General features: G+C 38.3%; 1 protein-coding gene across 1 annotated transcript; it reads right to left on the minus strand.

Annotated features, from left to right (window-relative positions):
• Positions 1-36913: 36913 nt before the first annotated feature.
• On the minus strand, positions 36914-59377 carry HIATL1 (hippocampus abundant transcript-like 1). The gene is made up of 11 exons (XM_010076072.1): positions 59288-59377; positions 56956-57018; positions 54822-54949; positions 53820-53934; positions 51770-51988; positions 50054-50167; positions 49452-49523; positions 47312-47424; positions 46284-46381; positions 44282-44439; positions 36914-37117 (listed from the first exon to the last, which is right to left on the minus strand). Exons 1-11 carry the CDS (start codon positions 59294-59296, stop codon positions 36914-36916), a joined length of 1293 nt encoding a protein of 430 aa, XP_010074374.1. The 5' UTR covers positions 59297-59377.
• Positions 59378-69989: the final 10612 nt, after the last annotated feature.

A 69989-nucleotide genomic window follows, 5' to 3' on the forward strand; every position in this document is an offset into this window, starting at 1 on the left:
AGAAATACCTCAGAGGTACAAAGCTGCTCATCACTGCTGACCTGCCATGGCTGGACCTCAGGCTTCAGCAGTGAGAAAGGCCCCAGGTTGTGGCCTGATAAGCCCTAGCAGGCCCTGATGGCCAGACGGGCCTACTTAGGACACCACAGCCAAGGCCAAGCCTGCCCAGCCTGATCCACGGCACAGGGGACCTGTCACTGGCCCAGCCTGTCTCCCCAGTTCTCTCTTGCGGCCTGGACCCTGCTTGCCCGCAGTGGGTTGTGCCCTGCAGGCTCCTCGGCTGGGCACCCGCCTGGGCCTGCCACCCCATGGCCCCAGGCACAAGGAGCCGAGCTTAAAGAAAACTGCTAATAAAGCCTAGATTTATTAGCCCTCCCTAGTTTCGAATGCACCCACGTGTTTAGAAGGTTTTGCCTGGTACTCATAAAATCATAATCATAATTATGGCACACATCAAGCAGCTTTTCCAAAGGGTTAAGAAACCACCTGCCAGTACAATAACATATAGACAGTAAATTAGGACATTTCTTTATATGTTTCTTCAGGTTGTACTCTTAGAGTGTGCATGTGCCAACATGACAACTTTCTCTATACAACATTTTTGGCCAACTCATCCCCCAAGTACAGAACCATCTGAAACATCCACTGTACAGCTGGAAATCAAATGCAGGCAGGAAAATGCAGACTGGATGACAAACTTTCTTTTTTGTTTACAACTGGTAGTATACCATTGTTTTCAAATATACATTTCAGCACCGAGTACTTTAACATTTACATAAGCAGCAGAGTCAACAATGAAAGTCACTAGTACCCTCTGCTGGTTGACTTCATAGTAGTAGACAATATATATGTCCCTCCTTGGCCTAATGACTTCTGTGCAATCCACCTTCTTAATAGGATCTATGGCTAATTTAAGAGAGCTAATTATTTTTCTACAATTTAAAAAAACCAAAAGGTGGAATTAAAAAAAAGACATTAAAAGTTGGGCTCAGTTTTGTTATCTAATATGTGGATTACTCGGAATGAAGCCCAGTTTGGAGTCTGTTTCAAAATCACACCAATCCATCTGGCTGTGCCAGTCTCTCTGCTACGTTACAGGAAGCATGAGACAAATCTTTTCATACTGCCTGCCTCCAAGCCTTTAAAAAAGTACATAAGCACTATGATCTTTGCACTTTGCCCATCAACTTCTCTTGCTTTCTATAGAAACCAATCTTGAACACATACAGATAAGAACACAATGCAATAGATAGATATCTACAGACAGCAGAGTCCCTGAAGTCACTACTTTCATTGTAAAAACTACCTGCTTCCCACAGCCAACCAGCCAACCCACATCAAGCTGTCTGGGTGCACACATTGTCCAGATCAATCCCAGCGTCAAGTTGCTAAATGAAAGAGTGGTGCCCTTTACTCTGTGGGCCACAGTATCTCATTACGCTACATCAAGGCCCAGAGATCTGATTCTCTGAATCAGAACTTCACAGTGGGAAATAACAGACTGAGCACAGAAGTGCTAAAAGCTAGTGGAGAAGGTACGGACAGCAGGCATTTTGTATTACATCTTCAGAGACTGGGACACAAACAGACTCTGCTCTCCTCATACTTCAGCTATAGAGGAAATGAAGAGTTTTCCAACTATCTAAATTACTTCTGGATGGCTTGACATATCTGTGATGATAATCAAAAGGAAAGACTATGTAGCAGCCATCATTCTGTAACAAGAAATCACAGCCTGTTATGATCTGCTCAGCGCCTTTGAAAGCATTTGCCTGAGCATTTTGCTCAGATGCCATTCAATCCCAGGAAGCAACAGACCAGATCAACAGAAGATGAAATGACTGAGAAGGAATCCAGAAAAACTTTGTAGCTCCAAACATCCTTCAGCCTTCACAGGTAGGTAGAGTAATTCCTGTCTACAAGTACTTAGAAAGACGTGTGCTGAGAGGAGTAATGAGAATAAAGCAGCTTATTTTATCTTAGCAAGAACCTAATGTGCAGTACCTGCTGACATAGTTTATGGTAACAGCATAGGTAATACTAATATGAAACAATGATTTTTACTTGTTAGGATCATTCAATTTCCAGAACAATGCAGCAAGATTTTTAGAGAGATGTTATTAAAGCACTAGGCTCAGGGCAAGAGAAGATGAGAAACCCAAGTATTATGGCCCAAACGAGAGAAGGCACTTTCTGTCTGTCTTTCCAGTATGTACATTTTATTTTAAAAACGAGCCGTAAGCTTGAGTAGACTGTAAATTTTTTTCTTCTTTATTGATACAATCTTGTATTATTTATGTTAATGACAGAAGTACCTAAAGATTCCAAACCAGGTCAGGACACATGATTCTAGATACTGGGCAAGCACATTTAATTTAAGGCAAGCTGACAATCCAGTGAGTTCACAATGTGATGCAAGCAGTATCAGTAACCACAGTTTCAGGAATGTCAGAGGATGCTTGCAGCAAAACTCAGAACACCCTAATCTTGTGCTAAACTGGTGCCTTAGCCAAGATCTACTGTTCTTCCTTGATACTTTGAATGGAATTGTATCATCCAGGTACTACCAGGCAAGACAGACAAAAAGATGGAAATCTATCTGGCATGTGTGTTTACCTATTCAGATGTTACCCCTCAATCTGCTGATACTCAAATCTGCACCAAAAAGCTTTATGTAAGGCTAAGCAGAGAAAAAAGGAGAATTGCAGGCAACTTGAAACAAGGCAAAAGTTATTTTCTTTATAATATAGAACACATTTTTCTTTAACCGTTCTATCACGACTTATGACTTTTTATGTAAATAGTTTACATTAATGCAAGGTCTGTGTGAGGTAAAAAAATAAAGCAAAATTGAGTCTAGTAAAATGGAAATGCCTAGTGGCACATATTTTGCTACTATATCGATGGGTTGAAAATCATGTATTTTAAAGATAGCCTGATACCTAGAGATATAGATAGGCATAATGGGAATTAGAAAGAAAAATTAATTAATCATATGAAATCCCTAAAATCAAAGGGAATCACCTGCTGGCCATTTTTAATAATTACTGTGCATTTATTTTTATCTAAAAGTTGTGAAATTTTTTTTTAAACTCTATACCTAAGACAATGTTTCTTCATATCTACTTTACTTCTGCAAGCCTGCAGCAGCATTTCACATTGTTCTGAATTCCCTTTAAAATATCAATAAAATAAATTACTTTACAGATGTCATGAGCTGTAGTCATGGCTTCATCAGCTGAACAGATGTGGCCACTATTTAAGAAAGTAAGGTTCTGTCTGCTCTTCGTAAGTATTAAAGCACCTATTTTCCTTGGGATTTTTGCACTAGTGTCCATAGTTCCCTTTATCATCAGCCATGCATGTGACTAAGCACCTTGCTCTGTGGTAAGTTAAAAAGGCAAATCAATGAAAGAAAGCAGAGATATAAGCAAGACTGGAGGAAGATGAAGCCAAAGATTTTGAACTTGTATAATGAGTTACAGAAAGTCATTTTAAGGGGAGGAATGCCATTCTTATTTTAAAGAATACCATTTTAAAGAAGTTCCAGTTTTAATGAATCTTCCAACCTTCAGGTTAATCTTTCATCTTCAGGAAAAACTCACAACTTCTAATCATTACAACTGGAAAAATGCAATTAGTGGCATAAAAAGCCAAATACTCTTTGGTGATGTAGAGGCAACATCTACAAAGGACTCCATCATTTATGAGCCTTACTATTCCTGCTTAACCACATCCATGTCTCATAAAATTTCAGCATGCCAAAATAAGTGGTTATGTATGATACCACATACAACTTGATGCTGTTGATCTACCAGGAGTCTTAGCTCACGCCTATCATCAGTTACATTAGTAGGCATTCCTCCACTGTGTTTATCTTGATATAAAGATGTTTTTAGGGCATTAAACTGTGTTAAACATTGTGCAAAAGGCAGTGATTGGCAAGACTTTTTGAAAGGAAGTGCTCTATGGCATATCCAGTAAATCAGAGCATGAATCTGATCCTTCACTTGGCCTGATTCAGATCAGGATCTTACATAAATTTTCCACACTCCTGGACTGTGCCTGAATTGCACAGTATCATGGAATTACTGTTTATCTATTTCTTCAAAAGAAGCCACACTGCTTCATATAGCTAATGAGATATTCCCATGACAGGTGGTAGGAAGAAATATCAGAGATAATCCAGTTGTTAGAGCACTCCCCTAGCTAGTCTAAACCCCAGCTCCATAAAGTATTAATAGGAAATGAAATAACTTTGCAGGAGGAAAAGCAGAAGCCTGAAGTACCTAATAATAATGCATTAGATTAGACCTCTTCTCCAAATCAGATGACGAAGACACTTCAGAATGTACCCAGCTGAATGTCTGAACCACTAGTTTAATGGAAATGATCCTTGTAATTTGCTTTTCTCATTCCATAGGATTGACCCCACCTTTAGGAGAGGGTTTACAGATGAGCAGAGTTAGATGTTTCCTTCTATTTTAGGCTGAACTATCTACTTATCCGTGGAAAACAGGAATCATGGTTTTATTCCCCTCCTTGGCATTCTCTACTGCTTAGCTACGACAGCCTTTTGCTCAGATTACTGAATCCAGTGAATGCTCTGCTTTGGCATCAAACTCTCCAGGCTTTGCTGGAGAAGCCAGTTACCATTCAAACAAAGTCTGACCAACGCAAAGACATACCCAAACTGCTGGAATAGCCTGCAGTACTGAAGAAGAATTGCCCGGGGATTGGCAATTCTGTCTAAATAAGATATGACGACTGAATGATCTTCACATCAGGGTCATAACCCTTCAAATAATTCATTTAATTCCTGAGAATTTTTCCTCGGAAAATATTTGTTTATCAAATATTTTTTCAGTACAATATTTAAGATCTCGATCTAAAATCCAAGCAAGGAAGAGTAAATATCACAGCAGACAGTATTTTTGTGTAGTTATGCCCAAATCAAGCAGCTGCAGTCGGCATTTCTAAAATAGCTGTAATTAACCTCTAATCTAAATTTAATAAAGGTGATAATTTAATTCATATATCTATTCATACACAAAATATTTCAAAACACTGGTGATGGCAAATCCTCTATGATGAGGTACACATTTAGAATCAGGCTTTTAAGCAACATCCTGCAGGGAAGTACATTTCAGTTTAAATCATAATGAGTTCAAGGTAGAAATGAGCAAATTCCATGTGAGGCTACTGTCCAAATTGCTTAGTTAAAACTGCAAATTGTGGATTCAGGCATACGCCTGCTGGTACATCAGAATAGGAATTTCACAACAATAAACACTCAAAGGCTTTCCCATTTTTGTCCTGATAACAGTTTAGACTCAGCTTTCCTAGGAAAACAGAGAGTGAGGAAGTATATGCAATCCCTCCAACGACAAACTGAGAAACAAATTAAAATTTATATAGCTGTGACCCCCATTTCATATACCATTTTCACAAAAAAAAAAAAAAAAAAAAAAAACTATAGTTTCAAGAAAAAGGATCCACATTGAATTACAAAAATTTGAGATATGTGAATTTGCTGACCCGAGCCATTTTTCCTGGGCTCAAAAGCAAATTTTTTGTGGGAGAAGGAATGGGGACTGTATCATTGCAAAGTAATTTGTCAGCTGGCTATGGGGATGACAAACCAGGTCTGAGAAGCTGCACTCCAGGGTTTGGATGCAATTACTGAGAAGCACATTCGGCAAGAGGAAGTATTTGAGGCAGAAAATGAGAATGCAAAGAAACATGCAAACGGTTTAAATGCCTCTGTTCAATCTCTTCCTGCAGTGAGCACAAGGCTCTCAAACAGGAAACAGTGCAGAAGTTCAGCTGTTAAACACATCTCCTTTGTGTAACATGAGGAGCTCAGACAGCAGCTGACTAACAGGCTTGCCAGCACCAGCTGGGCATAAAAAGCAGGAAATAAATAGCTGATTGCATCCACCAGGCCTCTACAGCTACCTGGCAGCAAAGTTGCGCAAAGACAGACAAACTGAAAAACTGATCATTTAGGGTGTGAGACTTCAGGAGCTGGCTAGGAAAGTTAAACTAAAATTTAAAAAAAAAAAAAAAAAAAATTTTTACAGATCTTCATCACAGTTTTAACAAAAAAAAAAGTTAAAATTGCTAAAATATAAATTTGGGGAGGCCTGACAGATTGGTTATATCACGGTCCCACAAACTCAGCACAGCAAACACTATGTGCTCACAATGGTGGAAACAACCAGTGGATGGTTGGAAACATATGCTGTGCCCCATGCCACTGCCCGGAATACTATTCCGGGCCTTGAAAAGCAACTCTTGCAGTGGTATGGCACCCCAGAAAGACCCAAGTAAGACCATGGGCTGGACAATCTCATAGACACTTGAGTCAAAGAACATGGCGTCGAGTGGGTGTACCACATGCCCTATCATGCACCAGCTTCCAGGAAAATAGAATGTTACAACGTATTTCCAAAAACCAAACAGAGAGAAAAGGTGGTGGAACGTTCAAACATCAACATTCACCTGGTTAGTCAACACTAGGGGATCTGCCAATAGAGCTAGCCCTGCCCAATCAAGCCTTTTACGTACTGTAGAGGGGGGTAAAGTGCCTGTAGTGTACATTAAAAATATGCTGGGGAAGACAGGCTGGGTTATTCCTGCCTCAGCTAAATGTAAATCCATTGGTGGGATTGCTTTTGCTCAAGGACATGAGTGCACTTGGTGGGAAATGCAACTTGATGGGGAAATCCAATATGTACTTCAAGGGGATTTGATCTGGGTGAAAACAGCCAATGAATTGAATCATATGATGTTAATTATTAATAACCCTGTCACTGCATATCATCGGTGCTATGGTTACTATATATTATACTAACAGTATTATATTAAGAATCACAGAGGTTAGTGAAGAATGAACTTTGATGGAGCCAAGACTCCAAGCAACAACTGACACCCAGCAACTTCCTCCAGATCAACATCAACCCACAGACTGTGGACATGGACCACGTCAGATACACCAGCTACAAGTTCCAGATGCATCATGCAACAAAGACTACGTACCATACTCCTGCTGTACCCAATGACACCTTCTCCACCAGCTGGGAAAATTCTGCATCATCCCTCCTGCCTTGAAAGACTGTCATGGTGGATGGAGCCCAAAATTATTGACTAAATGAACTCAATAGACATTTTGGGGGTAATGGCCCATAGACTACAGGAATGATGTCTGCGTGCATATGTCAAGGGACAGGAAGAGTCATGGTGAAAAGTTGCAAAGTGTAGGACCTGAGCATGATGTGGATGGTATGCAATAGGAGCACATTTAATCCACATTTCAGGTATTGGTGAATAGGTTGGAAAAAAAACAACAAACTGCTGTGTAAAATATGTGTTTCAACATTATGTGTTTCTGCAACTGGCTGCATATACGGACTTTGGCAACAAGCATTTCATTCCACCAGGCCCCACAGAGCCAGCCTAGCTATATGCATTAGCACTCATTCCTCTCTGAGCATTGCTGAATCCAGTGAATTATACTTGCATGTTCAGTAAAGAGCTGAATATGTGTCATGAAGAGCATATTGAATACCCCAGTTACAATGCAATAACCAAGGTCTAATGCAGTTGCTTTTACCTATATTACTTGCAGGGTATAAATGGCAGTGATGGGTAGGGTACAAAGAATCTAACTTGGTATTCAGGATAAACGTGTACTGCCATCCTGGAGGAAAATAAATCCACATCTTTTTGCTCGTAAATTGAAAGCATTAGATATGGAAATTAGGGAGAAACAAGAAATAATCTTTATTGTCAATTTTCAGAGTAGAATAATTCTTTGCCTTTATTTATTTCAATATCTTCCTGGCCATAGATCTGGCCTGTCTTAAAATGCAACAAAAAAAATTCTACCTAAGAAGGATCTCAGATAGCAGATCTCACTTTGCACCTGATTAATTTTTCTCGTGTCTGCAGTGTTCAAATCACCCTTAGAAGAGAGGCATTTCGGCAAGCAAAAATGAGAACAGTTAAAACTTTCTACATTCTATTTAGCATCTAATATAGAAAGGTTTGAAGTCTTTCTCAGCCTGGTTTTCATCTTTGTCTTCTGTTCCACCTAACAGATATTCTGCCTAGATTTTATTCACAGATGCATTAATTCAGAATTTATTCTTCCCCCATAGCAAATTTTCCAACCCCTGTCCAGACTTTTTCTTAAGGTCAACAAGCAGGCCTGACAGACTTGAAAGGTCAATGTCATCCCTGGCACATATAGATACTGCATCAGCACAGCTGTCAGTGTTGACACCAGTCATTTGGATGGGCCAAGCTTGACTCCAACACCTGTTTTGACAATTCATCCCAGGAAAAGAACCACCATCTTGTCAAGACAGCTTGTTGCAATAGCTAATAAACCAAGACTTGGCTTCCATAATATGGAGAAGAGTTAGGCAGTTAATGCTCCTTCATGGAGATATTCTATGTCACCTTTCACTAGTGTGAGAAACCCAGCCCAGGACATTTTCCTTTTGTAGGGTTATTTAAGCATAACAGTCACCAAACATTTTACTTTACTTACTCATAACATTCAGTTAGGGGCATCAGGAATAAGACAAACCAAGAACAGAGTCAATCTGACCTTTTATCATGTTTTAAACACCAAGTCTTCTAAATTTAAAATAAAAATGACTGCCAGGAGAAGCATGGTCAGGAGAAACAAGCCTGTGCCAGGCATCCAGCACCTGCCCAGTCCTTAGATGGTGATGGCAGGCCACTAACTGGGCAGCTCTACACTCCTCTGCCCACCCTCTGGCAGCCAGGTCACCCATGACAGTACTAAACACAGTTGCTATCAGAATGACAAACTGGCCACTACTCCCTTAACGTGCCAGCTAACAAATTACAAAATTGAACTTTAACAGCTGAAGTTTCCAAACCCAAAGAGTAATTACAGTATTTTTCACACAATGAGCACAAACTGTGTGCTAAAGAAAAGCAACCCAATGTTCAGCAGTGGTTTTGATTTTAGCTTGTGTTGTGACAATATGAGGAAAGTTGACCTCTCCTGAGGACCTCCCTGGCACTGCTCACTTCTTCTTTCTTCCATGTGCTTGCCTGGCAGGGTTCCTGACAGAGCACCACCAACCCAGGTGCTCCTAGCTTCTAAATTATTTAGTATATAAACTCACTATAGTGTTTGTAAAGTATATGCAATACATTCTACAGTTCTTGTACTATATATGACAGTAAAACATTCCTCATGGGCTGTAAAACTCCAGGCCTGTTCAGGTTTTAATTTTGCACACATGTTAAGTTCTTTGCCAAAGAAGCATCATAATCAAACAGGGAGCTGGTTTGAAATTTTTTAGCTGCTTTTTCATGTGGAAATACAAATGGAGGTTGCAGACCAGAACTGACTGGGAAATACCTCCCAGATTCAAGATGGTTTGGATAATCAAAGCAGGAGTACGTGAGTCCAGAACAGTCAGAGCATCTACCTGGGTTTGGAAATACAGGGTATGAATTCCTGGCTTCAAACAGGAAGAGTGGAATAACACCTGAATTTCTCATATGCTACATGAGTGCTCTCTTGCAGGCATCTTTCCTTCTGATTTTCTGCAGAAAAAAAAAACAATCTTAGAAGACCAAGGTTTTATTTCAGCATAAAATGGCTAAGATCCAAGATTTCAAGATTTTATGGAGTAGGAAAGAAAAAATATTTACTGTCTAGGTTTTGTAAAAGATGACAAACATTCTATGGGTCAGTGTGAAAGTGTTTCAGTCTTAGATCAAAAAAATTGGTTTGACATGGTTTCTAGGATCAGTTTACAGCATTCATCTTTATTGTCTTATATTGGCTAGAGAAGCCCCAGTATTTATTGGTCTGAATTGCTTTCACAGTGACGAGTTAGCCCTTTGATGTTTCATCCCAAAAGTGGAGTTTATTGAGTATTTTGTACTTCCTTTGAGGCTGGCAAGTTTCCCAAGGAATGATAGTTGTGAATTCACTGGAAATAAAATAATCTGAATTATTCAAGGCTATCCTGCTCAAATTCACCCACTCCAGATTTTGAAACTTGTGCGTACACATGATTTTATATGCAGAAAGTAAATACATTCTTTGTATGTGCATAACTTTGGCTGACAGTACAAACCCCACAGACAATATGCTACTCCAAATACTCAGGTTAAAAAAAAAATAATTTAATTTGTAAGCTTTTAAAGCTGTATTAGCTCTGTATTAGTTTTCTATGCACTACCACAGCACCAGATGTAGAATAGAAGCAGTTCCAGAAGCAGTTCTGATTCCACCTGTCAGTAGTAGGCACTGTGAGCTGCAGCCACAAACTGTGTCCACAGGTGAAAGGCTGATAAGCTGTGACCTTACTTCATGGCTACTGGGTACGAGAAAAAAATGTTTTTGGACTGGACTGTGTCAACATACTCAGCAGTATACATTTCTGCTAAGCTTCAGCAAAGCACAAGAAATAAAAACAGAGCTAGATAAAACCCAGGGTGACAGCTGAACACAGTGAGAAGAGATGGAACAGATGCAACTGTCAGCTGCTTAATGGCATTGTTCCACGCAATAATATGAAGAGGGATAAAACAATATCTGAGCAAAATAGCTGAATGTGGTGCACATCAAAAACTTGTCTGGGTAATCAGATATCTTGTTAGTCTAATGTCCAGAAGAAGTCCTGTCCCAAAAGGAGACATGAGCAGAAGATCACTAACAGATCACTAACATTCATGCATCAAATGATGGAAGAAGAGAACTGGTTTGAAACTCACTGTGCCTGAAGACTGAAGACTGAAGACTGAAGACTGAAGACCACATCTTCATTTACAAATCACTGAGGAAAGGCAGGCTATACCTGCAGTAAAGGTCTCTCTCAGTGAAGTGTTCAAATGTTTCAGTTCCTCCAAGTACACTACTATTTGTGCTGTACAATGTAACAAAGCGTTGTTTGTTTCTTACATTGGGAACAGACCCTGCTTTCCAAATTCCAAAATTATCAAGCAGATTTCTGGGAAATTATTTCCCTGACAACCATCCATCTGCCCACCCCAAACTGTGAGATTTCAAAAGCTTTTCTGCTCTGTCCAGCAGTGAAATAAACAGACTTTTCAAATCTCTTCTTAAAAAGCGAACAAGAACAGCCCACATCCCAGCAGTCAGAGCAACTAGGTGGCCTTTAAGACACTCCTGTTTAAGTTCAGCCTTCTCATCTCTCTTATATTCTCTATCCTGGAGTGAATTTCTTTAAATATCTTCTTGTTAGAAGCGATTCACTTTCTACATGTAGATATTTATTTGAGATGAGATTTGAATTAGAACCCTGTATATGAAATAAGTACTTTTGCCTCCTTTTTTTTTGTGGTTTTTGTATGAAACTACATTTGGCAGACTGAACTTTCTTTCTGAAAGTTTAGTCACATCTGATACAGTCCCATGAAAATGCATTTTGTCAAAAATACTCCCAACCAACTAGCACTCCAATTAAGCTGTGCATCACAAAGGTGTCTAAGATGCATGATGAGAGCAAGACTTGACCTGAAGTGAAAATACTGAAGGAAAAAGAGAATCTGACAGAAAAATCCAGCATGGTGTTCTCTGATACCTTTAAAGAAATTCCATCTTCTCTATTTTCCACTTAAAAGACAGGGTCAAAAATGTGGAGGTTTTTCTCCCTTCGGTGCCTTTCAGATATGCTTAGGTATTGCTGATTGCTTCTTCTTAGAGAGATAAAGAAATAAAGAAGAGACTCCTGGGAATGAGTCTCTCTATTCCCTTAGCAAAGACAACTGTGTGAAGCTTTTCATTTAGAGAGAAAGTTATATAAAGTATTTCATGTTGATCTTGGAAAGTCATGCTAAGAAATAACATCCATGTGATATTAGAACCCCACAGACCAGGAGCAGAAGCAAAAGGGGATTCCTGCAATTCTTTTCTTGGTTAGGGGCAAAACCTTAGAAACAAGTTAATTATCTAAGCCTCTTATACTGCTGAAGTGCAGATGATTTCCTTACAAATGGCCCATGCTCATTCCCTCAAGTGTTCTTCTCTAAATTTAGCATCTTTTGCAAGTATAAGGACAACTTTGAATAAAACTGGAATCTTTAAAAAGAAAATCTGAAAGCCAAAAGAGGGATCTTTAGCAGATGCCAAACTCAAAACAGACATGAGGAGGAAATGGGATTATACTGGACTTTACACCATGAATACAAGTAAAAACCAAGACTATGAACACCAAAATGCTCCCAAAATGAAGCAAATGGTTTCAACTGACTCTGAAATATTGTCATAAAAGGACAGGAAAAATGGTTCTTCATTCATTAGGGATCCTTATGATTTGGTACTTTCCAGTAAGACTGTGAAGTTCAGCTGACCAATATTTTTGCCAGAAAGCATACAGAAAAAAATAGTGTATGGAAAATGTTCCCTGATTTCTTCCTCCTCAGGATCAGTTTCAAATTCCTGCATTTAAGTTTTCAGGTTCCAGTATCTTTTAAGAAGGCTGTTTCAAGACAATTTGTAGAAGGGCTATTTCAGCTGAGAGACATCAGTTTTCACATCCTGTGGATGATTCTGGCCACAAAAAGAAGAGAGACTGAGGCAAGAAAAAAAGCTGTCATTCTTGAATGCATGATTGTTGTGGTCTCATCAAAACCCAGTTCCAGGATATTGGGTTGAAAGTCTTCCACAGAAGCGATGTGAGACCCATAACAACTGATGGTATTTCCAAATGAAGGGAAGTATGCCACAGTAATGTGCCTAAGGAAATTCCCAAGGAAAAAAATAATTAAACTGTGTATTTCCTTATGCTTGAAGTTAAAACACTAATTAGAAATCACTCAGATTTTCTAATTAGTAACTAATAGTGGTGTTAAGAACTAAGGCTGATCTCCCATTTTTCTTTCTGATGATGGAAATGCTGACTGCTTTCCTTAAGCTCTTCCTTACCTGCCAGAATTGGAATTCATGGAAAGGATTCATCCACACTTAACAGAGAACAGAGCAGGTTCTGCCCACAGACAACGTCAATAGCTGCTTGGAGCACATCTCTCCAGAGAGCTAAATGGTCATGGCCTCCCTGTTTTAGAAAGGCAATCTGGCTGCTGCTGTGGCCCTGGAGGGCAGTGTTGGAATGCAGCTGGGGAAGCTGGCCAGTTACAGTCAGGAAAGAAAACATTTGGCCCCCTAGTCTCCAATTGCTCCAGAGGTAGTAGCTACAATAAGCCTGAAATACAAGGTTTTTATTAATCACTTCCCAAACCAGCTCCAACACCTTTCCAAAGTCATGGCCCTCCAGAAAGAGCACACTAATCAAAATTCATTTTTGGCTTAAATTGCTATGAAGCTGGGATTTTCGTCCTCTGAACAAATAAGAAAATCTCCCTCTAGATTTGTATGTGTTCTCAGGAAAAGAAAGATACCATCAAATTCACCAAATTCATCAAAGCAGAATAGGGAAAACACACCACTTTTGATGTTTCTCACGGTTACAGTAAAAGCTTCTTCCTGTAGAAATCAGACAGAAAATAATCAATACAAGAAAACATTCTGCAGTCTGGGAAAGACGGTGCAGGTTGGTGGTTTGGAGTGATATTTATTCACAGGTGTATTCTCTCTTGTTCCAGAATAAAACAGGTGGTAAAGTTGATACTCTTGCAAATGACCATGTATGGTGCATTGCTCACTTTGGAAGACAGCCTATTTGGATCTGGAAAAATCTCCAAAATCCCTATGTCATTCCTACCATCAATCAAATTACCATTTTCTCCAGTACATGCAGGAAACAAGAATTATTTTCTCTGCTTTGTATCATTGTGCAGTCAAGTTAATATTATACAAAGAACAGTTTATAGAAAAATTCTAGTTGGGAAACAAGATGGAGAAAGTATTTTATATGCATTCAGTGGCTAATTATCTTATAAGTTTATGAAAACATACTCCTCCAAAATAGTAACTATGATAAATTTAGGCTTTGTTATCAGAAACACAATTTCCTTCAATTTTATTGGCTTTCAGACAACTTGCCTCACGTTCTTTCAAAGATCCCAGGCTGAGCAGAAAAGTTCAAGGAATAATTTTGTTTCCTAATCTTTAATGTTGCTCAGGTTGAACAAAGCAGACCTTAATGCAGGCAAAAAGGGCTATTTTGCGGTTTCAGTGATCCTAAAGTTGACAATAATCTCACAAGTGTCATGACAATGCTACTAGAAAATCTACCCTGTAGATTATTGATCAAAATTTCTAGAAGTGCACTTCCAAATTCAACAGAAAATCTTTCTTTACTGAAAGGAAAAAAAATGGTATTTTTCCCTATCTAAAAGAGAAAATTACTAGGGACAAAGGGACACTCTATTTCTCTTAAAAATTTACATCACAATGATCAAATTCATCCCTGATTTCACTGAAATCTCATGAAGGATGAATGTAGTGACTGTGGCAGTTTTTAAAACTATCTTCCTACAGAAATGTCAAAAAATATTGCATTATAAAGACTTGATTTTCCCTCTAACTACCAAAAATCCCTAAGACAAGATCAAAAGCAAAACAGTTACTACTTTCACAACACAAAATCAGAGAATTAATATTCATAGTTATAATAAACACCAAAATGCATCAATATGTACAAAGCTTTTTACTATTTCATTTCAAGATCGATTCCACCTTGCTCTCATTTTAGTACATCTCTTGAGCTGGAAGGAACAATAAAAAACGTTCATCTGGAACAGCTGAAGATGTACATTGACAGACAAGAGTCCTAAAATATTCATACTTTCACTCAAGTTAATGACTGTAAGAGCTTAAGACTTCAATAAAACATTGTTTGCACAAAGTTCACACTTAAGTAAGCAATTAGGCAAATAGATGTGACCTCTTTCATTCTATTCCAACTGCAAATGCATGCCTGCATTTTTCCAGGCACAGTAAAGAACCAGCTTTCAAAAACAGGCCATGAAAAGTACCAGGCATTTTGTAAGCACCAATTTCATATGTCCCAGGGTTTCCCATTTACAAACTTAATTTGGATTATTAAAAGTACGGAATATCTCCTCAATTGCTCCCAAATAAAACAATGCTCTCTGCACCATTGAATTCCACAGAAAGAGTATTAATTTAAAATGAATGCTTCTGAAAATTAGATTTCCACAAGTAATAACCCTTAAATAATTACAGGAAATCCTTGTCCAACTAATAGCACAAGGAAAATATAAAACAAAAAAAGAAATACCTATCTTACAAGTAAAATCAGTGGACTGTTTTCAGTCACAAATTAAATGACTTTGCATCACTTCAATAAATTCAGCAAATAAAATTTAAGCAGTAATACAGATGATAGCAATGAATAAATCCAAAACAAGCAAAGCCCTTCCAGACCTTCAGAAAACTTTGCCACCAAAGTCAACATTTCAAGAAGGAGACAAGGGCTTTTTGCCCTCCTTACCATTACAATGTAGAATTGCATCTTTACCCTACCTATGTGAAAAACTTTTGAGACCTCTGCCCAACACTTGTTCTTTCAGAATTTTTCCTCAGGGCTGTCAGGAAGCCCAGATCTTCAAATTTTGCTTGTGACAACAGAAAAGTTATGAATAAACTGATGGTTTGTTAACCATGGCTTTGTGTCATGCAAGGACATCAGCCCTTAAAATAGGATGGCTTTGCCACAGAATCCAACCCAGGGACCAGACTTCAGTCAGTGTGAAGGATCTTATGGATTCATCAATTTTCTACCCTTGTGCGGGGTCACAGAAAGAAAACTCCTCCACTTAGAAGCTGCCACAATCTCTCACACAGAACCCATCATTCAAGCCAAAAAGTTATCTAAGAGAACATATGTTGCCCAGTGCTTCCACTGCTCCCCACACGCTGGGTGGACACAATTTCCAGAAAACCTGTTCCTGCACACTGCAGTTCTATGCTCATTCCTTCATTATAACGATGGTGACTATAGCAAAGGTGCTGAAAAACCTAACCCTTACATTCAATGATTAAATAAGTTCTCCTGGGTTTATATGGTTTGCACTCTATGCTCTCAACCTGCTGACACAGATTTTCTAATTAAGCTGCAAAAAAAAAAGGTTACACAGCTCTGTAAAATAAATCCTGTCCCCACACAGCCCAGATGGTAGGCTCTTTTCTTTATTCTGTATATCACACTATGTGGAAAGGTATTTTTGAAAGTACAGCCAATATAATATCTTTAAAATTTATCACTAAATTGGTACTATTATAGCAAAAAAATCAGAAGATAATGGCATATTAAATCTTATCTCTGCAGAGTTGAATAGTGGTTTCATTCATGAAAAATTTTAGAGTAGAAGGGCAGAAGGAACCAGTGAAAAGGTATTGGTATGCTCCAACGTTCTACATCACAGCATAGGCCATGAACCTAAATTCTTGCTTGAACTGAAGATTATCAAAAATAAAACTCAAACTGAATAGAAAATCTACCATACCACCTACTTCTTTGTTCCAGTATTTTATTGCCATTCATGGCAGTCAAATCCAAATTCATCTAGTTTCAACTTCCAAACTTAGGGTCTTCTTTCACAACTTTAATCTCTGCTTCTCACATATTTGTTAGCAGATGTCCATTCCTTCTCAGATGCCTATAAATCATCTTTCTCTTTGATAAGCCAAATCTTTCCTGGAGTCTCTTGACTTACAGCAAACTCCTCACTCTCTTGACTCTCTTCTGAATCTTCTCAGACTTATCAATTTCTATCTTGAATTTTGTAGAGTTCAAAATTATCCAAGATTCTGAGAAAAGCTGCTCTAGAGCAAAATACAAGAGTAATCTACCTTCTGCTTTTCTACTCTAGTTCAAAAAACTAGGGGAATACCATCAAAGGTGTCAGCACTAATCTGATGCTGAATCAGGATGAAATGTACTTCATGGGTAGTATTAAAATTATATTTTACACTCTAATTATCTAAGAACTTGTTCATTTTCAAGTCTCAAAGATAATAGTGCAAAGATAAGGGGCAAAAAAAATGTTAAAAATAGGCCGGGTACTTTGGAGACTTGCTTTTTGTGGAAATAATTTTACTAAGAAAAGAATGCATCAGCTATTCTCAAAACATCTCTATCATTAACGTGATATGACTCTTAACCTTTATAACACAGTCTGATGCATTGTATAAAGTAATAAAAAACTCTCACACTGCACGGAGTGCTTAACTGCAAGTGAGAAACAAAACATTCTTTAGAAATGCACAAGCATGAAGTAAATATTATGTAATTTGAGAAGGTGAACAGATCAAAAATTAAGAAAATGGAAACTAGGTAGTCATATCTGAAGACATAATTTTAAAAATCCAGTAATTTATTAGCTGGTAAGTTTTCTGCCTAAAGCTAAGAAATTACACCTTCCAGTTCTCACACTTTCACATTCAAAACAGAAGGAAGAAGAAAAATCTTATCTCTTTACCAAGCAGAGAAAACAGTTCAACTGCTGAGGAGATGCAAAGCAAAAATTTTAAATAAGATTTTAGCTTACTAAAATCTACTCAGAAAGTGATCAGGTGCAGTCAAGCAGAGTATGGAAATTACAAGACCATCTGAACAAATTATATTTCACAGAAATGAAAACCACAACATCATTTTGTACATTTCAACCAGTTTATTTACATAACTTCTGCCTACGGTTGAGGTCTGTGTCTCGATAAAGCAAATGTGCAAATGGAATAGTTCCTGCTAGAAAAGAGTCTTCCATCAAATTATATAGCTGCACAGCACATTAAAATCCAGCAAGATAGTGTCTAACATAATTTTTGCATCTGTTTAAATTCTTGTTACAGTAAGTAAGACAAAAAAGTTTAGAGATATACACAGAAATGAAATGTCCTTTTTGTTTTTTTTCTGCCATTCGCTGGCCATTCCAAGACAATCCTTACAATGAACTGAATAATAACAATAATAAAACCAGTTAATAAATAAACTGAAAATGACTAATAATAATAAATAACTGACTGAAGACAAAAGTACTGTGGAAGTAGAACCAGACTGGTAGCGTGAGCTCCTTTGAGAATGGCAGCTACAGAGGACATAATCTCTCTGCAATTTTGAAATTTTTAGATAAACAATTCTCTACAGATTCTTGGACAAATTAAAAAGATATCCATTGACACAGTTCCTTTTTTTTTTTAGGAACTCCTGATGGGCATCCACAGAAGGGTCGAGCAGTACAGGTGCTGTCGAAACAATAAAAGGTATTTATTATGAATAAAGGTAATTGTAATCAACATTTTAGCACCATAATTCTGCCTATTTATCTGTGCTTCTTGGCCCAGATCTTTGCCAAAACTGGGCATGTTATCTCCGCTAAGCAACCTCTTGCAACCACTTTGTTCTTTCAGTAACTTATTAGAACAAAGTTTTTTCATAACCTCTGTCTTGATCAGCTCCAGGGTCACCAGTTTGAGAAGGTGCTGCCTTAGGAAGATGGTAAAGGAGTCAAAATAGAAATGGAACAAACTAATGTACAGTTAGTTATTTTCTTTGCAGCTGCAGTCACCCGAAGAGAAACCAATTAGAAGGCATGTGTTAGAATATAGGTATCAAAGGATTAATAGATTTGCCATTTTCTGATTATATAAAACTCCTCTAGCCTGTAATACTGAATTTTGCCTAGTGCATCACTTTAAGAGAGTAATTTAACAATATGTTGTTTGGACTTGATCTGTATGGGGCCTGTTCCATGAGAACAGACTTTTTCTTTTTTACTTAAAAAAAAACCCTACATCTCAATTTTAAGTGTTGCTACAGCTTGAGATGATTACTATAGATCTTCCTAGACACACTCAGAAAAAAAATACAAAAAATATAAGACAAATCCCAGTATCTGAGAAATCGAGAGGACTTTTCCCTCAAGTATCCTAGTGTCACAATAATATTTGTAAGTACTATAAATTAAGCCCATTTTTAATATTGTAAGTAGAATTATATTTCATTAGTAAGCAAGCTTTTCTATCACTGCACTAAAAAGCATCCCTCCTTAATGTGGATGAAGGAAAACAAGGGTAGTTTTCATATTACTTGAGCTCCAGCTTGCTCCCTTTGTTTACCAGTGAGTACCGTCTGAAAATTTGTCCAGCACAGAAAGACACCTACTGACTAAACAGTTTCCTGAAGTAAACATTTCATTAACCTTTCTGAAGTGAACAGTTTCTCCCAAGAGAGAAAGCATATTTCAGATAAAAGAACAGCAAAGCCGGGTACATGATCAAAAGAGGTTTCATATTAAAGACTAGCTGGTAGATATCAATAGTGTGAAAACCTAAGAGACACAGAAGTAGGTAATTACATACCAAAAATTCCACCTTTTGGCTAGAATCCCAATCATAGCCAAACTCCACTAGGCCAGCTGCTGACTGGAAACCACTTTTTATTTCTAGATAAAAGCATGCTACATCAAAGCTGTGGTTGTGCTGTTCACATATCCATCCACTCCAAAGACAGCAATTTTCTCAAAGCAGGGGATTCTTCATGTGTAGAGGATCCCTTTAGTAGCTGACTTCAGCCACTGTGGCCCAGATTTCCCACCACTTTTACAGGGTGCTCAGCCACAGCAAAGAGCATGATCAGCTGACTTCAAGATATCCCCCCTCACTATGTCTCCCCCACCTTGCTGCATCCCCCACACCCCCATCTGCCTCCTAAATGCCTCTGTTTACAAAGGTCACACTTTCTTCTTTTCTTTTCAATGGTTTTCTCTCCACCAGGGTCTCATTCTTCTGCTTATTTCTGAAGGGATCAAATGAGAGCATTGACTAGGGCAAGAAAAGTGAACACTGTGAACTGAGTGTCCAGAAGTCTGTTCAGTAAGTGAACAAATGGGAATCAATCTGTTTCAAAAAATCTTGCAGATACAAGAATCTCAAAACACTTCACCTAATAAGTGATGATAAAACATTTTCAGTCATGAGCATGATATCTTTTCCAGAATCCCTTTGGGATTAAAAGCAGGCTTTTATCCCATCTTTTTGTTCCCCACTCCTGTCTTTTCCAGGATAAAGCATATAACTTTACAGGACAAAATACCGCAAGCAACTCATTTGTCTCAGTGTTTCATTCTCTTACATTTTTCTTCATATTGAGAAAAATAGACTGTGACCACTGAGTTCTATACAAGCATGAGTCGCCACCTACTTGCAAGGAAGAGACCTGATAGCAACAAAAGACTCCAGTGAATAAGGACAGTTGGCGTATCTGGTGGATGAGGATAGAAACATAGTCAGCCTCTGTTGCCATTGGTACCCTCATCCTCCTATTAACTTTGGAGTAGCTCCCATTGTTCATCTCCCTTCATTAGATGTTGAAGAAGACATAAAATGATGCCATAGGAGACAAGCAGTAGTGGATAAGTGGGAAGAGATACAGTTTTAATGCATTTGAAGGTGAGCAAAAGACACTTGAAATAAGTGCAATGAAGGACACCTACACTGGAGTTTCAAGGAGCTGCTAGTACAGTCCGGGCTATGGGCAGACAAAATTATTAAATAAGCTTCATTTTCAACACACTGAATGGTTTGAAGTAAGTAAAAAGCGTTTAAAATCAAAGTTAAAACTAAACACACAGAACTGGAGAAACAAAAGAAATCCTATAAGCAAAGGTTATTACTTCAGAAACTATTTCTGTCCACTGTCCTTCCTATTTTCTTGCTAATCTACACTGGAGCCTTAGTGGTGAAATATTCAGAAGTGCCTAGCCCCACTGAAATCCAATTTCTTTTTCTATTTTTAAAATTAAAGGTCTCGAGTCAAACCATGATATATTATGCAATGAATCTGCAGTAGGAAGAGCTGTATAACATTGCCAGCTAGTGGTCACTTGACTTCAGAGCACAATAACTCAATTCTAGCACAGTTTTAATATTTTTGAAATGTAATAAAACCTTTTATAGTTGTAGTTTAAGAAGATGACAAATAAATTGCAAACATATTTCAGTAGCTTAGCTATTAGAACCTAAAAATCTGCATGAAGGTAACGTTTAGTTCATGAATATGTTATTCCTTCATTTATGTTTAGTTTTCCAATTTAAAAGCACAGGGATATTTTAAGATCATAAAAGCACCAATCCCCATGGTGCAGGAAACTGTAGTATCGGTTAATTAATGTTTAATTTTACTTTCTGTACCATCTCTGACCTGTGTATTCTGACACCTGGATAATAATATGATTCTCTTATTATGATTGTTGCTGATAAATACTATTTATCAATCAAAAGTGAACGCTCACAAAAGCACAAACATCAGCAAAGAAAATATGAAATGGACAGGAAAGGGGTAAGGAAAGTACACGAGTGTGCATTTATAATAAGGTATGCATTTATAATAATTACACTTACAATATTAATGATGCATCTTTCTGAATTCTCTCTGTAATCTAGGGCCTAGCTTCAAATAGGCTGTTTTGTGAATTGCAGTATAAAGGAACATGAACACCCAGTAATGCAAAATACATGGTAAGAGAGAGTAACTGAATGGAAAACTAATGTAAATGTCATAGTCTGCAAAAACATATACACTTAACTCTGTTTCTGTAGATAGTTTCACTGGATGCACTACCTTTGTCAAAATTAAGTCAGTCAGCATTTCCATGGCAGAAGGTAAAGGTCATAGAGCAAAATATAAATTTGGGAAGCAGACATTTCCTACACATTAGCATAAGAAAAATGGAACTTGTAGGAAATTATATAAGAAATTACAACTAACACAAAATTTTAAAGGCAAGCCTATGATGCTATACATAGTTATTACCAAACAGTTCCTATTAAGGCATTGTTGGGATTAATACTGTTTTAGTATGCTAAAGTGTACATCTAACCACCATTTGCAAGCAGTTTTAAACTTTCTCTGTTCACACTTGGACCAACCAAGACTGGGACCTAACATCACCTTGCAAAAAATCTGTTAATTAATCTTGCCTTGTAGCCAGATTTATTGTGTGGGCTTAATTTCTGAGCGAGATGTGGTTATGGGGCACGGCCAGCTCAGAGTGCGAACACACCAAGCTCATATTGGCAGGGAGCACCAGCAGGATCAATCTGCTTTTGCCTGTAAAGGACGAGGCAAATATCCTAAAAACCAATCTGTTTAAGGTCCTTCCAGCCTCAGGACATCATTCTGTAAAGATTTACACAACCATTTAATTTTATTCTGACTACTAGTCAGCATGGATATATTAAAGTGTAGCAGGCATCTTTGCAAATGATTCTCATAGCTGGGATAAGTACAAGGTGTGAATTGAGATACTGAGTCTGAGGGCCAAGTCCACAGTTGTCTGAAAAATTGTATTCCCATTAAAACTCAAATGAGGAGTATCCCCTAGAGGAACAGATCTGTCAATAAAGGCACAGAGCTAGTACTGAGGACAGAATATCTGTCCTAAACTCAGAATCCTTTAAAATTATCCACTACCTGTGACAGAAGCCTTAATTTAGGACATGCCTTTAAAAAGGGGAGAGAAGGTAGATTTCGTCTTCAACCCTGTGAGAGCTATTAAAGCAGGCAAAGGAAAATTTGTTCCCTTCAGGCTGCATCTGCACCAGTGACTTGGTTCAGAACAGTTTTGAAGCACTTCCCCTAATTGCCTCTACTTAGCAGTCTCTTTTCTCAGAATGATTTTCCTGTACACTGAACAGATTCCTTGGGCATTGTACTAGACCTCTTTGTCACAAGAACATCTGGTCAGTCCTTAAACCTTTATGCCTTTAGCTATCTCCAAACCACATGTGTGATGGGGACCAAGCTAGATGTAGTTCCAAGAAAATCCCCTGAACCACCCCTGTAAACAGAAACAGAACTCCAGGACCAGCCTCCAGCTACTGATCCTCTTCTGTTGTGCCGAATGATCTCTTAATGATAATATAACAAAAGGTATTGATCAAACAACACAAAGCCAAACTCCTGTTACACTGTTAGTCACCACTAAAAGAATGTAGATCTTCAAACACAGACAAACATTGCTCATTAGCAGATTTCTTAATTAGCCTCAGCAACATCAGGAACATCAGGTACTGTGAAATGCATATGTAAGCCTCCCAAGGCACAAGCAGACTTGCTATCAAGTTAAGAATTCTATATGGGCCATTCCCATCCCCGCAAGTGCCTAGGGATGACTTAGATTTTGCTAACCATCACAGTGCACTGTAGAGTTCATCTCATTCAAGTTCTCCTTAAATATTTACAAAAGTATCCAGCTGCTGGGAAATATCTACTTTCAAGTTCTATTTTCAGGCACTTGCATGAGTACCCACATGCATTCTCCACCAGCCCAAAGATGCTCTGTAGCTCCAGCATCCCTCTTCGGTCAGACTTGGTGATCTTAAGTCTTGCTGTGATACAGTTGTACGCTTCGTGGGTTTTTTTGCCCATTTTCAATTACAGGAAGTTTATATTTTTGTTTCCTTGCTAAAGAAGTTGGCAATGCTTTTCTAATTCATTTGGTAGTTACTAACTTGTGCAGCTACTTGTGGAGGAGTGCTTTCAGACTGATAGTCACACCATTCCAGTGCTGTCCATGACTTTACAAAGACTAGCGCGTTTGTCACCTCTTGGATCACACTGAGTTGTGCCAGCACTAGCCAATTTTTACAATGTTTTACATAATCTACTTCATTGTCTTCACTCTTTACAGCATAAAAACTTTTGAGTGCCAAAGGCTCATTGAACTTGCCTTCCAGTTTTCACTCTCTGTCCCACAGAATCCAATACCTGATCCGGTACTCGTTTTCCTCCTTCCAGCAATAAGTGCCATGAATACACATACATATGCTTTCTTTCTTTTTGTATACTTAGGGCTTTTTCTTGATGTAGGCTTCACTTCTGCACAGATGGAAGTGTTCCTAAATTTTCGGTAATGCAGTTGCACAGTTAGCTCATCTGCCTGAGATAATGGACACTAAAATCAAAGCATTTCAAACTAGAATTGCCACTAAAGAGATTATCCTCTGACAGCCTTCCTGCTTGGTGGCACCACTTGCTTTTGCGGACACAGAGCAAAGCACTCCGCAGCCACCACCCACTTTGCTAAAATGCTGTCAGTCATGGCAGGGCTAACTCACTCCTATATCTGTGGGAAGTTAGTGTAGCAAAATTTGATGCAAGATATTAGAGAGGAGGAAGGTGATTTAACAAAATTATCTCAGATACACCATGCATGCAATTGCATACTAACAAGCATCAAGGCATGCGACTAAACTGCCTGGCCGGGATCACTTGGTCAAAACACAGAGGACAAGCAATGCTGTCTACTCAGCTCTCACACATCTTGATTTCCTTTTGGTTGACTCTGACACACCAGCTTTTTATAATCCTTCAGTGGGGACACCGCTTGGGATCTTTCATCTCTGTAGATTGTCTCACCCCTTGTAAATCTTGAACAATATGCCCAAGACTTGTGTTATTTTGTTTTCCTCTGTGGGCATTTTATGGCTGCACAACTCACACCTTGACAGCATTAATATTTTACGTTTTTTCTTCTTGCTGTCAAGTCATGTCAACAGACCATGTACAGCATTCTGTCCAACACAGGGGACTTGGCCTGGAGCTGGAGGCTCCTGGGGGGCCACTGCCAGGGAATCTGCGCAGACCCAAGACAGGTGGGTTCTCTCCTGTTGTTGGGGGCTGATGAACCAGGCACAGATGAGCACTGGAGAAAAACTATTTTCTTTTATTGGCCTTAGCCCAAGCAGAGGCTGGCAGCACGACGTCCTCAAGGCAGCTGAATGCCAGGGACACTGTCCACGCTCCCAGCCCTTGTGTGCCTCCCCGCGCCGCTCCCTCTGGATGCTGCACAGGCTCAGGGCCGAACGCTGTCTCTGGGAACCTTCCTGGCACTGGCAGTGGGATGCTAAGGCTCTTCCGGTGCCGAGATGCAAGAAAAGTGATGGGAAAACCTGTGTACAGCCTTGACCATTAGCCTGAAGAGGGAGGGCCGTTGCTATGGAGCCAGAGCATTTGGGATAGCAGCAATGCCTATGGTGGAGGGAAAGCTACAGGTGAGGGGCTGGGCGGGCAACGGGCAAGCTCCTGCCTGCCCCCCAACACCGAGGGCCTGGCCTGGGTGCCCCTTGCTGGGATGGCCGGGCCAGGCTGGCACTGAATGCGGCAGCACTGGATTTGGGGATGTACCTGGTCATCCCTGGGCACGTCCCTGCAGCTGGAGCAGGGCTGTGCATCCCCTCTGTGTTATCCATCCTCGTGTGCTGCTGGGAGGACGGGGGCTATGGTGGCCTCTACCTGAGGCTCCACAGCCAAGGAAGGACTTGTCCCCAGGCGTTGCTCTCACACAGGGCCCCCAGGCCTGGGGATGCTCTAGTGCCTCTGGAGAGAAATGCAGAGCAGGGCACAGTCCCAGTCATGGGCAGGGGAATCTCCACAATGCCCCGCGGGTTGGCATGGTGCCAGGGGTCTCCCGGGAGCCACCGTGGGGGGACCAGCCATCTCCCCAGCTGGCTCCTCTTCACTGCCCAGCACCTCAATGCAGGATTTCTCCCAGCATCCTTGTCACCAAGAAGAAGAAGGAGCTGTGCATGGACCCCCAGGCGCCCTGGGTGCAGGCGCATCTGAAGCTCTTCCAGACCCTGAAGAACTGACCCTTCCCCACTGCCACCCACCATCCCCCTGCTGACAACCTGGCAGGGTTGGTTTCCAGCCCCAGTTATGCAAGAGAGTGCCTGAACTGCACCCTCTTTCAAACGGAAAATACATTCCGTTTTTCATATTTATGTAAAACTAAAGACTTTTTGCTAAGAGAAGGGAAAATACAAAAATAAACTCTTATTAGACAGGATGTGCAGGTTTGTTGGATGTGCTCTGGGAGAGCAGTTGGGTGTTGGGGTGTCCTTTGATGATGCTAGTCTCTTCTTCCTCAGCCCAAGTGCCAGGAGCTGGGCTGCTGTGCAATGGGTCCCTGCACTGGGGGGCTGGAACCTGTGTCTGCTGCAACAGTGGGCACTGCAAGGGGCAGGGAGATGATAAGCACAACAAGCCCACACCACACTCCCTCCGTCCCCGGATCACAGCCCTGCTCCTGTCCCCAGGTCTCAGGTGTCTGTGATGGCCACATGGCCCTGGGCACACTGTTCCCCCAGCTGCAGCCCTCACCAGTGCCCGTGTCGCTGCAGCCACTTCACTCCCAGCCCTCGGCAAGAGGGGACCAGCTGGACCATGGTGGACAGGGAGGGAGAAAGGAGGGAGGGCACTGACCTATTGGGGATTTTGATGCCCAACCGAAACATCTCCACAGAGGCATGGCTCCTCCTATGTCTGACTAATCACAGGTCCATTCACACAACAGCTGACTCTTGATAAAGGTACCACGCCATTTGCCACGTTTAATTTTAAAACAGGAACGTGTCCTACTTTCCATCATCTGCTTTGGCAAATACTTTTCTGTGGCACAGAGGGTGCCTATTTAAAAAAAAAAAATAGTTTTTTTTCAGTTGAGTGAAATCCAGACTAATCTGTACACACACAGAGAACAACTATTCAAGCTTACTAAAAATTTTGCGAGATATAAACAGCACAGACTATACTGCATTGTGCATGAGTAGGAGAGGATTTTTAGTTTATCCACAGAATACACTAATGAAAACGATCTCAGATTTCACAGTCAGAACAGAGGTCAATACAACAAGGACTCTTCATTCCCTCAGTCTGTCCTTTACTGGAATTTATCTTATGCAGCATTAAAAACAAAGTTTGCAGCCAGCTGGTAAAGCTCTTTGTGGTCCTTTGACTTGAAAGGTGATGGCAGTTATAACTTTTTTAGATCGTTCAGTAGCTTTCTGCCAGAACGCAGGCATTATATTTTTTAAAACAGCTGACAAGGTCTCAGATTAACATCCAAGAATTATGTGTGATGTTTTATCCAAGCATTTGAAGCTCGGTGCCTTAAGGCACTATCTAACTCAGACAACATGCTGGGTTTTGTGGACGGATGTACTACTTCCTCAGCTAAGATTTTCTCCTATGACTAATTCTAATGAGCAATAAAGTGCTACAATCTTTTTACAAAGACACCTGAACCTTAAAGGACTCCTGAAAGCTGCCTCTGTGACAACAAAAGTCAAGATTTTCTGATATTTTTGCTGCTAACACTAGGCTTGCTAGACAGCTGCAACTGGCAGTGTCAGGCACTTCCAGTCCCTACTGTCAATGGGATTAATTAACTGAAGCAAAGAAACAGTACAGTCAGGGCTTAACTGACCAGCCTATACAATGTTCTAAATAGCACTGCTGCATGACCGTTTCCTTAGACTTTTGTATTTTTTTTCATGCAGGACAAAAAGGACACAAGAAAGCATAAAACTAGTGTTTTTCTGACAAGTGTCTGAACACTCCTGTTCAAGTATGATCATTTGCTGCTAAACACCTTCAGGTACCAGCTACTAGAAATCTTCTCAAAAGTCACATGGTCAGAAAAGAATTGTCATCTCAGGGGGAAAAAAGTGTTAGAACATGAACAAATTAACAAAAAAACATTTCACAGCACTGAAGTTGCACTGAAGTTAAGGAAGTGTATCCTACTGGAATCAGAGCAATATGGACACCTGAGACTGCATCAGTTAGACTCTCCCACCTTTAAAGAAAAAACGCCTGAAGCTCTAAGTTTTCCTCTGAGGGGATGAATGAATACTGGAAAAGATTATGGCACCCAGGGTATTACAGGAAATTGGCTTTGTGAGATGGGGTTGAATTCTCTTCTTTGAAGGCCAAGTTTTTCAGTTTTCAGAGATCAACGTTGGTGTGCAGGTTCTCCTACTAGCTTTTGATTCATAGGATTAAGTTTTAAAAATCTAGATATACTTCAGTTATAACCTTGGCCAAAGTCATTGATCAATGGGATATCAAAAATATTTCATTTCAAAGCTATGTCTTACTAGAAGTAAAGCACTTTTTAACTAAATGATTATAACAAAACCTTGTTGTAACCAGTACTAATCTTTAATGCATCAACTTCCAGATAAAGCTTGCTCACATTATGTGTTTTTTATCAAGTTTGAAAACTCAGTTGGTTAAGGAAGTCAAGCTGCTTTCTTTCCTTCTCTCTTTTCAGTAACCTCACGCTACCTCAAATGCACTTTCTTTACACTTACCCTACACCTTAGGTGGGTCAGCATTTCTGGTAATTGTGTTAGAAATGTAACAGCACAAGTTGAAAATCTTGAGTTTGGAGTCTTTGCAATTAAGAAAAAATGAATATTCTCTTTAAAAATAAAATGTAAAAAATTTACCTCAAAAGGCACTTGGAATCTTTCCTGATCCATTTTTATAGCCCCTTCTCCAACTATAACTACATTCAACACTGAATAAAAGCAAATAAATTCAAAGATATTTGCCCTGGGCTCCTTCCACAAACTTAGAGATAAGCTTTTAACTTTGTGTATTTCCTAATAAAATAAAAGACCAAGACCTCAACCAGCTGCTTGAGGCACCTCTGCAGAACTTTTTAATATTATTGTTACATGGTAGCTTGACATTTTTCCCTGCTAGAGATGGAAGAAATAGGGCAAATGGGTTGTTTTTACTACCTTCAGTTATTGCCTGGAGTCATGAGCTGTTTTTCCTTTTGACAGATACCGTAATGTCAAGGTGGCACCAGTCCACTCCTGGTGAGGTTCTACCCTAGGAAAGTGTTTTGCTTGCAATACACTGCCTGACAGTCTGACCTTTATCACGCCTTTCTTCCTTTCACCTTCAGGAAGGGCAGCTGTGGTGCTGCTGCTGTATTTCTTATACAGATAAATAAGTTCAGAATTATTCTGAAACACAAAAAAATTAACTCGTCTTGACTTTGCCACAACTTCAGTTTTCATGCTATTTGCATTAAAAGTAAAAAAAAAAAAAAAAAAAAAAAAAAAAAAAGTCTGGATTTATTTTGGATTAGCTGGTTCCATTATCACTAGGTATTTTCAGTGCTCCATATTTCCTAAGGTATTTGGCCCAATGTGCCTTCATGTTTGAAAAATGAAAGCTAACTCATTGGCAGGGAAAGCTTGCTACTTGAGGAAAAATGGAAACCCATTGTCCAAGCACATTAAATCCTTAACCTCTCTGTTAAGCTCTCAAATTATCAGCTCTGCAAACAGTTTTTTCCTCTAAGAACTGCACAGATGCCTGCAACCTCACTCAGAGGTCAAAATGTGTGCCTGACAATGCTCTGGAGAATGCAATTGGCTTTAGGTGGCATAGTCTAATGAGTATTTATATCTCTCAGTCTTCCTTTCCAGTTTCAATTCTCTCCCAGTGTTAACAAAAATATAAAATGTATACCTTTTGTATACTTCTTTAAGTATTGTACTTAAAGTAGACTACTAGCACTTAAATGCATGTTTAAAAACTTTCTGGGATCACCATCTGGATTGAATTACAACTCCCAATGTATTTCAACACGAGCACAAAGTGCGCGGGCTAGGTGGGCAAGTCCACATTAGTTTGATATTACATTTCAGTTATTATGCAGGCATAAAGAAGTAAGACAGCAAGAATAAAAAACTGCTTCGGAGCTTTAAACAACATGGAAGGATGCTTGGACCTGTCTGTTAAATTTTTCTTCAATGCTTAACACTTCAGTCTGTTACTAGAACAATTTTGGCTTGCTTTTACTGTTCACTATTTTGCGCAGGGATGTTTGAATCACTGCTCTGAGAAAAAGCACCAGGCTGTCAAAAGTGGTATCTGCATACCATACAGCAGACACCTCCATACATGATTAAGTATCTCTAATTAAAGAGAACTTATCACTTTCACACAAGACTGCAGTATTTTGCTGCAAAGCATAAAAATATGCTTAAAAATACTCTTTTATCAAAACTGGGAGGAGGAGGAGAAAGGAAAGAAAAATAGTTGCCTGTAAGACAAAATCTCCTGTGAGATAGATCTTCTGGACAAAACGGTACAATTGCAGCAAAGTTTTCAAGAACATCAACAAAAAGTCATGTGACATGGGTGATGTTGCTTGTCTGTTGTTCACTGTTGGTTTTGTTGCCTCATCACTAAATAAGGTCCTTCTGGACAGATTTTTGCCTTTGTTCAGATGGAGCAGAGCTAACAGCACAGTTTCCTTCATAGCCTGTTTCTTACACAATTATACTGAGACATAAGCATTAATGGATAAATAAGGCAGCAATTAACGGACACTTCAGATACAAGCAACTTTCTAAGTTGCCTGAATTCCATAAGCCTAAATTCCCATTTGGGTATGCAGTCAGAACTGGCCATTGTTTTCTGCCAACAAAACCATGAGCTATAAAAAACACTCTGACTTCAAAATTGTTCAAAGCTGATCTAATTCAGTCAATTGCATTTACATTACCCAGCTCTATACTTCTCAGGGATTCAGCAACTGATCCAGCAATTATTTTCAAATTAAGGAAGGATTTTAACATTCTTGCTTTGAGGTGATGATGTTGAATATGCAACACATAAGATAAAGGCACATGTATACTGACAGACAGCTTGCAAGAGCCAGGGAGTAGCAACACTAGGCCTGGGAGTGTATCTTAAACCTTGCCCAGTATCTTCCATCCTCTTATTGCAAAGTGTTCTTTTAGAAAATGGAGCAAGACTGTTCTTTTGAGACAATGAGGCAAACAGTACCTTCTTTTCTGCAACACTTATGCAAAAGAAGTTGTCTAGAAAATGAAATACTGGTTTAATATAGTTATTTAAACACAGGATTCAAGCCTTTGCCTCTACTCTTAGATCAACCTCTTCATCACTAAGCTCCCAAAACACAACACATGAGACAGCATGCAACTGAACACAGGACTAGAAATCATGCTCGTTTTCCTCTACCATATAAAAAATAGGCTATTCTGCTCACCTTCTCAACCTGGTTCCCAAACATTTTCAGATTGACTAGGAAGTGTCTGAACTTAGCCCATTAAGCCTGGAAGATGCTTTAAGTGAAGGCTTTTGGACCACATCAACAGGAAAGTCTGAGAAGATTTCTTTGAACATCTTTTAAAATCAAATTCTCTTTTCGTTAAAGGACATATATAACAGATCGGTTAACACACTTGTTTAAACAACCTAAATCATAGATGAAGGTTTTATTATAATCTCTCTGTATGTTATAATCAAAGAATAGTAGCATCATATTGTGATAAATGCACATACACAGCAGCGTAAAATCTCTGCACAGAGGAAGAGGAAAAGGAAACAAGTATCCCAAGCATAGATTTCCAGATACTTCAGCTCTCTTCCCTCCTCCCCTCCCTTACTTTTGTGGGAGCAAGACTGTTTGATTTCTCCTGAAAAAAAGAAGAAGAAAGATACATTGCACCAGAACAACTAGAACTTTTTTTCTCTGCATCAGGGAAGCATAGCTCAACACAAACAAAGACCAGCAGCTGCTCTGAAGAAGCACGCTCATTACCTCCCTGAGAAAGTGAGGCACAGTCTTACTGTTATTGCACGTTCTCGCACTACAATAAAACATGCTCTGGAGCAGTGGTCTCCCAGCTGGAGGGTGAACAACCCAGGGCTGTGTGAGGCAATCCACTGGGGTGCAGGAAGAAAATATTAGAACTTCAATTTTTTGTCTAAAAAAGTAAGAAAGAAATAAAGCTTTCCTAGTATTTAGTATGTCTTGACAGTGGCAACCTCTTCATCTATATGTGAAGTACTGAGGCCTGAACAACAGGCCCTGAGCCAAAGCTGACCTCTCGATGAACCTCACAATCCAACAATATATCTAATATGCATATTGATCACATATGCAATGTATTATTTAGTATGAATATGAAACAATGAACTTCAGTTTAAGCGTATATTGTACCTTTAGGTCTTAGCTAATACTAGGAAGCCATCAGCAGGGCATTTATAAACTAACCATACTAACTAACCATTCAGACAAACCTTTACAAGTTTTTTCAGTGATGTTTAAAATCATGTGATACTCAGTCCAGTGCTTTACAAAATTTCATAGAAAACATTGATGAAGGTTTGAAGAAACAAGTATTAGAACAGGTTATGGGGTGTGGGAGGTTTCTTAGACAGTTTGATGAAAGGCGTTCCTAGCCTGCCTCAGTTTATGTTATTTGCTAGATTTTTTTTTTAATTATGAAATACATGAAGAACAATTTGTGAGTCACTGACAAAAAGATGTACTGGAGAACATATCTTCTCAATCATAAGCAGTTTCCTTAATAAAAACAATGTTTTATGGAAAAACTGTACAAGTGTAATCACTGACAGGGTGGCTGCTTTGACTTTAATAAAAAAGGGTTCCCAGGATGAGGTTACAGCAATAGTGAAATTCATTCACTGGATCACTCACGAGCAAGCTAGTGCAGTAAATAAATTGGAGCCAGAAGAGCACAAAATGCTACAAGAAGTCATCAATGCGGTTAATTTTATTTAAAAAAGACCTTTCAATACCAGAACCTTTACAACACTTTGGAAAGAGATGGAGTGACCATGAAAGTCTTTTGTACCACAGAGGTTCACTGGTTATCTCGTGGCAAAGCACTTAAAACAGTCGTCAAACAATGAGTACACATTTTTCCTCCACAGAAAGACAAGCAAGTGTTCCAAATCTGCTGACCTTTTCTGTGATGAAAAGGGCCTATCAGGGGTATTCTACCTAGGCCAATATTTTACAAAAACAAAAACATTTAATTTGTCTCTTCAATGTAAAGGTGACATTTTAACAATGACTGAGAAAATAACTGCTTTTTAAAAGAAACTCTTGGTATGAAAACAGCATTTTGAGAACAGAAGTTTGGAACTGTTTCCATCATTATTTGATTTTGTTGTAAAAAGTGGTGCAAAGGTGTCACCCATAAAAATTCTCATACCTGTACTCCTGAACTTGGAAACAATTTTCTAAAATGTTTGTAAGTCTTCCAAATGAAGAGTTTTAGTGGATTTTCAATCCATTTGTCAAAAAACACAAACATTCAAGAATTTCCAATTAGCTTGTGTAAAGGACTATTCATGCAGTTTTACAAAAAATTGCAGCTGCCTGTCAAGGCCCTGACGAGGCAAGGCCTTGTGATGTCTCAAGGCATTTTGATTGCAGAGTCCTAGTCCTATTCCTTGCTGATAAGAAGCGAAGAATACATCAAAGGCCTTACTCCCCTCACTAATTAAAGACTTACAGCCTTACTCCTACAACAAAGTAGCGAACTTCTGCTTAACAAGGTTGCCTCTAGCTCAAGGCACCAAGAAAGAAAGTTCAGCCAAAGTTAATCTAATACAGGGTCTGCATGACTCAACTGGTTGAAAGGGTTAATGCCACCCTTCCTCCTCTTACATGTGCAAAAATATGGTTCTCCCCATGCTAACTAAGGAGACACCCCTCTCCTCTTCCTATGCCTAAAGAGACACCTCTATCGCTTCCTATGCTAGTTGAAGAAAGTTAGGCAGAGACCCGAGAAGGTGCACTTGTGCCCACCACCTGAAGGCTCCCGAGATGCTTACAGACTCATCAAGCAACACCCACCCCCCCAAGATGTTGACAAGTCACCCAAGGATCCAAAGACTGGTAGAAACTTTTCTCTCTCTCCTCTCCTTTTCCTTTCTCTTTTCTCTTCAAGCATTGCTTAATCTCTCTCTCTCTGACACATACGGTAACACCTTATAAGTTTTATGCCAGCTCCTTTTGGGGCTTGTTTAGCAGGTTTCCATGGAAGCCTCATTGTGGTAAGTGATTGCCCATTTTTAGTACTGATAGGTAACTGCAAGTTTTATAAGCGGTTGTGGGTTTTTTAGTACTGTTGGTAGTTGTGCTGTCATTATCATTCAGTGTTGTCAGTGGGTGGTAGTGTTATCATGAGTTGTCTTTACCAAGTAATTTGTGGTTTTTTTTTTAATAACTGTTACATTTCACATTTTACATGCAACATTTGCCCTTTAATATGTATAAATTTTGGGTAAAAGTTACAAGCCAGTATTTGATTGTTTGGTGTTGTCTCACAGACCCTCCGCGAACCCTACTCGTCTCACCCAGGGTGGTCTTATGAGTTGGGTCATGACAGCTTGCAAAAACAACTGATTGACATTGGGGAAGATGGAAACTTGCTAGCTAAATATTAATATTACCTTTGCGTAATTAGTGGACAGGAATGAAAAATGGGCATCATGATTTAATGCCCAGCCAGCAACGCACTTCTTCCATTTGAATCTATGCATCTTTGTGAGGTGTCTTTTTCAGCAATGAGAGCCATTAAAACCAAATATCAAAATAAATTTAACTTAGAACCAGACTTTCGAATCTCTGTACCACAGTGTTAAACAAGATTTTTCAAAAATAATTAAACATATCCCATAGCATCACTTACTGAAAGTTATTCATTTTCTAGTGAGAGCAAAAAGGTATTTTGTACCACTAACAAAAATATTTTTAAATTGTTTGCTTAATCTGACTCACCTTTTTTCACTTTAGATTTTTTTTATAATGTACTTTCTAGTACAGCAGTACATGTATATAATTTATAAACAGATACAGTATTGGGTGCATGCTCAAAATATTTTTTTGCATCCAGCTCTGGGTTCCCCACCCAGCACAAGAAAGACACGGACCTGTTGGAGCAGGTCCAGCGGAGGGTACAAAAATGGTCAGAGGGCTGGAACACCTCCTGTGAGGAAAGGCTGAGACAGTTCAAGTTGTCCAGCCTGTAGAAGGGAAGGCTCTGTGGAGATCCCTTCAGTACATAAAGGGGGCTTATAAGAAAGATGGAGAGATGTTGCATCAGGGCCTGTAGCGACAGGACAAGGGGCAACAGTTTTAAACTGAAAAGTTTAGATTGGACATAAGGAAGAAATCTTTTACGATGAAGGTGGTGAGACATGGTAACAGGTTGCCCAGAGAAGATGTTGATGCCCCATCCCTGGATGAATTCCAGGTCAGTTTGGATGGGGCTTTGAGCAACCTGATCTAGTTGAAGATGTCACTGCCCCACAGTCTTTAAAGGTCCCTTCCAATGCCAACCATTCTGATATTCTACTTTAAAAATTCAAATTTGATCCATTGCTGGAATACTATTAGCTGTAGTAAATTTGACACTTGTTATTTTTAACACTAACATACTGTATGATCTCTTGAGTTCCACATCAAGTTCAAGACATTCTACACTGGGATCATGCAAAACCTACTTGATTGCAGTCTAGCCTGCAGCAAAAATAAAAAATCCAGCATAAAAGCCCAGGCTTTAATTCCAAGTAACTCAAAGTAAAAGAAACACCTAAGCCTCATCAGAAAAAGCACCTTAATTCTATAGTACTGTTCAGATCAGCAATACTTTTTTTTTTTTTAAGCTGACTCCCTTCCACTCCTTCCATTTCTCTGCCCCAGTGGACACCATGTCAGACATCAAATGGACTTGCAAAGCATGCTTTACACTATGCTTGATGGCATAAAAACAAAACAAAAGTACAAAATTCAGGTACTGTAATCCAGCACTAGGATTAAACCACTTCTGTTCTGAAGCAGGGAAGGCACAATAGTGAACTTGAAGAACACACACATGAAACCTAGAAAGCTTAAGACGCAGGTTTATGATGCATTAGAAAGCTTATTAAGTTAAAAACCAAACCGCATAGTACAAAAGGTTTGTTATCTCTGCTCAATGTGGAACAAGTCTCAAAATATATATTTTAAAAATTTGTTCAGTCCATACACAACCCTTTTAAAAAACTGTATATCTGTCAGTACCCTCATTACATTTATAAATACATGATTTACACTGCACCCCATCTGGAAAAAATGAAAACTCCTTAAAAATATCTACATACGTTGTATACATATAAAACATTCATAGGAGTATTTCATTAAAGTTGGGACTAACAGTCCCTTTACACTGCAGCAAAATACATATAGATCTGGGTATTTTCTATAAAATGTCTCTAAAATTAGCACATTTGTAGCCATAACTCCTTTAAGCATCTTTTAGAAAGGAAATTTGATATGAATGTATCCATGAGATTCAGCAGGTAAGACAGTGACATGAAGGCTAAATATGGTTAATAACTGAACACTAAGTAGCAGTTAAGGCAGGGGTGAAAAGAATTAATATGAAATATTATTATATGTGGCAGATAAAGTGACAAAATGCAATAAATATACATATTTCCTGATGTAGACTACTGTGGCACCCAGTTTTTCCTGCCTCAGAAGTCAGGAGTGTCCATATTTCTGACACTGTTCATTTTATAATTAAAATTCTATTTCTTATCAGCAAAACATTAATGTGACCAGTGCACTGAGGTGCCATTCAGATTTATTTTAACTGCTCAGAACTGATTGTTCTGGAATGTGGGTTTAATACTTCAATATGACTTTCATTCATGGGTAATGACTGTCATGTGTGATCATACACCCTCAGAAGTCACTTCAGTTTCATCATTACTTTCTGGTAACTACTGGACTTCTCAATACTAATAATATTTGAGAATGTGTGTTCACGAAATTTAATTACTTTTATTTATAACCACTATTTCAGATACCAGAACTATATAGATCAGTCCCTCTCACATCATGAGGACTACATGTGGCATACATGTAGACAAAAGGCATAAGAAATGCAAAACAACCTTTAACAATGATGGCAGAAACTGTTCTGCCTCAAACCTGATTATTTTGCATACAATTTTGGGAACTGAACATTCAAACTTAAAAAAAAAAATCCACTACATCCCTATATTTGGGTTTCTACCCAATACCAGGATTTGACATAGCATTTGCAGTCCCATATTGGGTAGAACCACACCTAGTTGCGACCTGCCATGCTAAACAAACCCTCCTTGCAAGTATGATACCTTAAGTATCATACAGCATGTGACCTTTCCTTGTACAGAACTGCCTTCCTTTCAGAGGCCAGATACTCTGTACATCCCACCAAGCTTCCAAAGCCACAATTCAGTGCATGAATTTGTTCCATAGTCTCCTCAGAAGTTAGCCTTCATACACTGCTATCTTGCAGTAATGGTTCAATGTCCTCTTCACCACTTTGGTCTAGGTTGTTACTCAGAGTAGCGCTGATGCTGTTGCTGTTTTTTCTGGTACTGCTGGCTTTGCTGTGCTCAGGAATAAATAAGGCAACTACAAAAGCCAGAAGAACAATGCATGCTCCAACCAGGAAGGGTGGACCAGGAACAATTGCTCTCTGTGGGAAAACAAGCATATAAAAAAATTAATGAAGTTTTAGACATTGACTTCTGCAGTACTATATCATTAAGGCAGGAGATACAGGGACATGCATGTGTATTCTATGTGTATTACAACATGAATTTTCTGCATCTACATTCCCCAAGAACTCCTCACCTGAACCTGATTTACACACGGATCTAAAAAACAGAAACATGTACAAAGCTATCAACTGACAACAGGATTGCCTAGCAGATGAAAACAGACGTTAACCAAGGCTTCTTTGTATTTTTTTTTCTTTAGGCACCATGCCTGTTAAATCAGCAAGACTCCTCTGAAGATTAACAGGATAAGGTTTCAACATCCAGAAGTACAAATGCTCGATAGATCTTGAACTTCATTTTTTCCACTTGCTTCCATGCCTAACTATCCTGGGTTCAGCTAGGATATGTTTAATTTTTCACAGAAGCTGGGAGGTAGGCATAGCCAAAGGGCTATTCGATGCCATGCTGACGTCATGCCTGGGATATAAGGGGAAGCTAGCTGAGAGAGGGGTGGGGGGTCTTTGTGAAGCATCTTGGTAGTAAGAACGTTTCCATTGTATCAGTGTTTTCATTGTATTTTATATCTTGTCTTATTAGTATATTCTCCTTTTTCTCATGTTGCATTATTAAAATCTGTCATTACCTGAACTCTCGAGGTTCCGCCTTTTTTTTTATCCTTGAACTCACGCCACCTTTTTTTTTATCCTTTTCCCATCTTACCAGGAGGGGGCAAGGCAAGCAGGGGAGGGGAGGGAGCAACCGCACGGTGGTGGCCCTGACCCAAGACAATCTTTTTGGCACCCAATGTGGGGCAAGAAGGTTTGAGATAACGACAAGTCTGACCAGCACGTGCTTTAATAATTTGTTATACTCATTTCTTGTATTAGTCAAACAACTTGCTGATCACGATGCTGGCTGATTTGTTCTCATGGTGGTGTTATGTAAAGTCTTACATGCATTATGTTTTCCCTGTGGCACTGTTTATCAGCTCAGGGAGAAGGACTAGGGTGATGATTTTGTTGTATTTGATAATGCTGACTTAAGATACGATGGCGGCACTGGCCATGCGTTCAGCCGGTATTTGTATGCGGTTCTGTGGTATCTCGGGGTTTGTCGGTAATAACACTCAATTTAAGGGAGAAACAGGGCGGGGGGTACACGCTCCCACTCCTTCACTTCCCCTCTCCCGTTCAGTCTGATTACAGCAGTTTTTGACAGTTTTTGAGTATCCCAGGGATGTTCAAGCCAGCATGCTCTTACTGCCGTGTCTCCTGATTGTGCGTCAGGCTGTGTTCAGAGTTATACCAAAATTTTGTAAGAATGCCATCCAGAGATCTGCCCCAAGGCTGGAGAGCCATGGGTGGCATGGCATCTGGGAGAATATGGGCAACTATCTAGATAATTTCTCACCTCCCATGATTTGGAATTTCAGACCTGAACAATTGCAGAACCCCGACAAAGTGAGAGAATACCTGAAAAACAAATGCTGTAACTATCCCAAAGAGGCACAGCTTATCGCACTGTGCTTGGCCCTGGCCAGTATTTACCAAATACTGCTTGATACTATGCAGCATTCGCAGGGGGAAGAAGGGAAAAACAGACTGATAGCTGCTGCAACTACCCCGACCCCTCCAACAGCCACTGCAACTACTCCAACCCCACTGACAGCTAGTACGACAGGCACTGCAGCTGAAACAGAGAACCAACCCATGTCAGTGTCGATCGCCCCTGTACAAAAGAAGAAATATACCAAAAAATCAGTTGGCTTAGTGAGAGATGATGACGACCCAGGCTTGTCAAGAGAATAGCTGCTGCAACTACCCCGACCCCTCCAACAGCCACTGCAACTACTCCAACCCCACTGACAGCTAGTACGACAGGCACTGCAGCTGAAACAGAGAACCAACCCATGTCAGTGTCGATCGCCCCTGTACAAAAGAAGAAATATACCAAAAAATCAGTTGGCTTAGTGAGAGATGATGACGACCCAGGCTTGTCAAGAGAACAGGAGGAAGAGGCAGAACCAGAGATAATCACCCGATCCCTATCCCTGAGGGAGCTGCGAGAGCTAAAAAAGGATTTCACCTGCTGCCCAGATGAGTGCTATGTTACCTGGCTGCTTCAATGCTGGGATAATGGGGCCAGTAGTCTGGAATTAGACAGTAAGGAAGACAGATATCTGGGATCCCTGTCTAAGGATGCTGGCATTGACAAGGAAATTGTAAAACAACACCAACCCTCAGCCTCTGGAGGTGATTTTTGATTGGTGTAAGAAAAAGATACCCCTTGAAGGAAGATATTCCATGTCACCTAGGGAAGTGGACCACCATGGAGAAGGGTATCCAGTACCTGAGGGGATTAGCTGTGCTGGAGGTAATTTATAATGATTCGGACAATGAGCAGTTACCCACCGATCCAAAGTCCAGTGCAAAAATGCGATGTGGCAGAAGTTTCTACAAAGTGCACCAGCATCATATGCCAACTCATTGGCAATAATGCGCTGGAGAGAGGTTGAGGGACAGACGGTGGATGAATTGGCTGGCTTGGCTGGCTGACTCCAGCAACACAAAGGAAGTCTCTCTTCCTCCCTACGGGCCTGCATCTCAGCTGTGGAGAAACTGTCTCAGGAGTTCAGGCAGTTCAAAGAGGATAGGTCCCACCTCTCATCTGCACAAACCCACGCCTCCACACGGAGACCAGAGGCCCACGCCTCAGTTACCAGGAGCAGGCACTCCCCGGCCCAAGGGAGCAGATATAAAGAACACACACCATGGTGTGACCTGTGGTTTTATCTGCTTGACCACAGAGAGGACATGAGAATATGGGATAAAAAACCTACTTGGATCCTAAAGGCACGGGTTCGTGAGTTGCAAGGAAAACCAATTGTGCCAGGAGATCCCTCCTGGAAAAGTGCCGCTCCAGTTTTCAGTGGACAGTTTGCCAAACAGAGCAAGAGAGCTGACCTCACTTCCACTCCTCTTGAAGGGGCTTCTGATTCATACGTACAAGTGAGTAATGGATACTACAGCCAGGATTAGGGGGGCCCTGACTCCAACCAGGTGGAGGAAGGGGATAACTGGGTTTATTGGACTGTGTGGACTTGATGGCATGGCACATCGGATCCACAGGAATATAAGGCTTTAGTGGACACCGGTGTGCAGTGCACCTTGATGCCATCAAGATATAAAGGGGCAGAACCCACCTGTATTTCCGGGGTGACAGGGGATCGCAAGAGCTGACTGCAATGGAGGCTGAAATAAGCCTAACTGGGAAGGAGTGGCATAAGCACCCCATTGTGACTGGCCCAGAAGCTCCATGCAACCTAGGCATTGACTACCTCAGGAGAGGGTATTTTAAGGGCTCAAGAGGGTATCGGTGGGCCTTTGGTATAGCTGCCTTGGAAACTGAGGGAATTGAACAGTTGTCTGCCTTGTCTCTCAGAGGACCCTTCCGTTGTGGGGTTGCTGAATGTTGAAGAACAACAGGTGCCGATCGCTACCACAACAGTGCACAGAAGACAGTACCATACTAATCAAGACTCCCTGATCCCCATTCATGAGCTAATTTGTTGACTGGAGAGCCAAGGGGTGATCAGCAAGACCCGTTCACCTTTTAACACTAACATACTTTGGAAACAAGTTAGCTGAATAAACAAATGTCCCTAAAAATTAATACATGAGTGAGGAAAGTAACAGCAGTAACTTTTTTCCTACCAAGTAAAATGTGGGAAGTTATTCTAATATGAATAAGATATTTCCCTTGCTTAAAGTCTTGTTACAATCAGAGGCCTAATGTTTCAGCTGATGGTCTCTAAATTTAAAGTATATAATCATATTAACAGATTTCATATTAACAGTATTGCTTAAATCTTCAAGAGGTGCCAAGCCAACAAGTACTTGAGGAATGTAATGACCTTCAGAAATTCATATCCTTATTTGCAGTACAATAGCTGATTTGTCTCAGCAGCTTCTGAATATTCCACTATTGCAGTTTCCCTGAAGAAAGTAAGAAGTTTTGAAAAGCAGTCATTACTCACTGCATTGCCAGGTGTTGTTATTAGTCTCCAAACACAGACTATGACCACACTGTTTTCTCTAAGGGCTCCCTGTGGATAATTATAATGATGCAACCTCATGCTTCTCTTTAGGCTCTCCAGTTTTGGAAACAGTTATTACAGTGGGAATCAAAACAGATATGCTTAACATTTACTATTTATGCTCTGTAGAGCAGATACACAATCTTTCTTGAATAGCTGTATCAGATCTTTTGTTTGAAGAAGAGAATCACAAGTGTGATCTGTGGTAACATTGCAGCTCTCCAACTTCCATGAGGAAAAAAAAAGGTGATAGTCAGTAAAATTCTGCTAAGTCCTCTGGAGTAATAGAAATAAATAGCTAAGTGCAACCCAAAAAAAAAAAAAAAAAAAGAAAAAAAAAGTTAAGTTTGAGCTGTTGAAAAAAAACACAAGAACTGACCACTAGGATGTATTCACCTCCATTTACTCTATGTGTTAAACTGCAATTTGCATCCAGACTTTCCTGTCACAACTGTTTGACTATGAAGGTTTACAGAACCCTTATAGCTAACAATTGGATTTAGCACCCTACCAGTGAACACAGAAGACTTTATATCCAAAAAGTATAATACTAAATTATGACAATAATAATCTTTCACTAGTTTAAGTCAAACTTAATATTTTTTCTTAAATGGGGCAAGGCAGCTTCTCGCAAAGTAAAATGTGTCAAAAGTTACACAAATAAATTTCTTTTTCACATTAATAACTTTAACAATACCTATAAAATAACCTGTTTCTGATAAAAACTTAAAAATGTATTTCCTCTACTTGCAGTAACACCCAGTATTAGAGTAGTGGAAAGCAAGAAGAAAGAAAACTGGTTTTTAAGTAACCTCAACAGCACACCGGGTTTGCTCACGGTAGTAACAGTGCATTCTCAGTTCAGTCCCTATAGACTCATTGCCTCTGACGAGCAAGGACAGAGTACCAGCTTAAGGGTCAAAACCAAAAAAAATTAACAATGCTTGTTACAGACCGAAACACATTCTATCAGTTAACTGCAGTGCCACAGACCTCCAGTAAGGTACTTGACCATTTAAACTTGCTATTAAAATGCTTCTTCATCAGCATTTATTAGCACTTAATAAAATCAAGAAAATATTTTTCAAACTACACATATCTGTAAAGCATATCAATTTAAAACACTTAAGAAGATCAAGAGGCGGTAGCTTGCATTTGGGCCTCACAAATCCAAGGTACTAGTACTACTGTTGTAAACTAGGCTTGTACACATTTGCTAATTTCCTTGTCAAATCTTGGTGCGTTCCCTGGTTTTCACCTCCACTCATTTTACTTAGATCAATTTTTAAAGCTATACAATATTTAAACTGTGGAGTTCCTTCCCACTGTTATATTAGACTTGAACATAAGAATTAGGAGGAAAAATACTGTAATTTTTTTTTCCTGAATCATAGTTTTACATGTTAGGTGCCTGGTAACTATTAACAGGGACAGATGTAATTAGACATTTAAGAAAACTTATGAGTACCTAGATAATTAAACATAATAGCTGTCCCACTGAAATTAGAATAAAAAGCAATTTTTGTTATGCAAATAATTACTGATTTTGCTGTATTGCTAACTATGTCTCCTTATTTATTAAATAGGTTTCCAAGAAAACAAGGACGTCTGAAACAATGGTTTAATTGACAGTTACAGCTTAGAAAAATAATTATTCTATAAGGAAACTAATACATTCCCTCCTTTGGTGCAGGAATTTCTTCTACCATAAGCTTTAGAAAGATCCACAACATAAGTTTTGACTCATTTATAACTTACTGGAACAGTGAGTTGCTCCACTGTAACGCATCTGGGCTACTTCAACAAAAAAACTATAGAGATATTCTTTAAGTAACAGAACATAGTGAAATTACTTGTAACAGAAATGTGTGTACAAGGTCAAAAAGCCAACGCACTCTCTGCCCCCAACAAAAGCTTAAAGCTTATGTGATTTGATGCTTTAAAAAACAGAATTCAAGAGCAAAATTTTAATTCATGGAAGCATGACAAAGCTCTTGAAAACTTCAAATCATTATTATAAAGGTTTTTCCACATTTTACTAGTTTTCTTTTTGTACAACAAAAAGAGTGTCTTTGCTCCCTAACTCTAAAACTCTACTCAGTTTGCTCAAGCAAACACCTCACCATAGGTACAGCAGCGAGTAGTATGTTCAAACACTGGTTACAGTTAATACCTGGGAAGATGCATAGGCTGGGGAATGAAGGACAAATAGTTGTTTCCCCAGTAACAGCCACCAGTTATTTACATATTCAGCTAACCTATTGTGTTTCCTAATCAGCTTAATGACAAGCTAAGAGATCATCAGGTCCCTGAAAAGTACATTCTTAGTATTTTGAAAAAGCAATGAAATTGTATCTGAAGAGGTCAGAGCAATCAAGCTAAAAAAGAAAAAAGGGTTCATAAGATTCTTCAAACTCTGGAAAGGATGTAATTGATATTTCAGAAGCCAAATAAGAAAGAAAAAAGCAGACAAAAATGCAGATCTGAAACGAAGATGGAAGTGATACAAGAAAAGACTAAGGGGATTTCTAAAGAATGTTGTATAGTATTGACTTCTCCACTCCCCGACAAGTTTCATACAGGTAAGGAAAGGTGGTGAATAGCATCATTACTGCCACTGCAAAAAAAAAAAGTATCTCAATTGTATAGTGAATTACTGTATACACGAGTAATTAACCTATTGCTGTGAGGTTCAAAGATAAACTTGTTACGATTTACTGAGTTACCAAAAATGATGTTCCTATCGTAAAAATTTCATGTTTCTCTGTAATTCAGGATTACAGCTGTGTTTTGAGTAGATTTACATCCAAAAAAGTTAACCCATTCTGTTAGAATACTGAAACCAAAGCTGTCACTACTGTAAATGTAAACATTTAAAATCAAATTTAAATTATGAGCTATCTTAGTATGTCAATAAAGCTGACAAGTGAGAATCAAGTAGCTCCAAGAATCAGACATTAAGATTTTAAATCAACTAAAATTGACAGATTTTACCCTTATGAGTTCTAAACTGCAAACTTCACACCAAATTTTAAAAACTTACCTCATCACCAAGATCTTGTATTGCTTTTTTTCCAGAAGTCTGATCAGGTGGCAACTCATTGAGCTCCACATGAAACAGAAAGAAAATAAAGCCATACAGTGCTGGTCCCAGGCCATTGCACAGACCTCTTATTCCAGTTATTATTCCTTGGACAACACCTAATGAAGAAAAAAAATAAGAGTAGGATTTTTTCTTTTTAAAATCAGGAATAAAACATTCACGAGCCAACAGCTCTGACTGTATTCTAATAGCTGTTCCAAAATAGCACATCTCAATTATTTCTACATACTACAATCTTAAGAAATACATTAAAGACAACTTTGCTGGATTAAAACAATCCTCTGCATGACCACAGTTCTGTCACTGTACTTGCATGCTATTGGAAGCAATATGAGTTTTGAATATCTGTGAATAAATTTATGTCTGTGAATTTAATTCTGTTTTTCTGTATTAGAGTTCTTCCACCCTCATCCAAAGCCTACAGTGAAGAAAGCAGAGGTTAAATGTGGTACCTGCTCAAGTAATTTTCAAGTGAAATTTAGAATAATATATCCATGTGTTAGAGGGTGTTATAGGCACAAACTGTAACACACAAGATTTATTTAAGTACTAAGTAACTTATTCAGAGCAGTAAATTGAGCAGGGCTGCAGTAAATTCACAGTACTAGTTTGATGGCAGTTTTATATTAGGTTATTTTAAAAGTTTGATTAATCAAAATTGTACAGATGTATTTCTGTCTCAACTTCATTAAGTGATTGTGACAACAGTATAAAAAGGTTTGTGACAATCTTACAGATTACAATTTACAGAATGTTATTTTTACAGTATTAGTAGTCTGTGTAACTCCTTCCTTAAGGCAGCAGCTTGTAAAATGCATGGAAAGAAAACATGCCAAAAAGAAAGTTGTCCAAGTTTTTTCTTTATAGGTTGACAAGTAAGCTTAAAATATTCACGCCACTAGGTGGCAAAACTTCACTCTAGAATGTATTGCACACCCCAGCTATTAACAATAGTTTCCTCTATGTAAAGTGAAAGATCAAGGACTTCTGTTGACTTAACTAAGCTACTCATTTAATGACATAAATAGAAAACAAGTCTTTTTAAACTCTTTTAAATGCCTGTATTAGAAACAAAAGTGGGGGAGAGAGAAATGATAAATAATAATAAATAAAATAATAATAAATAAATAATAAGTAAAAATTAATACATAATAATAATAAATGTATGTAAAATACTGTCTTTTGCACTTCTCAAATTCAATAGAAGTTTGCCTCCTAGAACTGTACCTCCTTTGCACCTCCCTTATTAACTGCACTTATCTAACTTCAGGTTATACAATGTTAAAGCGAGACAGAGACTTATATGTACAGGATTTTTTAAAAAGTAAATTCAGTTATTATATACCAGTGTCATACTTTGCAGTAACTCCTTCCCTCTTAAATGAAGAGTTACTTGTGGTTGTTCATTCCCCTTCACATCAAAACCAATGAATTTTTCCATCTTCTCAGATCAACTATTTCCTTGAGCTTCCTTTTCTATTCCTTGAAAATCCGAAGTATTATAGCAAATAGCACCAACTCTTCCACGCAGAACAAGGCTTCCTGTATAGGCTTATTTTAATCTAGTAAAATGTTTTTAGTTTCCATTAAAAAGACAGTCTTCACTATCTGCTTAGAACATATTACTTCTAATAAAAAAAGAGGAAGGAAAAAAGACGAAAGTTACCATAGCTGATTTGGTGCTTTTGTAGTACCTTTTACAGGAAGCTAGAAGAGAAGTAGCTGGTCAGACAGAAACTATCCATTTTGCAACGCAAATCTGATAAATGTGTACCTCCTTCTCTCTACATAGATTGGCAGACTTCCACAGCTACGACCAAAGAAACTCATTACCCATCAACATATTTGAAAAGTACCCCTAGGTAAGTATTCTGCTTTCTAGACAGAAGAGTAATCTGAGAAAGTAGTGTAATACTGAAACAGAAATTCAATCAATACTCACCTTGTTGATCTGACTCTGCATTTCGTGAAACCAGAGCACTGATTGCTGGGAATGTAATGCTTGACATTGCTGCTACAGCTCCTGCTGGCCACATCATCCTGTGTTAAACACATAATTTGAATTAAAAATGAGATTGCCCTTATAATTACTTCCCCCAATTCCCCCCCCCCAAAAAAAAGGGCCACAAGGGTACCCTGATTTAAGGCTTAATGCCCTTTCAAAAGTACTCTCATTAAAATACTTAAAGACTGGAAATCATCTGGTCAGGGCCTTCTTCCTGCTCCCCTCCCACAAATTACCCTAAGCTTGTTGGAAAAGGAGCACAATTGATTCTACAGTAGCTATTACAGCAGAGGAAAAGAAGGGAGTGGGAGTGGAGCGATGCACAGGCTTCCCTCTCCAAAGGCTGTAGAAGGCAACAATCTCACAGGGCGTCCCAGTGAGGCAGTTCTCCAACTTGTATAACTCACTGGGAAGTGCTCTGATAAAGAACAATAATTCATCACTGTCAGTAGGACAACCTTTGTAGAGAAAAAACTGTTCAAGCTTACGGTTCTAGTTCACTTTATTTACAGACAGTCTATCCAACAAAAGAAGCTCTAATAGTTTCCAAGAAACAATATAGTTACAGTAAGAGAATGAAGTTAGAAAAAAAAAAAATCAGCGGTCCAGTAACTGTTTGATAGAATGCGTCTAGTGGAGTTACTGGAAAGAACATACTACTTACTAGCCTGTGAGTTTAAGAAAATCTTTAACCACATTTGTAGACATAAAACTCAGTGGACCAAAATGGTGCAGACTCCTTTTTCAAAATGGCTGATAGTCTGCAACTTACACTATATACCCGGAAATTTTTATCATTCCTACATGTGCAAAATACACACCAAACTTTCATAGTGTAATGCAAATGAGAAGGCTTAATTCACAGAACATTTAAATACTCATGATGACAGAACTAAATAGTAGAATTTATTTGAAAACATTTTCAGATCCTTAACAGGTATGTACCTATAAAAATGCATGCTTACCAAGACTGAGATCCAAAGCCATACCAAGCCAACTGAAGGATCTGAAAGCCAAGGCCAAGGAGAACTGTATTTTTGTTTCCTATCAACCTCATCAAATTACTGAGAAACACAGTCTGCAAGAGAAATCAGTTCATCCAAAAGTTATTTTAAAAAGCCAAATTGATAAAGTAATTTCTCTTTCTACACAAAGTAATTCAGAAGACCTTTCAATTCCTGAGGGAATTCATATTATTCATCTTACTTCCTCTGTATTAAGTCCAAAATGCAGAGTAGCCAGATCAACATTTGATGCACAGAGATTCTTAACTATTAAAGAGTTTCTACTTCAGGATATCTAGAAGCCGTGTATTGCCTTCTCCACAGACATTACATCTCAGTGCCTGTTCTACTGTAAACAGGCTTTTGTTTCCACCTCTATAATTCTGTTTCATTACAGACTAGAGAGTTACACAATAAATGCTGGCACCAAGTTAAGACAGCATAGGCTGTGAATTTACCAGTACCTTTACTTTGAATTTACCAGTACCTTTACTTTGAATTTACCAGTATCTACAAATACTAGAGAAAAAAAGACTTAACTCAGAAAATAGTAATCTCTCCCAGTCAGGTGAATTACTATCCAAATTTACAACTAAAACCAACAAGTAAATCATGCTGGTTTTCAACTTCACCACATGCATTGAAAGCTGGCTGAGGCCAATTCCTAGGCATATTTAATCACATTTTCTGCTGACTCTTTACATAACTCAAGACCCTTTTATCTGCACATGGAAACTAATACTAAAGGAAGGCCACTGCTTTTCTTCTGTTAGAAGTGTTACTGCTGGGGAGGAAGGAGGTCCCAATTCAGATACAACAGCAATACACTCAATGGCAAGAAGCCTTCCTAGTAAGGCAAAGTCCATATGTACTATTTCACTCTGTTAACTGAGCACCCATTTTTCTTCAACATGAGAAACTTGGCAACGCATCAGTAAAAATGTAGAGAAAAGGAACAAGAAGGACTGCAGAGCAGAGCATACTTCCTCTCTCATGTACATCTTACACTAGTTTTCTTGTTTCTCATTCTTAGACAAAAACTAGTTTGAAAGCTAAATAGCAAAAAAACAGTAATTCTATCTACATGTGATCAATTCTTTCTGGAGATATATAACATGCCAACACAAATTAGTATTTATGAAGTAAAGCTTACTTCAAGAAACTGCCATCTTCAAAGAATTCAAAAATCAATGCAGAGTTCCCTCATTTTAACACTGCAAATTATGAACTACAAGGGCAGCCATTTTAGAGATTTTTAGCAATACTGGTTTGAACCAAGTATGTTTGGCAAATCTGAGCACACATAAAAGCATCAGAACAAATGACAGAGCAAGGATTAAAATAATATTGATAATGAAGGACACAACTGACACTAGTAAAACTGGTAAACACTGAGGAATGTGTTGTGTACACCACAACAGTAAGACCTCCACTCTGCTAAAGACGGCAACAAGGTTACAGCACATAGTATGAGCCATTCCTCTTCCTGTTATCACAACAGGAAGACAAACTGTACCCATAAAGATACCAAAGATCACATCATAAAACCTGTTTGATTTCTAAAAGGTATAAAGGACCTGTCCAAAAAACAGATCACTGTTGCCAATTAGGAGGTATGAAAGCAATATACCAAGGCCTCACAGTTCTTCAGCCTCCATGCTCAGTAACCTAAGTAGCCTTGGACAGATAATGTCAATATTTGCATTGTTTGTAGGCAAGTTTGATAGCATGAGCCACATGAATAGGTACAAGCAGCATGACTTTTGCTTAAAATAAATAATGTTTCCCTTTCAGAATGTCTTGCATTAAGTAACCAATTTCCTACATTGTTTTAATCATTTAAAGCCAGAGATGTAGTAAATCTACTGACCCAAGCTTAGCAAATTTTAATTTTCTGATGCCCAGGTCCAGTATTTCTAAAAAAAGCAGATTTAAAGCAAGACATTTACATAGACTATATATGAATATAACCTTTAGTGAATGCAAGATACACTGGCATTTTAGAGCATGTAAGTTTATAGACAAGCTTAATAGTCAGAAGAGTGTGCCTTGGCATTCAGTTTGTATTGTTTAATAAAACACTAAAAAGAATAAGGCTTACCTGAGCTATTATAGACAAAATGCCTACCACAGCTATAAATGCCGCAATGCTAGCAGATCCAAAACCTATAATCTGAAGAGAAGCAGAAAATGCATAAAACAAATGCCAAACACAGTCCAGGACAATCACTAGCAAAGAAAATATTGGTCCCTACTTATAATCTAAATCCACACAGGAAGTGTCCATTTTCGAGAATAATCCTTAACTCCACTGCTTGCCAAGAAATCCACACAAGAAAAAAACTGTCTTTAAAAAAATGAGCCAGAAGTCATGTATCTGGAAATTGAAGGTCTCTATCCCCTCCCACAGAAAAGCAGCTCTTCAACAGGTAAGATCACACCTCGAGGAATACAAAACTGCTGCACTGAATTGGAACAAAGGTCTTCTTAACTCTACAAACACATGCTTAAACTATGGCAGAATATATGCATCACAAGTCAAGCATTATTCAGTTTTTAGCTTAGCAAAGTACCCTGCCTCTATTTTTTAAAGCTGTATTTTGCCAGAAAGCAGTTTTCTGAACAAAGTCTTCAACAAGAAGAAGTTCTTAGGGAATAATTATCTAAGCGACCTTAGTAAGATGTGAAGACACTAACATTTACCTGTCTCAAGTACAGAAAAAAGCTAGAATACTGTCCAGCCTCAGGCAAATAGGAAAGAAACACTGTAATGCAGATCAGGAGAACCAGAGAATCTTTTCTAACCTTCTTCAGAGACTGTAAAACAAAGAAACAAAACAAGCATTAGAACATTTATACAAAGTCTAGTGAAAGCATGAAGAAAGCAGAAGATTAATTTGCTTTTTTAAAATCCATTTATACCCCTCCATACGAGTCAAATAAAATCACACATGGAAACAGTTAAGCGGTATGTTCAAACATTAGCTAGAAACAACTCCTTGTCACAGAAGGTTTGTGGTATCTGATTCTTCCGCAAAGTTTCCGTTTGATTTTTGGAGCTATTGTTCAGTGCCAAATTACAAGTATACACTGAAAACAGCATCATATAATATTTAGAGAAGTGCATTGTCTTCTAATTGATCTCCGTAATCACAGAATCATAGAATAGTTTGGGTTTGAAGACACCTTAGAGATCACCTAGTTCCAACCCCCCTGCCATGGGCAGGGATACCTCCCACTAGACCAGGTTGCTCAAAGCCTCATCCAGCCTGGCCTTGAAGACCTCCAGGGATGGGGCATCCACAGCTTCTCTGGGTAACCTGTTCCAGTGTCTCACCACCCTCACAGTAAAGAATTTCTTCCTAATATCTAGTCTAAATCTGCCCTCTTCCAGTTTAAATCCATTACCCCTTGTCCTGTCGCTACATGTACTTGTAAGAAGCCCCTCCCTGTCTCTCCTGTAGCCCCCTTCAGGTACTGGAAGGCTGCTATAAGGTCCCTCCAGAGCCTTCTCTTCTCTAGGCTGAACAACCCCAACTCTCTCAGCCTGTCCTCATAGGGGAGGTGTTCCAGCCCTCCGATCATCTTACAAAAATCACATAAAAATCTGTTCCGAAAGATGCCAGCAAATAATACAGCCTCATTACAACTACTTCTCTTCCCAAATTATGAGCGTATTTTTCCTTGTACATTTCTTACACTTGTTCACTCATAATATGAATTAGTTTGAGTAACAAATAAATTGTGCAAAACAAATTCTTTGACTGCAGTCTTTGAAGTAGGTCACTCATCTCTCAACATTCACAACCAGCTCAAAGCAGAATGGATCTCATGAAGAACAATCACTCTTAAGATATCAAGGTGTAACACAAGCACAAATTATCTGAGTAAGTGTAAGTAAACAAACTACTAGAAAGACTGCATGGTAAGTTTTAACCCTTCCTATATACGCCTGTAGAAAAATGAGGCTTTACAGATCCATTTTATATTGAAAAGAAATCACTTAAAACCAAAAGTGGAATTCAAGAGTGGAGAGAAATATTGCCAACCAAAAGTACAGAGTATAAAATGAATATGGAAAAGACCTACAAGATCAGGTTTTGGGGTCTGCAGCAGTGTTAAGAATCCAGCATTTCTCTTACAATAACATAGAGTTAGAAAAGTAGAGCATATTCCCTTCGGATTTCACACCAAAGATTGTTTCCAATTCAAGAATCATTTAATCCACAAAGTTTGGTTTGGTTTTGGTTTTTAAACGTAGCTAGGTCTTTTTGTGCAAGAGCAAAGAACAGAGATTATGGTATACTGAATAGTCAAGCTACCAATACGATTAAAGATTTCTCAAACTTACAAAATGCAATTTAGTAGTATTAATTAATCATCAATTATTTATTGATTACTTATTGAAGGACATCTTACTGCAAAAGGGTCTGCTTGTTCCCATGATATAGAAGCTCCCCACGAAGCAGGTCTCATTTTTTCTGGCAGAGATTCTGGTACAGCTAGTAGGATGAAGCCGATGTCCACAACCACCACCAACGTGGCCACTAGTACGACAAGGTTATCTCCGTAGCTAGCAGAGAGGTACGCTCCAATGGCAGGACTAGTTACTAAACTTGCTGCAAAGGTGGCAGATACCTATGCACAACAACAATTTAGAAACTTGCTGAAGTGGTTATTCTGTCGTTGCAGAAAAATTAAGTAACCCACTCAACAGCACTGCCCCTCCCCAGAAGTGTGGTTTTAAAAAAAATCATTCAAAATTTAAATTAAAAAAAAAAAAAAGAAAATCACTTATGACAGTAAATATGGGTCCGAATAAAGTTTCTTCAACCTCCACAGCTCACCATATGAGATAGGATTTGCAGTCAAAGAGCAAGTTTGGCTCAAAAGAAAACAACTCTTACTTTCAAATAGACTAAAACAGTTCTTGTTTTCCAATTATGAATTTGATGAGAGTTCACTTAAAAATTCAGCACATTTAAATGCCTGCCTAAGCAAACCTGAGCCTCACCACTCTTGGTAACACACACAGTAGTATATAATGCCTTCATTAACAGTCTGCATTTTAAATACATATCTACCACCAGATAGCACAGAAAACTAGGAAATCATTAGCTATGACAACAACTTCAACAACTGTATTGCTTCACACGATGCTGTAGTGTTACGGAGTTACTAACAGATCACTTACTATATTCAGATACACTGGAACATGATAAAAAAACTCAAGTGCTTTAGTTAAATTTCACTATAAAAGTTGTCAGAAAACCACAACAGAAGGTTAAAATAGTTTGTTTTGTTTTTTTAATTACTACTCTTTTCCAGTCCCCAAAATAAAAACACTCTGCATAACTATTTTCTAGAATAAGTAAGAACACAAGCGAGAAATTTAGCTTCATAGCAAACTAGAAAAAAATCCTACGGAAAACATATAACAAACATCAGAAAGAGACACAGATCTCATCAAAACAACTGCACTTTTGACTAACACTTAACAGAATTTTAGATCAAGCTGTTTCTCTTAAAAAACTGTTTGAAGGCAAGCAAATATATGCTCCAAATATACTTATGGCCCTCTTTATAGGAAAGAGAAATACAGTGTGAATCCCAGAACTTTTAAACTTGTTTTGTGCTCTGCTCCAACAATACCTACAAGTTTGGCTCAAGAGAACCAAGTCCTTTGTTTTCTTAACTGTTAAATCAACATCTGAGGAGTCATATGTCCCTAAAGCTAAAAATAAAGGGAAACCTTAAAAGCTCGAAGTACGGCACAGTCAGCCAAAAATCAAGTCCATGAATATTTTCATAGTGAAAACAGAGACACAGATGATGAAGGGATAAATGACATTCAAAGGCTAAGGGCCATCTACCAATGGGCTTCCAAAACCTAAACCAATGTAGATATTCAGGAAAGCAAACTAAGCAGAAATTATATTATTACTGGAAAGGCTAGTTTGTACTAAATGAACTATTTTCCTCTTCTCTTGCTAATTGAGAAAGGTGATGACTAAGTTACTAAAAATACCACACTAAGCATTTTCACCATTCCTGCCTGTTTTGACTATAGAAAAAGCCATTCTATATTAAAAGGAAATCACATAAACTAAAAGTGCAATTTACAAGTGGTGGAAAGATATTGCCAGGTCAAGTATTAAATAACTTGCATTGCCTTTAATGACATTGTTCTGCCTGTGAAACTCAAAAGCTGTTTTATTACAGATGGCCTCTATGCAGGCAAAGTTGACAAAGTTCTTATACTGTTCCTACAAGCACAAGAAAGCAGTCTGTGCAGCAGTAAAAAGTCTAAATTAGATTTCCAAAACTCTAAAGTAGTGCCTTGGTGCATGGGTCATTCCTTTCTCTAGCAATCTCATTACATTAATCAGGAAACAATCTGTGCATCAAAACACAAGTTCAATATGAAGGCCATAATCTGAACCTTTCTTTCAAGTCTAGCGTATCTTACCAGTCCATAGGCTGTAGCTCTTTCATGTTCTTGTGTTACATCAGCTACATAGGCAAATATTACAGAAAAGGTAACAGAAAAGATTCCAGATACCGAAATCAAAGCGAAGTACCACCTAATGATTTAAAAGCAACAATTAGAAAGTTTAAGCTAAGACCTCTTGCCTTTTTCTCTAATCAAGCAAGTTTGTATTTAAGCTATGAGAAGTGTTCCTCAAAAACTAACATAGAGCTTTACTGGAGATGAATGATGTTGCAATCTCACACAAATATTGGAAAACAGCAATGTACTTTTTTTCATATTCTACTGTTTGCACCAGCCTAAAAAAAGAAGCAGCCCCTTCAGGACATGGCACCTATACCTTTTGACACCCTCCAAAGCTGAAGCAAGTTTAAGTTATGAAAAAGAACTACCTTAGAACTCATTTCCTCAAAGAGTTAAGGAGTAAGCTATCATAAATAATGCTTCAGAAGCTGAACTCTGAATGCACTCAGTGTACACAAAGTTCTTTTGTAATCCTCTTAAGTTTCACAATGAATGTAAATGAAACTGAAATCAAGTAAATTCCACTCAGTTAAGATTTCAAAGTTATCTAATCAAAGAGTTAAAAGATCTCATTTGCAGCAATTATACTTTTCTGTGATCAATAAATTCTAGGGTTCAATTAGCTTTAAAAATATGTTCATCACAGCATTGTCAGTCAGTCCTCAGGGGAAAAAATTAACAGCTGAGCTTAAAATTGAGTTAAAGCTACCAAAGCATTTAAATTACTATTACACTTGTGAATACTGTAACTAAATCACATTCTGTAATTTCTACTTTTAAGATACACAGTTTTAAAACTTCTTAAAACACAAAAGCTCCAGGATTAATGCAATTGTGTCTTGAAAGGAAAGCGACTTTCCTCTTGTCTTACTGTCCCTCTCCCACAACCCCAAACTACTCCTCTGATTGAATTTCTGCTGTACGGAGAAGCTCACTACTGCAGTCTGCATCACTTACCATGGACTTATTCTCATTAATGGAATTGGGGCACAGGTGAAGAAAACTGTAAGAAGAAGAAAATATTTTCTTCCCAATGCATCTGATAGAGCACCTATTAGCGGAGCACTGAGAAAGGACAAAAACCCCTGTGACAGAAGAAAAACAATTAATATGTCTATATTTACATTTCCAAGTTTCACTTTAACCACAATATAAAAAAGGACTATAATTGCAACTTCCCCTCTAATTTAGACTGTCCTAAGCGAGAGTTTTCAGGTAACCTAACTGTTTTCTGAAACAAATTAAACATGACACTTATTGCTTTATAGTACAGATTTAGGTACAGGAAATTTGTACCTTGCAAGAACTATGAGGGCCATTTCAGCAAGCTTGTCAACTTGAGACAGTGAAATACCATAATTATATTACAGTGGCAAAAGTCAGACTTACAGGTACAGTTGTCATGGAAAAAATTGACTCAGGATCAAATACTAGATTTTTCAGCATTTCATAAAGTCCTAGAATCTAGGCCTCAAATCTGTTCTGTATTACACAGAATTAAAGTAAGCAAAGCCTTTTACAGGTTTGTTAACTGCAAAACCTCAGAACAGCTGCATTTCCTCCTAATTAGTATGCTGTTCTCTCATCAATTCAACTCTGCCATAAATCCAAACATTAATAAATACATGGTTCTATAAGCACCTCAATACACTGGAAGTCTACTGCTAACTTTTGCTAACCTTTGGTATTCAAATACAGTCACCTTCAATTTTAACATATGTGTACAGACTACTGTACTAAATCACTATTCTGCCACATCCCAACAAACAACTCTGATTCCAATGGTTTGAGTAAGTAAATTGAGAGCAAAAGCTATAAAGCCAGAGCACCAGATCCTAGGAAAGTTAGACGCCTTATTCAGATGACATTAATTTTTTTGCTCCTTAGAGTCAGATTTCAGTAGAATACGAACCAATGTGTCTTGCTGTCACCCAAAACACTTTTGATGATTCATAAACAGCATTTTAAAGAAAACATTTGACACTGAAGTCCAAGCTCACTCTGGTCTATGGACCCCTGTTTACTATACCTGTTAGAGCAATACATATATTTAGACCATGATATGAATGCACTTTTCTACAGATACGATCTGTAGAAAATATATGGGGAACACTCCATTTACTAATTTTAAGTGATACTCATAGTTACACTGCACTGTGAACTAACAGAGTTGAAAGAAAACACCAAGAATAATATGAACTTTGTTTTTCTAAGAGAACAATGCAAAGCTAATTTGAACTTCCTCTTTCAGTTTGAGACATCCCGACATCCCTAGTGCATGGTGTTCTGCCAATCGACCACGGAAGATATAAAGATAGCAAGTCCATCCTAAAGATGTCATGTTCTTACAGACAAAAATGCTTTAGATTTGTTACAGAATACAAAGCTAAATTAATCTCTGGGTCCTGTAAATTAACTTAGTCATAAGTTACACTAAGTGCTTTGAAACCTTTCAGTAAGACAGTTAGCAAAGAAGAGACTTTCAAGTTTTAGTTATGCTACAGAAATTCTGCAAACTTTTTTTGTGGCAACAATACAGCATGAATGCAGTGGTATAAGTAAGTGATAAGCTGCCCTGAATATCTTGACTGTCACAGAATGCTCAAAAACTGATTCAAAAAAAAAAGGGCAGAAAAAAAAATAAACCACCCTGCTGAAAAGCAGGTTTTATACCACATCTTGGACAACATCACAGTGTTTAAATGCTTCATTTTTTATCTCAAAGGTATCATCATGGCTGCATTAATCTGCTTTTGATATAACTCATCTAACATTAGGAAGCAGACATTAAAAACCTAGCTCCATTCTCAGAAGGATCCTTATCAACATTACAACAGCTACAACTAGTAGCTATTCAAATGAGATTGATTTAAACTTCTAAGAAATATTCTACTTGCTTCAAGATGCTACCATTTAGCAGTAAAATTTTAACTGAGCCTAAGAACACAACCAGTACAACAGAAAAAATGGTTTAAGAATTAATTATATTCTCAGGGCTTTGGGTGTTCTTATGAAGAATGGAGGAGAGACAAATCACAATGAAGGAACACACAGAATATCTGTGTCAGAGGTTTTAAAAAAAAAATCTTACCTTAACACCTTGAATAAGACCATTCATTAAAAATGTATGATGGGAAAATGTTTCATGTAAGACCTGACAGGGAAAAAAGCATTACTTGAATCAGGAGAGACAGGAGAAAGTTGATTCAAAGTTTAAATTTGATTTGTAAAACAGGATAGCTCTACTGGGACTTATCAAAAGTCTTATCCCAGAATTATACTCTTATTTGTCTTCATGACAAAATATTGACAAGTTTTAATATCAATTTATTGGCATAAATTCCTCTCCTGGCACAGACTGAATTGTACTGCAGAGATAGTTTGGTTTGGGATACATTGCTCAGAAAAGGGATTAATGTAAGCAAAAAGCACCTCCATGTGGTACAAATCACAGAATTTTTGAAGTAGATAATTTCTTCAAAAAGGTTTACTTAATCATTGTTACTGAAAATGTGAAAATGAGATTTAGCTGACTTGCTCTGACAAGAAAACAACAGTGCTATATTCATAACAGCCCAAAAAGACACTGTGCAAACTGCTTCTGAAAAAATTGCAAATATTCCATAGTCATACAGTCAGAAACACTTCTGATGAACAAGTAGATGCTTATAAATACTAGCAACAGTTCTGAGTGTTTCATGTATCCTGTAAATACAGCTATTAATTCATTTAAGATGCTTTACCAGCAATCTTAATTCAAGGACAGGCATGTTAATCTATACGAAACAGATTTACCATAAATATTCAAGAGAGTTAACAGGCCTCACACGTGCTACTGTGTTAATTAAAAAAGTTATTGCAATGACCAAAACATGTATGCACACACACTTCAAATTCATTTGCTGCTTTTATCTATAGGTAAGTACCAACAACTACAATAATTATTTATATGCATATTTAGAAAGTCACTAGCCTAAAGAAACACAATACTTTAGTGTCACTGCAAAATATCAGCATCATTTTTCAAAAATAACTGAGATTCTCAAACCATAAGTTTAATAAAGGTGGTTGTTCCCATCTTAACTACTGGTCAGATAATTCTGCTTATTCATACCCCTTTTTCCATCTGGAATCATCTTCTGTTTAGACATTTAAAACAATATTGCACCTGTTCGACCACTGATCTTATGATATGAATGAAGAAAAAAAAGTCAGGCTTCAAATTAGAGTTCTAGAAAGCAGATGACTTCCAAGTCCAAGAGGAAAAAAACAAACCAAAAACAAACAAACAAACAAAAAAAAGGCAAGCAGGAAGCTCTGAGTAAAATCTACTTATCTTCCTGTATTTTTTCCTGGGAGGCAACCACTGTTGATACTGGTTCAAGCTTTTGAGATCAATTTTTGCTACTTTATAGACAAGAGAAATGCAAGTTGACAAACTGGTAGAGTGAACTGCCTTAGTCAAGTACTACTGATCAAAGTATTTATATACTAAAAAAAGAGATTATATTGAAGACAGAATATGCCATTAAGTGATTAATATTGCTTATGGTGATTTACTAATATTGGCTTACAAGTCCATAAATAAGACTAATAAGAATAAGCTTTTATCAGTCAGTAAGCAAAATAGCCTTTGTCTGCTTATTGTCTTTAGGAAGGTCAGACAAACACCTTTCAAGAGTCATGGAGAAGATTTTATTTGGGGGTTCAGGAAGGGAAAATAATTTACTCCAAGGTCTTTCAATCCCACTAAACCTTGCTTATCATGTATTCAAAGTGCTCTGAGATATTACCTAAAGAAAAATTGGACTAACAGACTTTTAATGATTTCTCTAAGGCAGTCCTGATTTCAATGAATAAGACCCACGTCCTTAGACGAAAGGCTTCACATCCTATCACCAAACACTCAAATTACCTATTCATCTGGAAAATAACCGAATTCCAGAACAGATTAAATGCTTATAAAATCCATTTCTCACATGAAAGCCTTTACATTTTACTTCAAGTTAAACACTGGCAGAACAGCCAGCCCACAGAAGAACAGCTTACAAAGTTGACTCCAGGATGCATAGCTTATCCAATAGTTATGACTGGAAGATGAATTGAACTATGAAGTCTTAAAAAAAGCCAGAACTTCCAGAGACATTTTCATCAACAGACTAAACTGAAGTTACTCTAAAAGGCATACATACTCTGAAAGTAATACAGCATTTTGCTAATTTATTTTTCAGAATCTTTTAGTCTTTCATCAGTCCAGATCTCAGCTGTAGTATACTACTAATGTTCAGTGTTGAATGTCAAGACTCCTGGAATTCAGTTAATGAGGTAAGCAGGAGTGTAAAACAAACTGAAACCCCAATCCCTAGGAATCAGCAAATTAACTTTTGTCGTTACTGCCAAGATGACAGAACAGTGATACTTACTGTTAGCATTGGAGTTGTCAAGAGCCCCCAGGCAAAGAATTCTAGAAATATGACCACAACCGCATGGTATACGCTTGGTTGACCAATACCTTGTTGCTAAAAAAGAAAAACACATGGAGTGATTGTATGCATCCAGTTTGTTACATGTGCAAAGACTTCTTACAAACATATTTTGAGCGTAACTAGCTTTCAGGATGACCTACTACCACGCCCTTGGGAACAATAATAAGCCAAACATGGGTGGAGAAAAGTTATTACAAAATGTCTAAAGATCTCCAGGGAACTTAAAAAAGCCTTGCTGACTCAAGAGAACTATTTTCCCCATTCCTGACATTGTGCTGTACTGATCTCACCTCCAGCACACCTGTAGGTTTCCTCCCCCTTGAGTGCTATTCACAACCTTCCCACAGCAGTGTGACAAATGGTGTAACACTCCCGCTACCTCCACAAGTGACAACGAAACAGATCAGCTTTATGAAGATGTCACTGTTACAACAAAACTGTGACTATGTACATAATCAGAAGAGCACCTATTTTTGTATTTGAAACCACCGAAGTATGAGAAAAGAAGGGGCAGCTTATGCCATCTGTACAACTGCTTTCTGTTGACTGCTGACCAGCTGCTTTCATGCTTGTGTGTGCCCATACACTTGAGACCCAGGAGCTATTCTAGTGGTCAACAAGTAATCCCAGGAAGAATTAGCAAACTATGGAAGTGCTCACAATGATGTGATCCAAGGACTGGATCCCAGGCAAGATCTGGAATCTTTTTGTTTAGAAGAACCAAGCAGAACCCTTGGGTAAGGCAAACTTAAACAGAACTGATGCTTTCTTTCACTTCTATGTGCCCCTTGCCATAGTAATTGTTTTACGAAGTTTTAGGGTTCTAAAATTACTTTTTATCCCTTTTCCCTAACACTTGTCCTGTAGAAGATTGTTTTTCAGTGTTTCTAAACAATACAAAGCCAGCAGGATTGGCAATTATTAGGAAGGAGCAGTACAGCACTACGATCTGGTACTGCCATACATACTTGAAGTTTACCCAAAATATAAAAAGACACTTCTCTTGCACGTTTCATAATCTCATAATGTAGGATTCAGTTCAGTTGAAGAGACATACATCATCTATCGGCAAGTATCAACCAGATAATGTCATTTCAGCAGGTGGAGAATAGGGAGAACATGAAACTCAGGGCCTCCCACTGAACCCCCCCCCCCCCAAAAAAAAAAAAAAAAAAACAACCCGCAAAGAAGGGGGCCCCCCCCACACCCCCCCCCCCCCAAAAAAAAAAAAATCAAGACAGCCTGCAACGAAGGTAGAGCAGAGACACACTTGCTATTTGTCCCCTGTTCAGTATTTTTCACCTAGATTAGTTGGAATTCTAGACTTAGAAAACACTTGTAACACAAGATTCATTTAAGCTAACTGCCTACAGTAATGATTTTGAAAGCAATCCCTGCTGCCTGGACCATCTAAGTGCCTAGATCTCTAATATTAACTTTTTATTCAGAGTTTATCATAACCTGTAGCAGCAAACTAGAAGTAACCCAGACACCATTTTTTCTAGCTAATAAGATTCAAATTATTTTCTACATTGCAGTTTGCTTCAAAGCTTGAGGATTTGAATAAAACAGCTCTTTGTCTCCTGGGAAATAGTATGATAATATCATAGATCAAAGATCATCTCTGGGAGGCTGATAACTTTCAAGTATTATTAACATTTCTCCATAGGTTACCATGCAATTTTTAATCTCTAAATAGCAAAGATTCCAAAAACTGTGGGGGAAAAAAAATCTTCCTCATAGAAGTAGTCTGAAAGTGCTTCTACATAATGTAACAGGATAACAATTCAATAGTATTTTTTTGCCAAGACATATGTCAGTTGGACTAGCACTTAACACAAATTATACTGGTCTGCAGGTGCCTTCCACAGTGGTTTCCTGTGCAAAAGACAAATTTTACGGTAGAGAGTAGGTAAGGGTCTCCCCAGCCTTTCTCCTGCCTCCACTTCACTTCCCCTCCACCTCTATATCACTAAGCAGGATGCTGGAGCATAAACCTCTAGTTTGCATTCAGCAAACAGTTCTGATGCCACTAAAAATGAAGTTTTGGAGTGTTTAGGTTTTTTAATAAAGTTTTTATTACATGCAAATTTGATCTGAGATTTATGTGGATTACCAGAAAGATGATGTACATACATACTCAAACAGACATGCATGTTTTTTCCTCAAAAGCAATTCAAAAGCTTCTGTGAAAGAAAAGTATTTTTGCTGTACTAAGCCTAAATTAGTATTTCCTAGAGTCTAAAATACTCTGCAAGTCATTTTTGGCAGTATGATGCAGCTTACAGGTAGTTGCACTGAACTACCAAAAAAACAGAAATCTCTATAGCCTTTTGGATTCAAAACATAGGCTGGAAATGTGAATTCAAATTCTGAAAGGAACATGCACCTGTTAAAATGAAGTCAAGCATTCTACATTAGATATAGTAATAGCTACTAATATATGATCCACATAGGCTGTAGTTGATGAATTTCAGTTTTCTTTACACAGCCCTAAATGTCTAGATTAATTCAAGAACACTTGTGCAAATGGCAGTACCAGGAAACTAAAATCATGTAAACAGGAAAATTCACTGACATTGTCAAATGGATCAATGCAGACAGTTACTTCTGCATGCCCATCTTTTCTGTAGGTGGCAAAAACTTATCACAGAAGCTTTCAATTTTTAATCAAGCACCAAGTTCTTTTCAAGAAAATAGTTTATGATTGATCGTGTACACAGTCTGAACCACACTGATAAAAAAAGCAACAAAAACTCTGTACTTGTTTTGAAATCAAAGAGTTCCCTAAAAACACTTCACACTTGCTTTTTAAAGCTACCCCAGAAGTAATGGGTGTGGCTCACTTCTATATTGAGAAAATACTTTGCAACAGAACCCAACTGCATGTAACTTACATAAAGAATGAAACTGAGACACACATGCAAAAAATGGTTATAAACTTGAAGCACACAGAGCTTTAGGCTTCTTGAACTAAATGATATGGGGACAACCTAGTGAATGCTTTATGGTTAAAAACATTTAAATAGAATTTCAGAAACAGCCCAGATCCAGTCAACATACAAGTTGACTTCATCATCCTCTCACTCCAAATTTTAAAGTGTTGATTTAAAAAATTAAGTGCCCTGAGGAAAGTCTTAAAATCTGTTACAGACTTATTTTCTATCCACACCAGTCTTCATATGACAGCCCAGTGTGTGGGCTGAGAAATTACATATGAATATTACAATTGCTTTCAAACGCTGCTGCTGGTCAAGCTATTATACTTGCATAACCAATAATAAGCAAAACAATAATGAGCAAAACATTATGTAATCTCAACAGCTTAACAATAAAAGTTTAAGGCATTCATTATAAAATCGGAAGTCCTAGAAGTTCTAACAAAATACCTATTACTTCTCCAATTTTATGCTTCTGCTCCTTCTATGCTTCTTTTCACACATACCCAATTCTAAAAAACATTTTTTCTTCTGTCTTTATTGGAAGCAGAATAAAACCAAAAGTTAATTTGAAAACAACAAGGAGAACTACTGGAATGCAATATTAACTTTTTTTTAAAGCAGGACACAGCTGTTGAACATTAATAAACTCATGAGAAGATGTCAAGATCATAAATCTAGCTGGCAAGGAATTGCTCATAAAAAGAGGGACAAATTGCAATATAGTATCAGTAAGAATACCTTCAGTTTGAAGGAGAGCTAGTACAATTCACCCTGAAATACTCCACAGCAAGACACAACTATACAGCCACCCCAGATCTTCAGACCACAGCTAGAATTGACAGTATTCATTTATTCACACAACCTTTATGTAACTATTTATCTGCTAATTTAACAATTTCACAATTAAAATTGTTCAAATGGCCTCAAAAGTACCTTAACATACAATGTGAAACATGCTTAACTGTTTCTCTTAAGCAATGTGCTTATTTCAGAACAAAACCACTTCTCAGTGTTCTGTTCAAATCCTGAAGTCCTGCGGAGTGCCTTTTCAAACTCCTCACATCTGGATGAGGGCCATATAGTCCTGCTAGGCAGATTAAGAAAAAGATGTAACTGGATAAATACAGAACACTTTTTTTCCCCCCATGAGGATGAAGCAGCAGAGCTCATTGCCCACAGAGCTGGACACAGGTTATCCATTCTAGAAGAGTTTCAATACCCAACTGGAAAAGCCTTAGGCAACCTGCTCAGGCCTCACAGCTGATCCTGCCCTGAGGAGGAAGAGATCTCCCTGAAGCCCCTTTCCAGTCAAATAATCCTGCTATCTCTCAGGCACATAACAACCAAACTCAAGCTGGACCTCTGAACAGACAATCACAGGAACTTCCCTTTCTCCCCCCACACCCTCCTATGCGAAATTCTTTCCCACTAGGCAGCAGGGTCTCTCAGGAGAGCTTGCTAATTGCACGTTCTACTTCCAGTATAGAGACAACAGCACTCACTGTCCTTCTGTAGTATGTAAACCAACATTCAAGTGTATTAGCATGAAGAGTTTTCTTTCTTTTAAGAACACTTTTTAGGGAAACATTCTCTCCCTTCAAAAATTAACTGCTACATTTTTTTACACAACCACCTGCACTGCAGTCCACTCTGTCAATTCCCATGTTTTCAAGAAAACAAAGAACTGAACTAACAGAATTGGCAAAACATTTTGAGAAACATGCTTTCATGTATGAATCATTCAGTCGCTGAAGTTCAAGCCAAATTATAAAGTACGTTCCCTTTCCACGTTTACCTTCGCTGCTGTTTTTTTTACCCGCCAAAATTCAACCATTTCAAATGCAAACTTTTCCCGATATGCTTCACCACATCACTATTTACATCACTATTTAATCATTTTTCATGTATCTAGCACAAATACTATGCTACCAATCCATCTCACTACATTATGGATGCTCTTGTCTCTTCCAACCTTAATGATTCTATGATTCATGTATTAGCCAGGTAACTCTCTAAGCATATTACATGCTTACCTTGCTCTCCTCCTCTTTCTAGTGCCTATTGTCTGTAATTTTCAAACAGAAGTGTTTAGGAACCACTTTAATTGCAGCTGTTCCCCACAAATGCCCCATTTGTTGGAACTGGCAAGAATTCGATCAAGCACAAAAAGCACGCTGAAGACCTTGCTGCCTTGGTCACATGAAGCAATACACAAGTAATACATTTACTGACCCCAGGCTCAGACATGTAACATGCATGCAGTGCAAAAATACACTGAACACAAGTGAAGGTACCTTCCAATCCAGCACAGCGTTTAGTATTTTAAACGTGTCTTGTGACCTGGAATATAAATCATAACTAATTCAGCTTATATGTTGTCCAAACTTGTATTTCAATCACAAAAAAAATACCTTAAGCAGATCTGTATCTGGACAGTATCTGGATGTCTGTATCTGATGCACTCTCTCAATAAAAAGCTAGTCTAAAACATATTCCACAGGTCTAGAGTATCAGAACTACTACTCATTCAAAATGGAAGAGCCTGAGTAGATTTTCTAAAGAGAAACTGTGCCTTAAAAAATTCCTGGAGTTCTCAGAACGCGTATGGATAAAGGAGCTCAAGTTAATAAGCTGTCTGAAAACTCAAGTAAGCGTACTCAAAGATCCTCACCAAAGGCTCTTAAAGCAAGCAGAAAAGGCAGCAAACTCCTCACAGGAATTAAAAAGATATAGTAAAAGAGAAAAAAAGAAACAGGATAAATTAAAAAAAAAAGAAAAATAAACCACAACAATCTGTTTCACAGCCGAGCGAAGTTACAAGATGAGCCCCAGTACTCAGGGCCTACGTAGTTCAACACTGAGCTGTAAAAAGGGTGAAAGCAAAGTGACAGAGTTCCCTGGTGACAAAACACAATTCATGTTAGAAAAATTAAGAGGGCAATGATGAACATCCGAAGTTGATGGAATCAGTAAAACAAATTAAACAGCACCCTAAAATTAATGTAGATAAATTTAACCAATGCAGAATATGTAAAAACAATTTTAATTCCATATATAGGATGACTAGTACTTTGGAATGTGATCCTGGAGAAAACAGTTCCATGAAAGACACCAGTTTAGCATTCAGCGATGGTTTACAAAAGTGTATTCAAAGATACACTCCGTTAGGAAAAAGATGATCATTATATCACTAAACATGTGATGTGCCTGCCTTGCTAGCCCTCTGCTTCTGGTGTTCTATTTTTATTAGATCTACCTCTTCTCCCATGACTGCTTGCCTTGTTCAGTAGCTTTGAGCAATACATTGTTGAATAGTCTGTTTTACAGAAACACAAGTGAAAGAGGTCCACAGAAGGACAAAGAACATTGCCAAAGGTATAGTGGAATGCTGAAGCAGGTTCCTCCAAGCTGCAGTCAAAATATCTGCAGAAAGACACATCTGAGATTTATTGTACTGGGAACGACATGAAGGGTGTGAGGAGAAAACAATTGTCACTGCCTTCTTATACTAAAATACAAGAAAATAAGTAAAGCAGGAACAGAGACAGTAAGCTTCAATTGCATGGCACTTCACACAATTTACTCTCAGGATCTAAAATGTCTTGCCACATCATTTTTCCTGCCAGGAACACATTCCTGTTTAAATTTAGACAGGACAAGCTTATGAAGCAGGAATCTTCTGAGGAGTGTAAAACATGAAAACACCGTTTCTGGTTCAGTGTTTGAGGCGGAGGCTATCAAGGGTATGAAGAGCACCCACAAGAACAATCGCCATATGCCCTGCCACATTCTGATAGCTCAGCTTTAGACAGTAATGCATTGTCTAATTAAATTTCTTCTTAGAGAAATAATATATAACCAGCACATTACGCTACACCAAATTGCAAGACAATTTGTCCAATGCTTAAGTTTTCTTCCTAGAATGTAGAAAGATGTACAACATTGAGAAATTCCTCTAAAAAGGACAGACTGCTTAGTTAATTCACACGCTTCTCCGTGGGATAATTACTCAAGCTCATTGCCCAGTGGTTAAGTTTGGATCTTCAGTACTAAAATATCAAGTCTTATTTACATAATTAAGTTTCTATTGCTCTAGCCTAGCATACTTGTCTGTGGACACAAAACCTTCCAGATTGCCAGAACCTGGAGGATCAGGAACAGCAAACTCAGAACAGCAAAAGTGCCCTCTCAGCATGAATATAAGCAAGAGTGATTTGCTTTTAAAGACAGCAGCTAACCACTCCTAGTAATGGTGAGAGTTCACTCTTACTGTTAATTTAATATGATGGGAAGATTAAAAGTGACATTGGTAACCTTGAGAAGGTAACACAGTTATCTCTAATTATTCAGATTTAACAGGAAAAATAATTTTTGTGACAGAGAAAATAGTGCTCCACAAAGGACTCCACAAACTGCCAATTTTAACAACGTGCTTACTACTGGCAAATCAATTTAAATCCTACAAGCAAGAAATTTAAGAAATCAACTTACTGGACTGAAAGGTATTTCAGTAAAGTCTCATAGCATTTAATCATGCTGCCTCAGTTTCACCATGATGTATTTGTTATGAAGTATTAAAAAGAAAAAAAGCTAGCAATAAGGGTAAAAACCTTTAATTCTTTGGGTATATACCAGTTGTGCTTCACTATGTAAACAGTTTAACCCTCGCAGTGTTCCGAGATGTACAGTTTCAACCTTCAAAATGCTTTCATTGTTTCTAAAAAACACAGAGGTCTTGGGCTTCACAATAGCTGAGGCATTTTATGGTGTCCAAGGATATAGAACTGATGTATGATTAATTCTCATAAAGAGGTACATGAGGGTGTTTGCTTCTTAGATAACCATCTGGGGACTTCTCTCATAAAAGCACTTTATTTAGACAGTATGGTACTGCACTTTGCTAAAAGGCTTCCTTAGTGTGGCATTATTTTATTGACAATAGGTTGCACATAAATGAAGTACATGATATGAATATTCTGAATGTCATGCTAAGTTTTATACTACCAGTGTTCATAATTCAGATGGAACAAGATTGCATAACCAGTAACAAAATGTCCATGGCATCATTTCATTCAATTTCTGAAGCTCACTGAAATCAGGGTAAAACAGCCAACAGAAAATGATTTAACTCCAGTGGAATTTACTTAAACATACTGTTGTTCTTACTAGTTCTGAGCCAGTAACTCAATTCATAAAAAGTCATTTGTTCAGCATTTATATTTCAGCTCTTCAACTCAGTGAAGCCAATGTGTTCAACGGGGTGAAGTCAGTTACAGATAAATCAAAAGCCAGGACCTTGTTACTCCCACACTGGAGGGGTAAGGGAAGAAAGCCTTGCACAACCTGACAGACTTGGTCATTCTCTTCCACTTTGTCCTACCAATCTGATCTGACAAAAGAATCAGAATAAAAACTAAAATTAAAACATCTTTCACAGATCAAAGAAGCAGCTCACCACATATTTTTTTTTCTGTGTTTTCTTCTTCATCAGCAGCCCAAAGGGCAGGCTTACACTTTAAAATGCCAGGGATGCACTCCCATTGATACAGAAAAAATCTCTGCAATTACATCTAAAGCCATGATCCGGTCCCTCATATTTTAGTCTGAATAACATCTTTCAATAAAGTCTAGGTAGAGTTCTAGCAATATGACAGTCACATGAGAATCACAGGGAGGTGAAGGAACTGCAATAACAAAGTAGGAAAACAGACCTTTCAGTCAGGAATTGTGAAGCAGACCCTAGGATTATATAATTGTACTACGGCTACACCAATGTACAAAAGATAAGACTAGAGCCCTCATCTTTTTCTCTTGTAGGAGATGTATTACAGGAACACGAAGTCCCTAAAGGGCACAACTCGGAGGGTGGGGGCCAAAAAAAAAAAAACCACCATTTTATAAATTAACAATTTATGTCATTTAGAATGACACTTAGAAATTTTCAAACTGATAAGACACAATATTTTAATCCTTAATCAAACTTTAACAAACATTCCATCCATTAATAAAAAAACAGGTTAGTGCCTTTGTCAGTTATTATTTTCCATTTGATTTTTTACTGTTCTTTAAAGTTACGAGACAGAAATCAAAACTCCTTGATTTTTTTTTTTAATTTCTCTACCTGTACTCTCCATTTCCCACCTCTGTTCCTATTTAAATAAACACATCTGTTTTCATTTTATATAATGACATCATCTGTTATATCTTTCACCACATCATGCATGCTGAAAGCTTACATTTCTTTAACTAAAAGTTAACAACCCTCTGCTAGAGTTACTTTCCTATTCTGACTTCAGTCTGCGTTATTGCAGCATATGTACCCAGAGTCCTAAATGGGAGCTGCTGTACACAAAACTCGAACCACAAATACAGCATACCGCAGACACCAGCTGCACTTCTTGGAGGGGTCCAACCCTTTCTTGGAAGACATAACCATTTCTAAAAGAGACCTCAAAGACTCAAATACTGAAGCAATCAGCTACAAGTGTGAAGCAGTCACTTCAGAGTTAACTGACATAACTCATTTGACTAATGAATTCCATAGAAGGACATTTTTAATATCTTCTCTGTGTTAATCACATATTAAAAGTACCTTAACACCTTCATCAGCTGAGTAAGGGACAAAGAATCTACTGATATCAAACAGATGGTTTCAAGATTATTTTTTGACATTCCTGAGCTCACATATCACATTAATACTACACTATTAATACTCAGCTAAAGACATTGCAAGTTCATTAGCTTCGTATTAACATAAAACAGTAAACTATCTTCTCCCCAATAGCAGAGATGCTTATCTGTGGGAAGGTGATACATGTAACAGATGTTGTCTCCTTGACACAAAGTTAACATTGTTTCAAAACTTTCAGCATAAGCAATGTTTTCAGCATATCTCATTTTGTGAAAAAAACAAATATTAAATACATTGTTCAGGAACACCCAAACATGAATACAGTCTAAAAAAAAGTATGGATAGCTAGTAACTCGGGTTGCAAATAAAATTAACATGATTTTTACTTGCCAAAAGAGATGTATTATGGCAAGACTTTGCCTAGTTTTGTATCTGTACCCCTTCAAAAACCATTAATGACAGGCCGATCTGTTTTGTTACTTCGTGTGCTCTCCTTGGTTCTTCTGCTCTCATTTTATGCTCTGGGCTCTCTGCCAACACCCATAATCTCAGCCAGGACCATTCACGCTCACACCCACTACAGAAAGCTCAGGAGTTGTCATCTCAGATCTCATTTTAAGGCACGCAGGTAGCAAAGGGAGAGGCTTAAGCCACTCGAAAGACATTTCTGCTGGGAGGTAATTACACACCACTGCCCCACGTACAAACACAACTTTCCTAAAGATGCTTTCAAGTGAGCACACAGACCACTCCTTTCCAGCTCCTTTTATTTGGACGAAGACATCTTAATGCTTAACGTAATGGGAAGAAACGAAACAGAAAGAGCAGCATGTTATTAAAATTGCATGATAACTCTACAGTTTGGGTTCACCAAGAGGCACTGCCTAGAACTCCAATGGAAAACTAAGCTTTACGTCCAGGCACCTCGGATTTATATATTTTGAAAGAAAACGTATTTACAACCACCTGCTTACAGGTGTCGCCTCTGCCCGGGATAACAGCTGACGAGCGCCCCGGGACTGACAGCGACAGGGCGGCGCGGCCGGCAGGAGGGAGGCCCGGGGCC

This window comes from Pterocles gutturalis, unplaced genomic scaffold, assembly GCF_000699245.1.
Source record: "Pterocles gutturalis isolate BGI_N339 unplaced genomic scaffold, ASM69924v1 scaffold9958, whole genome shotgun sequence".
NCBI classification, from domain to species: Eukaryota; Metazoa; Chordata; class Aves; order Pterocliformes; family Pteroclidae; genus Pterocles; species Pterocles gutturalis.

Coding starts and splice junctions, on each gene's coding strand:
- HIATL1 (XM_010076072.1), bottom strand. Junction 54,950..56,955: donor GTCTTATTCAAGGTGTTAAG/GTAAGATTTTTT, acceptor CTTCTGTCACAG/GGGTTTTTGTCCTTTCTCAG. Junction 37,118..44,281: donor TACAAGATCTTGGTGATGAG/GTAAGTTTTTAA, acceptor GTTTTCCCACAG/AGAGCAATTGTTCCTGGTCC.